The 72,089-nt window shown below is 33.3% G+C and overlaps 5 protein-coding genes across 5 annotated transcripts; 2 read left to right on the top strand and 3 right to left on the bottom strand.

The window, feature by feature from the left end:
* The first annotated feature begins 9,391 nt into the window (after window positions 1–9,391).
* LOC130799168 (protein NRT1/ PTR FAMILY 7.3-like) lies at window positions 9,392–19,885 on the top strand. The gene is made up of 5 exons (XM_057662266.1): window positions 9,392–9,521; window positions 10,487–10,604; window positions 17,294–17,511; window positions 17,637–18,193; window positions 18,472–19,885. Exons 1-5 carry the CDS (start codon window positions 9,495–9,497, stop codon window positions 19,343–19,345), a joined length of 1,794 nt encoding a protein of 597 aa, XP_057518249.1. The 5' UTR covers window positions 9,392–9,494; the 3' UTR covers window positions 19,346–19,885.
* A 1,086-nt stretch (window positions 19,886–20,971) lies between these two features.
* Window positions 20,972–38,690, bottom strand: LOC130799169 (pyruvate kinase isozyme G, chloroplastic-like). Its single transcript, XM_057662267.1, has 12 exons — window positions 38,295–38,690; window positions 34,110–34,379; window positions 33,117–33,282; window positions 31,691–31,825; window positions 31,490–31,600; window positions 31,314–31,402; window positions 25,818–25,880; window positions 24,028–24,203; window positions 23,552–23,657; window positions 22,012–22,160; window positions 21,471–21,579; window positions 20,972–21,392 (listed from the first exon to the last, which is right to left on the bottom strand). Exons 1-12 carry the CDS (start codon window positions 38,556–38,558, stop codon window positions 21,279–21,281), a joined length of 1,752 nt encoding a protein of 583 aa, XP_057518250.1. The 5' UTR covers window positions 38,559–38,690; the 3' UTR covers window positions 20,972–21,278.
* A 3,836-nt stretch (window positions 38,691–42,526) lies between these two features.
* Window positions 42,527–43,441, top strand: LOC130799294 (uncharacterized mitochondrial protein AtMg00810-like). The gene has a single exon (XM_057662395.1). The coding sequence runs from the start codon at window positions 42,527–42,529 to the stop codon at window positions 43,439–43,441; it is 915 nt and encodes a 304-aa protein (XP_057518378.1).
* Window positions 43,442–54,785: 11,344 nt separating this feature from the next.
* On the bottom strand, window positions 54,786–58,672 carry LOC130799293 (uncharacterized). Its single transcript, XM_057662393.1, has 3 exons — window positions 58,343–58,672; window positions 55,384–55,569; window positions 54,786–55,187 (listed from the first exon to the last, which is right to left on the bottom strand). Exons 1-3 carry the CDS (start codon window positions 58,670–58,672, stop codon window positions 54,786–54,788), a joined length of 918 nt encoding a protein of 305 aa, XP_057518376.1.
* A 6,578-nt stretch (window positions 58,673–65,250) lies between these two features.
* LOC130799292 (uncharacterized) lies at window positions 65,251–70,653 on the bottom strand (the record flags this gene model as incomplete). Its single annotated transcript, XM_057662392.1, has 3 exons — window positions 70,324–70,653; window positions 68,430–68,564; window positions 65,251–65,667 (listed from the first exon to the last, which is right to left on the bottom strand). Coding segments are annotated over exons 1-3 (882 nt in total), but the record flags the coding sequence as incomplete, so codon positions are not given.
* Between the last annotated feature and the right edge of the window lie 1,436 nt (window positions 70,654–72,089).

Raw genomic sequence — 72,089 nt, 5'->3', positions numbered from 1 at the left:
ATGCCACATTAGCCTATTATTATGTGATAGATTCTTCATTTATAGTATCACTAACATCCCCCCTCAAACTAGGAATGAGTGTTGAAACCATTCCTAGTTTGGCCAATAATTCTTTGAAATGAGGAGAAGGCAAAGCCTTGGTGAATAAGTCAGCAACTTGGGACTTTGTAGGTAAATATGTCAATTGGATGAGACCTTCTAGTACTTTATCCCTAGTGAAATGACAATCCACTTCTATATGCTTGGTTCTTTCATGGAAAACAGGGTTTTTTGCAATGTGTATGGCTGATTGACTATCACAATGTAGAGTAACTGGTTGAAGATTATGCACTCCTAGCTCACTGAGTAGCCTGAGTACCCAAATGATTTCACTAGCTGCTGATGCCATGGCCCTATACTCTGATTCAGAAGAACTTCTTGAAACTGTTGATTGTTTTTTACTTTTCCATGAGATAGGGGATCCTCCTAGTAGGACTAAGTATCCAGTGATGGACTTTCTGGAGTAAGGACAGGAAGCCCAATCTGCATCAGAGAAAGCTTGTAACTTTAGTTCACATTGACCATTTAACAAAATTCCTTGCCCAACTGTCCCATGGATGTATCTTAGGACATGGTGTAGAGCCTGTAAATGAGGTTGTCGTGGTGCCTGCATGAATTGACTCAGACTTTGAACAGCAAAGGATAGGTCTGGTCTTGTGTTTGTCAAAAAATTTAATTTACCAATGATAGATCTGTAATGTTCAGCATCAGTACATAAAGTTCCTTCTTCAGAATGGAGTTTGAGGTTGATGGGAAGGGGAGTAGCTGCAACAGTATGTAGATCAAAACCACAATTTTCAAGGAGCTCTTTTGTGAACTTCTTTTGAGAAAGAATGATGCCTTGGTCAGTGTTAGTTACCTCCATGCCTAGGAAATATGATAGTTTACCTAGGTCTTTGATGCTAAATATAGTGTCCAGATGCTTTTTGAGTTTATTTATACCAAGAACATTTGTTCCTGTGAGAAGAATATCATCAACATACACAGTGACAATTATGATATGAATACCTGATTTTTTTACAAAGAGAGAATAGTCAGCCTTAGATTGCTGAAAACCTTGAAGAAGGAGTTCGGCCAATAACTTTGCATACCATTGCCTTGAAGCTTGCTTAAGCCCATATAATGATTTTCTAAGTTTGCAAACTTTGTGATGTGGGTTAGGAATCCCTGGTGGCATGTGCATATAAACTTCTTCATGCAAATCTCCATGTAAAAAAGCATTATTTACATCGAGTTGGTATATAGGCCACTGATGAGATGCAGCTAGGGCCAAGACTGCCCTTATTGTTGGCATTTTAACCACAGGAGAAAAGGTTTCTTTAAAATCTATGCCATATTTCTGAGTATACCCCTTTGCTACTAATCGAGCTTTATACCTTTCTATGGTTCCATCAGCTTTATACTTCACTTTATAAACCCACTTACAGCCTATGGGCTTCTTGTTTGCTGGAAGGCTTACAACTTCCCAAGTTTGGTTTTCCTGTAGAGCAGAAATTTCTTTGTTCATTGCTTCATTCCACAGAGGGTCTGTAGCAGCCTGGGAATAAGTGGTAGGTTCAGAGATGATGCTTGAGGTAGTAAGATATGCATGGTGCTGATTATGTAATTGTGTAAAGGAGACAAGATTACACCAATGTTTAGTGACAATGTTGCACTTGTAATCTGCAAGATAGGCAGGAGGTTTTGAAAGTCTGGAGGTTTTCCTCAAAGGATTAATTTGTTGTTCGTCGACATGTTGGTGTGAACTGGTAATTGTGAGTGTATTGGTAGAAGGTGAAGAAAGTTCAGAGGGTATATTAGTTTGGAGAGATGATATTTCTGAAGTAGATGAAATGTCAATGATATCATTATCTGTTGAAGATGTGGAACGAAAGGGAAAGGTAAAAATATCAGGTATATCCTGATATTCCAAGGTTGTGAAGGAAGTAATGGATGGCAAATAAAAGGGATTTGTTGAAGGGGAAGAAGAACCTTTGTGATGGAAGGGGAAATGGGACTCATGAAAATCCACATCTCTTGAGATTTTTATTTTGTATGTGGTTAAGTCCAAGACTTTGTACCCTTTTTGGCCCACTGGATAGCCTAGGAAGACATGAGCTGTGGCCTTTGCATCAAATTTTGTTCTCTGAACTGGAGATGTTGAGACGTAGCACAAGCATCCAAAGGCTTTGAGATGATCAAGAGATGGAGGTGTATTGTATAAAAGTTGATATGGAGTGGAATGATGTAGAGGTCTTAACGGCATTCTGTTCAGTAAATAGGTGGCACAAAGAAGGGCTTCTCCCCAATAATGTGGTGGCAATTTGGCTTGGAAAAATAATGCTCTGGCAGTGTCAAGAATGTGCCTATGTTTTCGCTCAACTACCCCATTTTGCTGGGGAGTATGAGGGCAGCTTGATTCATGTCTAATGCCTTTACTTAAATAAAAATCCTTCATAGTACCTGCACATTGCTCCAATGCATTATCAGTTCTTATGCACTTAATAGTAGCATCAAATTATGTAGCAACAAACATAGCAAACTGTGGTATAACAACTGAAACTTCAGATTTGTATTTTATCAAATGAACCCAAGTAAATCTGCTGAAATCATCAACTATAGTAACAAATTGATTACAACTATTATGATTCTTGACCTTATATGGTCCCCACAAATCAATATGAAGAAGTTCAAAGGGCTTTGTTGTTTTTATACTGCTTACTGGAAAAGATAATCTTGCTTGTTTAGCAAGAGGACAAATCTGACAGATTTGTTGATTATGTGAACTATTTACATCAAGCAAGTACTTTAGTTGAGAAAAAGGCAAATGACCCAATCTAATATGCCATAGTTGAGCATTATCTGCTATACTTGCATTAGCATACTTCAAGACCACTGGTGATGGTGATGATGCATTTGATGATGCTGTCTGAACTTTGAAAGTATTCTTCAAATGATATAATCCTCCAACTAAGCTACCAAGAAGAAGTGGTGGCCCTTTCAAGAAGTGCCCCTGAAGATAACAGTCATCATGAGTAAATGACATGGTAGCATTCATGTCTTTACACAGTTTATTTACAGAAATCAAATTGAACTAAAATAGGGGAGCATATAAGACTTCATATGCGGTGATGCCATTGTTCAGAAAAATCATCCCAATATGTGTAATTTCAACTCTTTTTCCATTAGGAACAAGGATAGTAGCATTAAGAGGCTCATAGCTAGAGAAATTGCTCAGATCATGACTAACATGATCAGTAGCACCACTGTCAATTACCCAAGGAGTTTTTAGGCAAGTAAGAGAACAAAGTTTACCTGCAAGATTAGCAGAATGTGTCATTTCTGGATCAGGAGCATGAGTGTTTGAGTTAGATGCACTTTTATGCATCTGTTGAACATACTGCTTGTACTGCTCATATGTAGGAATGTCCTGGGTGGAATCAGGTCTAGGAGATTCACCAATTTCACCTTCTACAGTTGCTGCTATTTTTTTTTCTTTAAAACCTTTAAAAGATGGAGGAAATCCATGAACCTCAAAACATCTCTCATAGCTATGTCCAGGAATTTTACAGTGAGTACAATAATAAGAAGAAGCAGGCCTTTTGTATTGGTTATTGAACCTGTTCTTAGGGTTGTTAGCACCACCACTGTAGAAGAAATTAGAACTAGAATTTCATTTGTTACCACCATTGTTTTGTCTAGAATTCCATCTATTAGTGGAATTTCTAGAATCAGAAATTTGAGATCTATTAGTTTGAAAAGCCATTGACTCAGTATTGGAATGAGATAACTCTTTGTGAATCTCTTCTTGAGTGAAAAGTCTGTATGCTTGAGAAATGTTAGGCAGAGGGCTCATCATGAGAATATTACCTTTTACACCGGAGAAATGATCATTCAGCTTCATCATGAATTGCATGAGTCTTTGATCTTGTTGCTGTGTGAGAATTCTTTTGGTCAGATTGCAAGTACATTTTTGACAAGTACAGTAAGGAAGAGGATTCACAGCTGAAAGTTCATCCCAAACTACTTTGATTTTAGTGAAAAATTCCATTACAGAAAAATTGCCTTGACTGATATCATGTAATTGTTGCTCCAAGGAATAAATCTGAGTTGCAAAAGTTTGACCAAATCTTTCTTCTAGGTCATTCCAGATAGCTGTAGCAGTGTCAAAATACATTACACTTTTAGCAATTTGAGTGTCTAAATTGAAGAGAATCCAAGAAGTGATCATGTCATTGCATCTGATCCAAGGTTGATAACAAGAATCGTCATCAGATGGTTTGGGAACGTTGCCATTGATGAAAGACAACTTATTCTTGGCTGATAAGGCAATCACCATGCATTTCTTCCAATCAGCAAAATTGGAGCCATTGAACTTAACAGAAACTAATTGAAGGGATGTTTGATCTGATGGATGAATAAAGTATACACTTCCAGGATCTTGATTAGGGTTAATTGGAGTAGAAGACATATTTTTATTTTTATTTTGAGATGCAAACAGAAATCAGAAACAGATCAAGATCTTTGAATCGAAAAAGAACAGGAAAAGATTAAAATTGATGAATCAGAAATCAGAAAAGAAAAGAAAAACAAAATTGAGGCAAACGCAAAAGATCAAAGAATCGATGTTTCGTCAATGAGAAAACAGATCGGAAGAAGAGAAAGAGAAAAAAAAATTCAACTTACAACAATCTACATTGTGAGAAGAAGAAGAGGAAAGACGATTTCAATCAGTAATCCTTCTAGCTCTTGATACCATATTGAAATGATGAAGGGAGTTTAAGGGAAAAACAGAAAAGAGAGAAAAACAGAAAAGGGAGAGAAGGAAAATCACTTCTCTAATAAAAATCCCTAAAAACTTATCTTATCTTCCTTGTTAGTACAATATATATATATACTACTTCTATTATTACAATGCCACATTAGCCTATTATTATGTGATAGATTCTTCATTTTTAGTATCACCAACATATACATTTAGAGACAAATGACAAAGACATATAGTGTCAATGAGATTATAGACAATTTTAAAGTGCTAAAAGAGCGTCGAACTTTACTTTGATTCAAAATTTACATAATAATTTTTTGCTGTATCGATTGGCTATATATTAGTTGAATTCAACTTTTTATTAATTCCGCCCCCCTAAATTTTTATTCTAGTTTCGCCACTGGACACACAAAGCTCGTCTTGTAGGTAATGGTGCATATCAATAGGCGGGGAATTGATTGTAGAGATACCTACACCTCCATCCGTTGTGAAACTAGTAACATTTCATACTATTTTAGACTAGCCCTTTTCTAAAAAGTGGTTTATCAATCAGTTGGACGTTAAAATGCTTTCTTACATGGTCATCTTGAAGAAACTGTTTATATGCATCAATCATTAGATTTCAAGGATCTTAAATTTCCTCATCATGTGTGTCGTTTGAATAAGTCATTATATGGTCTAAAACAAGCACTTTGTGCTTTTTATCAAAGAATTACTGAGTTCATTGCTACCACTAGTTTTTTCACAGTACATCTGATCACTCCCTTATCATCTACAAGAAAGGCTCTGCTACAACATATGTTCTTCTCTATGTGGATGACATCATACTGACAAAATCTTCTTTCTCCCTTCTTAAATAAATTATCATCACTGTTCTTAATTGCAATGAAAGATTTGGGCTCTCTCGTCTATTTTCTTCGTACCGGTGTTACTCATCATTTTACGGGATTCTTTATCTCTCAAAAAAATATGCCAAGAAAATACTCGATTGCACAAGAATGTGATCTTGATCCTGTCCTACTCCAATGGATACCAAACCCAATCTCAGTGCATCCTCTACTTCTCCGTTTGAAGATCAAACTCTATGTTGTAGTCTTGTTGGTGCCTTCTAAATACTTTATTTATACTTAGATAATTTATATGTTGTTCAACATGTATGCCTTTTTATGCACAACCCTAAGGCTTCTCATATGCGCGTCCTTCTTCGTATTATAAGATATATTCGTGGCACATTTCATCGTGGTCTTCATCTTTATCCTTTATCTACTATCACTCTTATTTCATAAACTAATTTTGATTGGGTTAGGTGTCTTGATATTCATCGTTCTACTTTCATGTATTGTGTCTTTCTAGGTGACGATTTATTGTCTTGGTCAGTAAAATGGAAAGCTCCATACTTTGTCCCTTTCTAGTGTCAAAATCAAATATTGTGTTGTTGCTAATGTATTCTCTGAATCTTGTTCGCGTCTCGATCTTGTACTTGAGCTTCATTGTCCTAAACCTAATGATACTTTGGTGTATTATGACTATATTAGTGCTATATATTTGTCTGGCAATCTTGTTCAACATTAAAAAATCAAGCACATTGAGATTGATATTATGGCAAATATTTTCTGTAGTAGCAAATTTAAAGAGAGGGGAATAAGTTAACCCACTTCTTAAATTTTGCCACTTTTTTCCTTGTGTCACCACTTTTTTTTTTATGAAATTATGAAATATTGTGTCACCACTTTTTTTAATGAAATTATGAAAAGAGTTTGAACACCCCCAAGTATACCTCTAAACCTTTCCAAGAACCAGGTGTATGAAACTGTCGCTCTATCCCTCATCAAGCAAAATGCAACCAAGAAGTTGTAATTTATTGGGGTTATACCAAAAATATCACATAGCGGTCATTTCATGTTGTTTGTTTTTATATGTTGTATCGATCAATACAACATAAGGTCATATACGAATAAACTGAATGGCTTTAGGATTTTTAATTAATAATAGAGTCAAACTACCATCACTATCCATATCCATCCAAGTCGCATAGATGTGTTTTGTAGCCAAATGTAGACAGGTTTTTATAGGAGATCTACCATCCATCTCTTCACGTCTAATTGCTTGCCTTAGGTAATATATTTTAGTTATACAGGCTAGCATAAATCCTTGGATAATTCTGTATGATCGAATCATTATAAAAGCAGGTTGCGTAGTAGTAGCACTAAGCTCTTTTATATATTGTCGAATGTCAGTTGGCAACTTACTTGCTTTTACATGACCATCTCTCTAAACAAAAAATAGATGATTGTGTCTTGTTATATCACCATGACTATAGCTGAGCAAAACTATTTGATTATCAGAAAATCCGACAATTCGATTCGACATCCAATTCGAATATTAAGATATTCGATTCAAAATTTTAATTCATATCAGATACCCCATTCGAAAAATCGAATACGGATACGGATTCAAATATTAGTTTTTGAAAAGTTTAGATCTCTGAATATCCGACTTTTTCGGATATTCGGATATCATATATCCAATATTGTTTTGGATATCGGATATCCACATATTATAAGTAATTTTGGATATTCATTATTCTTAAGAATAAAAATATATAATTTTAGAAAAAACTATTTTGACTGAATTCGGATATCCGATATTTCGTATATCAGAATGGAATTCTTCAACTTATCCTCATTAGCAGCGGATATCTGAGATCTGATCCGATTATTGTTGGATATCGGGTTTGGATATCAGAATCTTATTGGATATCAGATTTGTCAGTTTTCAAATATCGGATATCCGATCCCACTACATGTTTTAAATCAGATATCGGATTTTGCTCACCCCTAAGCATGACACACTCTCACCATTCATGGTTTTTCTCCTAGTTTCCGAAAATATTATATTATAATAAATCGACAACCACATGCCTTATTTCTAGATCCAGGTCGAAGGGCGTTAAGCAATTTACCTCTAAACCTACCATAACAAGGGCGCGTAGATATAAATTAACAGTAAAACGACCCTATTTTTGCATATACAACGCGCAAGTGAATGAGATTTGATTTTAATAGCTATCTCATCCGCCCAAGTATGCAATTCATATATTTTTTAGAATTGCTTATCTGTAATAAATCTAGTTGAATAATTTATATTGTCATATCAATTCTCAAATCTATTATGCATATATTAATAAAAAATAATTTAAAATTTTATTAGTTCAAGAAAAATAAAATCACACCATATGGGCATTTGGACCTAGGTTCAGTCGCACAAAACGTGCGGCTGGATTGTGCAACTGGGACTAGGTCTAGTCACACAAAATGTGCAACTTCAAAATGTCATTTTTTTTCATTCAATTTATCACGAAAATCTAAATAAGAGTTTGAAATCGATACTTTTCTAATAGTTTTGGTGATCAATTCATCACTCATATTGTTCCGATGTTCAATTTTAGTTGAAAACGTTTTTCTACAAAAAAGTTAGAGAGATGAAAGTATGAAATGAGCTAAGGACAATCTTAGAAATTCAATTTATTAAGGGTGGCAAAATAATTAAAAAAAATGGCAAATAATAGAGCCCTAAATAAATTTACTATGGCAATGAATTGACTATACTACCTCACAGCTTAGTCCACTCCAAACTCTTCAATCTCTATGACATTGCAAGCTACTTCACAACATAAACCCAACTTTTGGAAGCAGGTGAATTGGATCTCACATTATTGTCATTCTAAGTGCAGTCTATTTTTGGCATTATAACCAAAATTTATAATGAGTATAGTTCAGTTTTACAAAACCCATCAAGGGATTGGTCTCAAATCAGTCCTTATCATGAACTAATTTAAGTTTTTTTTTAATTTCTCTTTCTTTCATTTGCTCAAAAGTTCTTTCTATCCAATGAGGGGCTAATGTGGACATTAGAGGACCACTATATTTTGGTTCTCTTCTCCCAACAATACATACTATTCTTGTTGTTTATTTGTAACACTAAAAATGTACAATTCAGAAATTGAAAATTGATAAGATCAACCAATAACAATATCAAATTCTTAATTCTAAAATATTCAAATTAATTAGCTTTAACATAATAAAAGGAAAATTAATATAGATATGATAAAGTTGTTATGATTACCATAAATAACAAGTATAATTTTATAGAGTCAAAGTTCAGAGTTGCCAATCTAAAATCCCGCACAACTGTACAAATCATGATTTAAAAAAGAGGAAAATAGTTGACAGATCATAATCTTATCTCCTCCAATAAAAGAACAAAGAGAAATGCACACACATATTCATAGTAAAACTCTACTAGCTACTATATTGATTTGATGGTTAGGACAATATATCAAAGTTTTTTAAGCTTTGGTACATTAAGACATCAACAAAATAACACCATTAAAATGAGATAAATAAAATAATATAATTGGCTTTTCTACTTCTTTTTGGTAGTTTGTTCAATATAATTGTGAATTTAAAATTAAATAATGTAAAATGTAGGTGATTTTGGGCATGTGGGTCTTACATTCTTACTTTCTAAAGCTAAAATCTATACCACCCAATTCCTCTATATATATTGCTTCTTCTCTTCCATCTTCTTATATTAGTCTCCTCAAGTAAACCATCTTTCATTGTCTTAATTAACTCCTTCAACTTACTGAAATCTCTTCATTATTCTCCTAATTCTCAAATTAAAACTCAACTTATTACATTCATCAATGGCTATTGGTGGGGTTACCAAAAAGGTTAGTCATCTTCCTTTTAGGGTTTCATCTTTCTTTTTTTCTTTTTTTTTCGTTTTTAGTCAATTATGATCAATGATAAAATATCGACAGTAGTTTTTCCGTTCAGAAAAACGTTACGGCTCTGATACCATGTCAAAAAACCAACTCAATCAAAAACTTAAACTGCTAGTTGAGGCCTCAAAATATATTATATACTTTAAAACTTAGGAAAAATTACCGTCAATAATACAACCTTTTGTTAATTTTCCTACAATAATATCAACTATTGATTAACCATTAATAATATCAACTTAGAAGGGTATTTTCCTAGAATAATACCAACTTTATTTTATTAACTAATATATCAATGTTTTTTGTCTTATAACCGCCTATAGTTTGATTTTTACATGTTAGGGATTTTCTTGGAAAACACTCATTTAAGTTGGTATTATTCATGATTACTTAATAGTTGATATTATTTTAGGAAAATTAATAAAAGATTGTATTATTCACGGTAATTTTTTCTAAAACTTATTAGTATTTTACATATGGCAACGATTTAGGAATCAGAAGCACAATTTTTTTTGTTATCTCATCGTTCTCAGAAATCATTTAGTTAGGATTATAAGAAATTATTATTATAAAATAATTTTTTTTGATCATCTTTAAGTATTTAAACTTATGTAGAGTTATAGACAATATTTGTGATTAAGGATAAGGTTAAATATATACGTATGATCGCTCAAATACATCTAAACCACGACAGAAATCATATGACATGGTTTTTGATTAGTAACGCATTTGGGGTTCATTCCGATTTCTCGTTTTAGGGAGATATATTTGTTGATCATGCAAAGAGAATTGTGCATGAGACACATTAGACATGATTCAAAAGTGTTTCATTTTAATAATTTTCTTAATTCTTTTAATAAATGTACAAGTAAATAAGCATAAAAAATTTAATTTCATTGCTTTTGATAAAGCAGAAAAAATTGAGCAAACAACAAGATGATGTTTACACAATGGATGGAACAGTGAACCATAGAAATCACCCAGCCAGCCGCCAAGATACTGGAAAATGGTTTGCCGGCAATATCATTCTTGGTAAACTTTATTTTATTTTTAATTTTATTTAATAAATCATATATTCTCTCCGTTCTCTGAGTAATAATTTGGTAATTATTTTATTTCTAATTTTATTTAATAAATCATATATTCTCTCCGTTCTCTGAGTAATAATTTGGTGACAATGAAGTCATCAACTATTCAAATGGCGTACTCTTTCGTTCTTAACATAGTAAGGGTTTCTAGAAAAAATCAATTCTTGAAAATTAAAATGTTTTTTATATATAAAAAAATATACATATTATTTTGATCTTAACAATAAGTTACTTGTATAAAAACAATATTTATTTACAAGAAGTAAACTTTTTAATTATATTTTGACTCGGATATTTTTCGCCTAATTTTCGACTAAAATCTTATTAGTCGAAAATAACGACTGGTTTTCTTACTGTTAAATCAATAGTAGGATTTTTTTCGGACCGACACTATGAGAATTCAAAATAGAAAAGGGAGGGAAATTACCCACTCTTCATTTCCATGTATTTTCCTATAAGTTTTTTACCAAAATTTGGTCGAATAAAATCTTTTTTCGACTGATTTTTGATCGAATTTTGATTAAAAAAATCTTTTGTATCTAATATCTTAAGTAAAAAAGTTAATTTTTTTTTTACTTTATTATTTCAATTTTATTCCTTCATGATGAATTTAAATTTTTTATTTCAATTTAATAAACTTGATAAACTTAATACTAAACTAAGATTTTGATCCTTTTAAGGTTAGTGTATTTGGGTTATGACGTACAAAAATCTTTAAAGATCAATACCAATTCATATTTTAATGTCGCCACAACGGAAAAGTGTTCACCTTCTCCCGAAATAAATTATAAGCTCCCAAATCCTCTGCCTGTCTAGAATGTCAGTACGTGAAATATCTTTGCCATAAAAAAATATCATTAGTAGTGGAATTTAAATTTATCTCAATATCCACTAAAGTACAATCAGTTGTTTATAAAAATTAAAACTATAATTGTGAATTTTTATTAGTTAAAAATATAATATTTCCTTCTATTCATCCTAAGTGTCTCATTTTCATATTTGATTAAGTTATTTTAAATGTCTCATTTCTATTTTAAGTATGTTACCGTTATTTTATTAATTTACCCTTATTAAACTTAGTTTTTTCATCCCATACTAACCCCAATTTACCCCCGTAAAAATTTATAAAACACTACTTTTTTCTTTCACTTGTGGTCTCATTTAACTATCAAAAAAATGAAGTAAAGTCAAATGGAACACATTGGATTAATAGGAGGGAGTATAATTATAATTTTGTCCTAACTTCACCTTTATATGTCACTTTTGAAGGGAAAACATACCCAATAAACACTTAACACTTAAATTGTACACATTTTATAACCTATTTTGAAACATTCGTACAAAAGGTTAAAAAATTGTAAATATCTTGATAAAATTAAAAATTGTACATATTCAAAAATCTATTTTCATGTGTACAGTATATTTTAAGTCAAATTAAAATTAAGATATAATTAACAATTTTTGATATGTAATATGTATTATAAATGCACTTTTTAATGTACTTAAAATATCAATAATAAAAAACAAAACGAGTATTATATTTTTTATTACGCCTTAAATGTTTGAAAATTTTTTTATATTTTACACTATTGCTCAAAAATGAACGAAATAATCCTAACAACAAATAGTGAAAAGACAGGGTGGAAACTATTGAAAAGCAAACATCTTGCTGTTTTTATGTGAATTTGTAGTGAAAATTGATGCATGCATATGATATAACTCCAAAGGTAGTATATATAATGGGTGTTGCTAAACTTCGCCACCCTTTTCATTTTTTCGCCACCCCTTCAAATGAAATTACGAATTTGCCCCTGATTTTTTAAAAATTACAATTTTGCCACTCATTTTAAATTTTTTATTTATAATAATAATAATAATAATAATAATAATGATAATAATAACAATAATAAAATTAAATAATAATAATTATCATTCAAAAAAAAAAATTGAGTCGCCCAAAATTGGGCGACTTAACCATGGTCGAGTCGCCCAGATCTGGGCGACTCGACTGGGCGACTCGACCATGGTTCAGTCGCCCAATTTTGGGCGACTCAATTTTTTTTTTTTTTTTGGGATAATAATAATAATAATAATAATAATAATAATAATATTAATACTAATAATAATAATTTATAGATTAATGTGGTCTATTAGCTCAGTTGGTTAGAGCGTTGTACTATTAACGTGAAGGTCATAGGTTCGAGACCTGCACAAGCCATTATTTAATAATTATTAATTTTTTATCATATTTATAATAAAAAATTAATAATTATTAAATAATGGCTTGTTCAGGTCTCAAACTTGTGACCTTCACGTTATTAGTACAACGCTCTAACCAACTGAGCTAATAGACCACATTAATCTATAAATTATTATTATTAGTATTAATACTATTATTATTATTATTATTATTTTCCAAAAAGAAAAAAAAAAAATTGAGTTGCCCAAAATTGGGCGACTGGACCATGGTTCAGTCGCCCAATTTTGGGCGACTCGACCATGGTCCAGTCGCCCAGATCTGGGCGACTCGACCATGGTTCAGTCGCCTAATTTTGGGCGACTCAACTTTTTTTTTTTTTTGAATAATAATTATTATTATTTAATTTTATTATTGTTGTTTTTATTATTATTATTATTATTACCGTTATTATTATTATTAATTTTATTTATTATTATTATTTAATTTTATTATTGTTGTTTTTATTATTATTATTATTATTATTATTATAAATAAGAAATTTGTAAGGAGTGGCATTTTTGTAATTTTTTAAACTACAGGGGCAAATACGTAATTTTAGGGGGTGGCGAAAAAATGAAAAGGGGTGGCGAACTTTAAGGATTGGGTATATAATATCAGAGAATGTATTGTAAGAATTGAAAAGACAAAAAAGGAATAGAAAAAGAAAGTAGTGTAGCAAAAGTTAAAGCTTCTAATATCAGTTTCAAGGAAAAGAACAGAAGTTCCAACTACTTTTCATTCAATAATAATCACAAATCACAAGTCACAACAAATGAAATGTTTCTTTTTAATGAAATGTTTCTAATATCAGCTTCTAATATATATATATATATACTGAATGTGTCACTGTTTTTGCGTTTCTTTTTATTTGTCTACTTTATTTTTTTATTCACTTTAAAGTAAATTTGGAGCCTTAATATCTCTAAGTATGTATCATAAAAATATTAAAATTATATATTAAAATTTTTTACATCAAGATGAATCTAATAAAATTCCACATGAATATATATTTTGTTTTTAATATATACTTCAAATACCAAATTAAAAATTTTCTCTTCTAAGGTGAAAAAACTTAAAATTGACAAACAAAAAAAAGTAGAGGAAGTATAACCAATTGATTTTAGTCGGATATTTCATTTAGATTGGTTTGCAATTAAGTATTTTCTAACATAAATGTTAAAAAATACAAGCTCAATAACAAATAATCCCTCCTATTCACCAAAAGTGTCCTATTTACTTTTTGGACACTATTCATCTCTTACTCTTAATTTGTATTTTATAATTAATCTATAAGTTAAAACATAGTCAAGTGGGATTTTATTTGATTCGTCTCAATGCAAAATTTATTCATATCAACTTTTCATAATTTTTAATTATATACAATTAGAGATATTAAAGATTGATTAACTGCATTAAATAGAATAAAAAAACATGAGACACTTGTAGTAAATAGAAGAGAGTATATCATTAAGCTATAGTACTATAGGAAAGGGGTTAGGCTATAATTAAACCAAGAAGAAGCTTAGAAAGATTCTGAGCTAAAAGATAAAAAATGACAACCAAGAAAAGAGAAAGTTTTGGAGTTGTGAAGGAGAATGAGAAACGCATGCAGATGTAGCATACTAATAAACGGTGGTAATGGGAATGAAAGTTAGTGTAAATTTGATTTGACAAATCTCTTAGCTACCTTGATAATCATGCTTGTCCAACATCAATCATCCCATTTTCTTCATAAAATTCATTTCAATGCATTATTATTGGGAGAGGTGGTATTACGTGGTAATGAAAATTTGTAAACAAAAAAAAAATTGTGATCAAAGTTTCATTACCATGGAAATGATATGGAATTTTTGATGAAATTTTACACTATAAGTCATTCCCATTACCATCATTTAATACCACTAACCAAACGGATTGTTATAGTGTTTATTGTATATGACTTATGCATCCACATTTTTTTATTTTAGTTCATTTCTTTAAATTTATAATACTTTTATTTTTATGTGTTTAGTAGTGTTAGCACTGTTTTTTAAAATTTTTAACCACATATTTTACTCATTTCCAATTCTATCAATTAATTTCCTAAAAAAATTCTATCAATTAATTAATAATTGTGTCAATTATGAAAGGTGCAATTTTATATAGGTACATAAGAGTATTAATTACTAGATCAATAAATAAACTCAATATTTGTTTCTTTATATGTTTATCCTCTTTTCATCCTGCAACACTAAACAAGGGACAGAAAACAAAGACACAATGGTCCCATCAAGAGATGTTTATTTAGATTATCGACTCGATTTCATATAAGGTATTTTATATTGGTTTAATATCGGATTTTCTGTCTATATTAGTAATTATAAAATTATAAATTAATTTTAAAAGTTGGTTCAAATGGAGTTTGTTTACAAGTAAAGGTGTTTATTCGGGTCATCGGATTGAATTCGGGTCAGGTGTTTGGGTTAGTTAAAAATCGGGTTTTGTATCCATATTGGTTTTTATATAATTATAAATCCATTTTTTAGTATGATCAAATCGGGTTTGGTTTCAAGGTCGGGTGATTATCAGGTCATCGAGTCTATTTTGAACACATCGTGTTACAAGGTAGAGTAAACTCCCTTTTTAAATTTACCTCTACTTGCCTTCATTTGTATAATTTGACTATTATTTCCCCCTTATATATTTACTCCAATACAAGCATGTCCTTAGGGATCAATTGGGTTTTAGGTTAGATATATTGTGTTTTGTAGGTTATTCCATTGTGTCTTTTTAACCTAAAACCCAATAGATGACCAAGGCATATTTGTATTGAAAGTAAAAATTTAAGGGAAAAATAAAAGTCAAACTATGCAAATGAAGATAAGTAGAGGTAAATTTGAAATGGGATTTAAAGGATAAAGAATATGATATTATAAGGAAGATAAACATAAGGTAAGATCATCAACCTTAGTTTGAGAGTAGGAGGAAAATATTTCTCATCCATCCCACTAGGGTAAATATTTACCCCTAAAATGAGGAGATTTAAGTCTTTTATTTCTTCTTTTTAATCGCTTTACAAGAATGTCTTATATTTTATAACAATAATATTTAATTATTTTCTTAATTTTCTATACTAATAATTTTTTTTTAAGTTAACTTTTATTTCCCCATAAATCTAAAAGAGCCTAACTTTCAGCCTGATTTTGACTTCATTGTATAAAAATGTCAAATTATACTCATTGATGTAAAAATAATACTGAAACTTTTCTACAACTTCAAGGGGTCGAAAACAAGTGCTCTTAAAAATCTTGTTAAAAAGTATCGAATGAGACGAAGCCAAACTGTAAGTTTGAAAATAAAATGAAAAAGAATGTCAGTATGTCCATACAAAAAATTGCAGCAAAAGGATTGAGATAAATATTCTAAAATTATACCCCTCATAATTCTTAATTTGCTACTAAATGGTTTGGATAAATATTAAAAAGTAATATAATTATTATGAGAATATGCTAAAAATTTAAATTGTGTAGATAGTTTAACTTACCTTTTAACGCAACATTGGAAGGAATAGTGGGTCCGCAACTAATATTGTTGGAAAATGCGTACATAACTGACAGGAACATGGGTTACAACTTACAACTTACAATACTTGAACATGAACTCAAAAGATAAATGAAAATAGTGACATGTTCGACAAGTGCACGTAAACAATAGGGACCGTGTAAGATGTATGGATGAAAGATATCTCTAATTAGGATTACCAAGAATTAGGCCAGAAATATTTACCACTTTTCATTCCAGAAAACTTCTATTCAAAAACTACGGATTATCTAATTTGATTAAAAGTGTGTTTGAATGGAAGAAAATGGAGAAAAAAAGAGGAAAGATTTAGAGAGAAACTCTTATTTGCATAACAAAATAAGAGAGAAGAAATTTAAAGGAATTAAATAAATAATTTTTGTTGAGATCTTAATATGTCCAATATTGAAAGATTTGGAGGCAAAATGTTTAATTCACTTATTTTTCCTTTCCTTTCATCCTAAACAAAAGAGTTACTCTCTTTTTATTTCTCTTTCCTTCCTTTGACTTCCCTCTCTTCATTTTCTTTTTTTTTCTCTCCAAAATTATTATCCAAATACATAGTATAAGTGCATATACAACGAAAAAGGGTTGATCAAGAATTTCATATACTTGACAGCACTTTCAACTAGCTGCAGTCGCACAACTGCATAGCCTTGTTCGATTTTATGCGCAAAATGAAAACGTGATAGATTATAACTCCACCAATCCTGCGTGCTGAACACCCGATAGCAACAATTAACATTAATGGGAGTTCAAAAAGAATAATTATGATAAATATAAATCATTAATCTAGAGTATTTCAATCTAATTCTTGTTGCGATGAATGAAAACAGTGAATCAGGGATTCGCTACCTTGGCATTTTTTGGAGTTGGGGTGAACTTGGTACTGTTCTTGACAAGGGTGCTGGAGGAAAACAATGCGGATGCTGCAAACACCGTAAGCAAATGGACCGGAACCGTCTACATCTTCTCTCTTGTTGGTGCTTTCCTTAGTGATGCATACTGGGGAAGATTTAAAACATGTGCAATCTTTCAACTAACCTTTGTCATTGTAAGTGTATTCTTTCATCCTGATAATCTGCACAACAAAGCTATTCTCAACTAATCTACAAGTTCCACAAAATAATCTTCATTGTGCAGTCTTCGTCCGCTTACTACGAGTACTTTTGATGACAGGGTTTGGCTTCACTGTCTTTATCAACATATCTCTTGCTGAAACCAACAGGCTGTGGAGATAGAACAACTCCGTGTGGAAAACACTCAAACACGGAGATTGGGCTGTTTTACCTTTCTATCTACCTAGTCGCCTTAGGATATGGAGGGTATCAGCCAAACATAGCAACATTTGGTGCGGACCAGTTTGATGAAGACTATCAAAGGGAGTCGCATTCAAAGGTCGCCTTTTTCAGCTATTTCTACCTAGCAATGAATCTGGGCCAACTCTTCTCTAATACTATACTAGGATACTTTGAAGACGAGGGGATGTGGGCTCTAGGATTCTGGGCATCAGCTGGCTGCGCCTTTCTAGCACTTGTTTTGTTCCTTGTCAGAACACCAAAGTACCGATATTTCAAGGCAACAGGCAATCCAGTGTCAAGGGTATGCCAAGTAGTTGTCGCTGCGATCAAGAAATGCAGGACTGAATTGCCAGAAGGAGAGAGACTGTATGAAGCAGAAGTAAAAGAATGTTCCAACGATGGAAACAGAAAATTACTCCACACTGAAGGTTTCAAGTAAGTATACAGACCGTAACGCGACCTAAAACCATCGTGCCAATACGGATTAATATCCACTTATAATACCATCATAAAAACTAAAATAGCCTGCCAACTGCTTCCTAGTAACTTAACAAGAAAGACACTTCCAATATATTTCTTGAGCTTTAGTAAGCAATATTTGGGCGACTAAGCTTGTTGAGATTTCTGTAGTTGGCCTTTTGACAGCCTAACAATCAGTAAAAATATGTGCACCATAATCATAAAAGCTAATCTTAACTCGTCACGTCTTGCAGATTCTTGGACAAAGCAGCCTACATCAAGTCTGGAGATTTCTACAACCAAGAGCAAGGCCTTCACAACCCGTGGTGTCTTTGCCCCATAACACAAGTTGAGGAAGTTAAGTGCATATTAAGGTTACTTCCAATATGGTTGTGCACCATCATCTACTCGGTAGTGTTTACCCAAATGGCATCACTCTTCGTTGAACAAGGCGCTGCTATGAAAACTACTGTTGCAAACTTCAGAATCCCAGCTGCAAGCATGTCCAGCTTTGACATTCTAAGTGTTGTAGCTTTTATCTTCATCTATAGACGAGTTCTTGATCCAATTATGAGCAGGATGAAAATGACGGAGTCTGGAGGGCTCCCTGAGCTGCATAGAATGGGTATTGGCCTGATTATCGCAGTTTTAGCCATGGTCTCAGCTGGAATTGTGGAGTGCTACAGACTCAAGTATGCCATAAAGGATTGCTCACATTGCAAGGCACCAAATCCTAGCTCGCTAAGTATATTCTGGCAAATTCCTCAATATGTTTTCATTGGGGCATCAGAAGTGTTTATGTACGTGGGACAGTTGGAATTTTTCAACGCCCAAGCACCTGATGGACTAAAGAGTTTCGGAAGTGCTTTGTGTATGACATCAATCTCGCTAGGAAATTACGTAAGCAGCCTGATCGTCTCAATAGTAATGAAAATCTCAACAGAAGATCATATGCCAGGGTGGATACCGGGAAATCTTAACAAGGGTCACTTGGACAGGTTTTACTTCCTATTAGCAGCTCTCACAACAGTTGATTTTGTTGTCTATATATTATGTGCAAGATCATACAAGGGCATCAAGCTGGAAGGAAAATCTGACAAAGACAACCAAGCTGAGTATGAAGTCTGAAGGCTACACTAATGTCTGTCAAGGCGTTAATGGCTTCGCTTGACATTTTTTTTTTTAAAAAAAAAAAAAAAAAAAAAAAGAAAAAAACTGGTGTACATTCATCGTGAAGTCTTAAGCAAACCAGGGAAAAGAAGACTACTAAGCGGAAGCAACAAGAATCATTTGAACCAGTTGCTCTCTTACCTGTAAAGGACTGAAAGATAAAACTGAAACCTCAATGTTTTCTCTAAAGAGCCAGGCTTGAGCAACAAGTTCAATGTAATTGTTGGTTTTTTGCCCTACCAACTGGATGCTCACCTCTTGGCTCCGATTGTAGAGACTAGACTATGTATTTTAATTACGAGAATACATTTTGCCCATTTCCTATTGATCTCTTTCTTTCTTAATTATTCACCCGTTACCTTTCATATGAAAAAACATCTGGAACACATTCTGCTCCATGTCTGAGCTGTATTTTAAAGAATAAATCTACATTTATTCAGGGATCATATTTGAAATAGTTTATAGGAAATTTCATGTGGTAACCCTGAGGTTTTGGGTTCTCCACGTGGTAACCAAAACTTTTAAAAAATCCAAGCAGTAATCCTGAAGTTTACAAAATTGTTCCACCGTCACCTTTTTGCATATAAAATGTTAGCAAACATTAATTTCGAAGCTTTAAGGCTGTTGTACGCTTATTTATGCAACTCAACATTTCAAATGCCATTAGTTTCAACCTTTTCCCCCAAAACATAAACCCTAACTCTACCATCTTTGGATTTACGGGCAAAAATATAATTTGGATGAAAAATGGTAGGGTTAGGGTTTATATTTTAGGAGAAAAGGTTGAAATTAATGACATTTGAAATGGTGAGTCGCATAAATAGGCTTACAGCAACCTTAGAACTTTGAAATTAACGTTTGCTAACGTTTTATGTGCAAAAAAGTCACGGTGAACCAATTTGGTAAACCTTAGGGTTACCGCGTAGATTTTTTAAAAGTTTTGGTTACCACGTGGAAAACCCAAAACCTCAGGATTATCACGTGAAATTTCCCATAAATAAAAAAAAAAGACACTAGCAATGCTGAGAGATTAATCACAACAAGAGGGGAGAGGGAAGTGCTAACAAGAATGATGAGGGATAGAAATACTAAGAACAGATAATGAAATATATAGTACAAGCAATCAATATGAACATATGCAAAGGAATACCAACATTTTATATACCTGAATAACAAAATACCTCCAGGCAAATGGGCAATCAAAGCAAGAAAACAAAGATTAACACTATAGATGGAAAAATTAAAATATATAGGAGCAAACAGAAAACCAAGCTACATCAAGTTGAAAATTTTCACTTTTTTGAGGTCCCCAAATCATGAGTACAAACTCATTACATCATGACACCAACCCATACCAAAATCCAAGGATGGTATAGATACAACTTTGATAGCTTAAAACAGATAGGTACAAGGACAACAAAATTAACATCAATTAGATACTATTCACCTCTGTTGGCTTTCATATTGTGATAGCTGGTCCAATTATCTATTACTTTGACCAGTCTTCACTACTTACAGAACCAACACCTTCCTCCTCCCACATCAAAAAAAAGGTCATCATAAAAACAATAATGGAAACCATGCTAAAAAAAGCTATTTCTGAAATTGCTAAGAGTCATTATTACAGCTACAAATAAATTTACAATCCAGTACATGCCAAAAAGAAATTTGTAGATACCAAGCTACTTCTGTATAATTAAATAACTCAACATTCAACAGTCAAACCAAAAGCAAAACATCTGCTAAAAGATTTGCAAATGTAGAAATTTCTTTCAAACCTATGTATGAAAATTTTGAAGTGTGCTATTAAATAAATAGGACCTTATACTATCCAGAATCCAGTACCTCCGTAATTCCAGCATCAAGTAAAGAACAGCATGTACAGAACATGTTACCCTTTGACTTTACGGACTTGTATGTGATGAGTGGATTCTTCACGCCAGATAGGTTGTGCTCCACTCTGGACCAGTGTAACATGCTGTCCCTCTTTTAATAGTGCCTTGCTCTACAGTACACAAAATGAAACATGACATCAAATAACATCAGAAATGTAGATTGACAAACAGAAAGGACTCGGGCTTACCATCAATAAATGCAAAGCTCGGGAAAATGTTTCCTCAGCATCATCTGAAAAGTCCATATATATGGGCATCACACCGTGATATAAAGTCAGCCTCTGCTTTACCCTTTGCCTTCACGAAAGAACCAATTAAAATATTAAAAAAGGCTCATGTATATAGAAGACACATAGACATGCCAGTTTGATAATGAATATCTTAATATAGCACAATGAACAGGTCCTAAACTGCAATACAATACACAAGATAAATGGATAAGGATGTAGCAATATACACCTTCCATTAAATGATAACAAACAAAAGGGCTCTTTTACAGTGCTCTAATAAAAAGTCACTTGCATCACATATTTACGTCGCACCAAATATATTATAGTGACTATCAAAAGACATTTTATGTTGTAGCACATCCACAGCCTAGTATCCTGACTAACTTCTACATAGTATGTGCTCTCTCTCCATTCTGTGACATAGGAAGTCTATCCACTTTGAATGCATATTTCAAATTTTCAATCAATATTACAAGTTCTAGTAAACTAACAAACTTACTCATTAGTGAAGGCAAAGATTGTTGAAGACGGTCGAAAATGGCTCAAAAGAATAGCCATGGATCCTGATCTTGTGAATACAATGACTGGAGTACCAAGCGTGTTGGCCATTGTAGTTGCATGGAAAGCAAACATCACGCCCATATGACTCTGCAAAATGAGAACTTGGAATCATCAGTCCTGTCGTATAAAACAACATCAAAAAGCTTGAACTCTTAAAATGAGTATTTAAGTAACAAGCAATATGTTTGAATACAATAATCAAGGGGAACAAAGCTCAAACGGGTCCATTTCCCCTGGTTTAAAATGATATAAGAAAAGAGAATCAAAAGGATTCAAATTTCTTCCCCTTTTAGCTCACTAGATGTCTTGGTAATGAAGATGGAGAGCCAAGAAAGAGAATCTAAACCAGAAGTAGAGAGGCCAAAGATGATTGGGGTGGATGGAGTTACAAGTGGTTCGAAGAAAATGGGTTTATAGCAGAAGCTAGCACAAAAATGAATGGAGCAACAACATCCTTGAGGACAACAGCTAACTTATCATGCAGCCAATACCACCAAGATGGGGCTAAGGCTTTTAGATGGTTAACAAAAACCATTAAATGTTGGACAGATTTGGAGTTCCCTTCTTTTTACTACACCTCTTTCTGGCCTCTCCTGCCTATTATGAATTCTTTTTAGTCACCGACACTTTCTTTGGATTAAAGAAATGGGGAGGAAAGGGCCGGATTTGGAGGTATACAATTTGGATAACAAATTTGGAGGGGAGAGATTTGGGAGAAATCATTTGAAGGGATTCAATTCCATAATTTTGTTGAGGATCAAAAGCTCTCCAAAAGTCAAAAGATTTGGAAGGAAAAAGAGTTTTCTCTTCCTCTCCCTTATTATCCCTCTTAAACAAAGAAGAAAAGCTTTTTCTTATTATTTTCTCCCCTTCCTTTCCCCTTCCCCTTCCCGTCTTCTCCTTCCCTCCTAAATTCTTATCCAAACAGTGTGCAGAATTTTAAACTTTAAGCATACAAAAATGTTTTCAAGCTAACTTGCGCTTGGATAATAGAAGTTGCATTAAGTGTCAATAGCGTGTAAAAACAAAAATTTTCAATGGAAATATATTCATTCATTGAATGCAAACCATTGAATAAAAAAATAGACTAGCTTAACTATACGTCTCTCATACATTTGTTCAGATGTCAGATGCATCTAAATTAACAAGCAACATTCACCGATTCATCATGTTTCTCGAGTAAGATTTAACATATTGGTGCAAAGGCACAATAATGAGGCAACGACAACAATGTCAAAGCCTTAATCTCAATGATGTGAAGTCGCCTACACGAACCAATAAAAGTCATGATGATTTATTAAAATATAGAGGAAGAAACTTATGAAAAAATAAAAGAACCCATTATAATTCTAAACAAACAAAAAAAGAAAGTGTTTGTTTTTGAAGCATAGCTATAGTAGCAGATATAAGCTCTTAGAAGCACTTCATGTACAATCAATGAATAAAGAGTACAGTCAAGAAATAAAATCACAACACACCTTGTACACACTCGATGGCACAGGAGGACTATCATTAGTGGGTTTTAAACTCGACTCAGTCCTCAGAGCTACACTATGCATCACCTTTACAGCCTTCAAGGGGTACCTTTAGCCAACAAAAGAAAACTTTGAACACAAATAAAGTAGGAGTATATGGCCTGAAAGAGGGATAAAGCAAGAAAAACAAAAAAAGTTGGTACTTCATTCCAGAGGTGAATTTAGGGGGCAGCCAAGGCCTTGCCCCGAGTCATAATTAAAATTCCTATTAATATTAAATTTTATAGTATATAACACTAAAAAATGATAAGCAAGTTGGTTGAAATTGAATACACACGACAAGATGAGTGTTTTAGCAGTCATGGACTCAAGTCCAAGATCCAGTCATTTTTATTGTTATTTTATTATTATTTCGGCCCACCATATGTTATCCTGGATTCTTCCCTGCTTTAGTCGACAATTTTCCCAATTTAACTTACTTTCCATGAGCAGTTTCTCCAGAAAGCATAATCGCATCAGAACCTTCTCTAACAGCGATTGCAATATCAGAAACTTCTGCCCTCGTAGGTGTGGGATGATCAATCATGCTCTCTAGCATATTAGTCGCTACAATAACTGGTTTATGCATGCTGTGACATCTCTTAATGATTTCCTCCTGCAAGTAAGAATATGGCTAGATTTTAATCACCAGTAATGCAACGTTAAAAAAATAACAAGATTGCTTCCAAGGCAATAGAAAAGGAAATTCATCATTGAAAGGAAAATAAAAGCCTAAAACAGAGCAAATAATCATTTATATTCCAATTAATGACAACAAAAACCTTCCCATCAGCATTTTTGATATGCACAAAATCCAATTCAACTCGCAAAATTTGTTGGTAAAATTATATTTTGGAAAGTTATTCATGTGACACACCTAGCAAATGGACAATGGCATACTACAAGGTGCAGAAAAAGGATTTGCATATGATAAAGTACCGGGGAAGTACCTTGGCAGGTAATGGAAAAGAAAGGTACACCAAGTAATCAATTTAGTCCAAGATATGTTGAGGAAGCATAAACCAACATTAGGACATGTAGAGGAGGATATCTCGATCAACATTGGTATACATCAAGGTTTTTCTTTGAAGCTCTTTCTGGTGGTCGCAAATGAGAAAAAAACCTATCTAAGGAAATGTTTCATGGCACATATTCTTTGCTTATCACATCATATTAGTAGACAGACTATAGATAAGGTCAATGCTCAGCTCAAGATGCCGAGATTGTGTGCTAGAATCCAAAAGGTCTAAACTAAAATTAAATAAGATAGAGTTTAAGGTTGTTAAGCATGGAGGATCATAGCACAGATTTTGTAAAGTTCGATTTGAAAGATATATTTTCCTAGTGAGTATTTCAAGTACTTTGGCTCAACAATATCAATACCTTGACCATAAAATTCAATGTGGGTGGCTCAAATGGAGAGTTGCAACTGAAATATCATGCAAGCAAGGTGTACCAATAAGATTAAAGGTAAAATCCTACCAAACTGTCATTGGACCTGCAATATTATATGGGTCAAAAACATGGGCTTTCATAAGAGATCAGTTTAGGAACATGGGTGTAGTTATGATGTGTATGTTAACATAGATAGAGTCTCATTTATGCCACACATAATCATCTTCCATAACAAATTATAGCGTTAAGCTGTTAAACTGAGAATGGCAGCGCGATTAGCTAGTTCCATTTTTCAGCCAAACTACATACTACTAAGGCGTTTCCCATTGCGCAAGAGTGACTCAAAAGTGAGCGAAATCCAAAGAAACTTATGAGATTCAAAATTACTTCAAAACAATCACAAATATCAACTCCCAGCTACATTATTTCCCCTTCCGTTAACTACATTCTCCTTAGTCATTTCCAATTACGCACAAGAGACTCCAAAGTTGATAGGGTTAGTGTCAATGAAATCCAAAGAAACAAATGAAAGATGTTACTCTAAAGCAATCACATATACCACTTCCCTAGATAGAAAATAATGTAAAAACAAGGTCGTGTCACCATATCACGACTACATTGTAAAGGTTTTTGAGTTTAAATAGCAAATGTTCAATAACAATTCAAATGTTCAATTACTCCAAAGCAATCACATATACCACTCTGTTAATAGCAAATGTGTAGACACTTACAACTTAAAATTCAAAGACAGTATCTTATATAAGCATTAATAGCAAATGTGTAGACTACTTACAATTCGATGCTCGGATTATCTACAATAAGAAAACACATTTACCTGCAATATAGGCACATCCTCTATAGGAAGCTCAGCTCCAAGATCTCCACGAGCAACCATTGCCTGCGTATCATTATAAATGATAAAAGAAATATTAAAGCTACACAACTTCACCGCTCATTAAATCATGTAAACTTCTTATTTATGTGAAGTTGCTCATGATATTTGCTACCGAGGGCTAATCAGAAACAACTTCTTTGTTAGTGTTATCACTAACAAGGTTAAGGTTGCATAAATCTAACCTCCAAACCCCACCCTAGGTAAGAGTCACTTAATAATATTGAGGTAATAAGATGCAAAGTAAACAATTTCAGCACTCAACTTCACAAACCTACAAAAAACACTACTAGAGTTAGGTTATCCTCATGCAATTGCCATGAGTGTTCCAATTAAATCCTAGATTAAAAAGATTTTGTTTATGTTTGGAGGGGAGAAAATAGATGGAATAGAAGGGAGAGAAATGAAAGGATGGGATTTTCTTCATTTGAATAGCGAAAGGGAAAGGCACATAAATGAAGGGGAGGAAATAAGAGAGAATAAATCTTTGAAATTTGAACAAAACAAAACCTTCTAATAATGGAAACATTTGGTAGGATAAATTCAACATGTTGTTTAACCATCACCATTTTACAAACCATATCAAATTTAAACCATATACATGTCTTTTATTTGGAAAACGAACTAATGAGCTTGTGAGAACATGTATAGCATGTATAGTTTCATTTAAATATAATCACACACACTATATTAAGATTTCTAAAGATACTACACATATATGACAAAATTTAATTTGGTTGCTAAAATAGTAGTCCTTGAGATAGAATCTAAAAGTTGACAAAATAAGTTGAATGAAGATCAACTTATAACATTAATGCACAAGATTCGTGAGATTTCCATTTATTTAATCACGTTCTAAAATTCCTAGATATTAATATTTTAAGTTATTATTTTCAAATTCTTTAAAGTTGTGAGAATATTTGGTTTAGGATTAGGCTCCAATGAAAAATGACTTATAAAGTATTATATAAAATAAGTATAGCAGTACAATGGTCGCATAATTACACTTACCCATAAACTTCTATTGAAGCAAGCAGTTAGTCAAAACAACAGAAAGAGAGCATCAAGCAATCATCTTGTATAAAATTATACAAGCTTCAACGCACCAAAGATCCACAATATATAGGCCCTTTTTATACGACATAGTTTTGGCTGTAGAATGGTTACAATTTCCAAATATGCGTCATTGATATAAGGCTAATGAGCACTCCAACACCGTAAGATAAATGCCATCATAAAATAAATGAAATTCATTACTCAAATTTTTGATTTAACCTCAATTACCCGTGTCAACCTTTCACTCTTTAACAATTTATTTTAGGCCAAAATCATGGAACTTTAACTAAAAAAGACAAGTTTGACACTTGGACACATTTATGTATTCAACAAGGGCACAGAAATCCGAGTAAATAGAATAAAATCATAATTGAACATTCTTTTATGAAATACTACATCCTTCTAAGCATAAAAGGCCTATGTTAGTAGCAATGGCTAATGATAACACTACTAATGAGAGTTCTCCTGTATGTATCAATAAATCAAAATGATTACACCTAGGCATGGCCACGGGGCGGGTTACCCGGAACCGAACCGGTCCCGAACCGCTTGGAACCGGATCCGGAACCGGAACCGTTTGCGACAGGTTCCGAACCGCCCCGAACCGCGAAACCGTGAAACCGCCGGAAAAAAGTTGCCGGAACCGTGAAACCGCCGGAAAAAATCGTCGTGAACCGGGAAAAAAAAAACCGCGAATTGGAACAGGAACCGGTCCGGGAGAACCGGTCCAGCGGTTCCAGAGAACCGGAACCGGTCCGGTTGAACCGGCTCAACGGTTCCATGGACCCGGAACCGGAACCGGAACCGGGACCGGTCCGGGTGAACCGGCTCAACGGTTCCATGGAACCGGAACCGGTCAAACTAGCCGTTTTATTACCGTTTTCTAGCCGTTGGAATTTCCCCTATAAATAATCATCACTTTCAATCATTTTCATTCACAACTCATCTCTTCTCCTACTCTCTCTACTTACTCTCTCTACTTAATTCTTTAATTACGCAATTATTCTCTTAATTACATAATTAGTCTTCTAATTATTTCTTAATTTAGTTAGTTACATAATTAATTATTTATTTATTTCTTAATTCTATATTTCTATTATTACTTCAATATTATCAATCATGTCTTCATTTTTGAAAAAAGCCACAAAAAAGGTTACTAAAGTGGCAAAATCATTAGGAGGTTCCAGTTCCTCCAAAAGAAAGGCCACTTCTACTCCGTCGGTATCAACAACACCCTCCATTAGTAATTATAATTATGAACATAATTATCCGAAAGGGTACGACCCGGAGTTACATAATTATGCAGAAGAAGTGGAAAGAGATATACAAATTGATGAAGAAGAGGAACCAACGACCCCAATTGGGATACATATATCTCGACAGTCATCAACAAGATCATATGAAGAACAAGGAGAACAACAACAACAAAGACAAGCTCGTGGTAAACGAGTCAATTTCCAAACTATCGGTTAGTTTTATAATTTTATTCTTCAAATTAATTAAACTTTAAATTATTTATTTATTTAATTATAGTTTTATAATTTTAAATTATTTATTTAGATGAAGATGAACCAGTAAGACAACCTTTTCCGGCAATGCCACCTCCTAGTGGTAGAGCTGTTTCACATGTGTGGTCGTATTTCACAAAAGAACCAACTGAGAATCCAGATATTTTCTTATGCACTTGTCAAATTTGTGAAAGTCAAGGAGTAAAGCCCTTAGTTTCATACAGTTTCACCAGAGGTAAATACTTTTTAAGTTTTTTATACATACATAATACATTCATACATTATATATTCATATTTTATAAACATTTATTTATTGTGTTTTGTGAATACGTGTTAGGTGGTGGAACGGGATCTTTTAACAAACATTTGGCAAAGAAGCATGGAATCACAAAAGAAACTCATGCAGCAAGCGGCAGCGGGACCACAAGTGGAAGCCGACAGACACAATGGGACATTCCCAACACAGGTATGCCTTTTAGATATAATCGTAATGACATGATTGATGAATTTTCTAGGTATGTAATTTGTGATGAATTGCCTTTTAACCACGGTGAAAGTAGGGCATACGAGCGTCTCACTAGACAACAATTGCAACCACAATATAGAGCAATCCCTAGGAGCACTCTTAAAAGACGCACAATTAAATTATACGAATCAATGCGCTATGAATTAGTTGAAATGTTTAAATCGTTTAATGGTAGGGTTAGCATAACAACTGACATTTGGTCTGCTCCCCCACATTTAGAACCTTATATGTGTGTAACAGCACACTGGATAGATCGAAATTGGATTATTCAAAAAAGAATAATTGCTTTTGAGACAATGCCAGAAAGACATACCGGTGAAAACATAAAATATAGATTAGTAGAGATATGTAGAGAATGGAACTTATTAGATAAAATATTTTGTTGTTCAACTGATAATGCAACCGCAAACATTAAATGTATAGAACTTTTGTTTAACGAACCTGCCTTTAGTTTAATCCTTGGGGGTAGCTTATTACACATACGTTGTTGTGCGCATATAGTTAACTTATCTTGTCAAGTAGGCATAAAACAATTAAGTGAATTATTAGAACCAATTAGGGATATAGTGAAATGGCTTAGGACCGGAAAGATAAAAAGAAGATATAAACAATTATGTGACCAATACCAACTTAAAAAAGTGTATTGGTCATTAGATACTCCTACACGTTGGGGCTCAACCAACGATTTATTAAGAAAGGCGATTGCTTATCGCCCAGTAATAACACAAATATATAGTGAGTATACAGATAGTTTCATAGCTGATGCAACTTGGGAATTAGCAATAGGTGTACATAACATATTAGAAGCGTATGACCACGCGACTAAGATTTTTTCTTATGTTTATGAACCGAACGTTCACTTAGTAATAAGTGAATGTATTACTATTTTTTATCATCTACTTAAACATACACATGAAGATACTAACCCACAATTAAGGCCGATTCTTGCAGATATGATGGAAAAATGGAAATCATATTTTACCGATTTTCCTTATATTTATGGAATCGCAACCATTTTGGACCCACGTTTTAAAACTGAGGTCCTAACTAAAGTAATAGGATTTTATTATCAATCGTTAGATCGCCCGTCTTCTGATGTACAATATTATGTAGGAACATGTAAAAAATATTTAGCTGAACTGTATGATTTTTACGCTAGTGTATATAACCCGAAACGCGATATGTCTAGGCGTGCTAGCGTTTCGGCTCGTCCCACTTTCTATAATTCAGTAATAGCTAACATAATGACTCAAGATGATAGTTTTGTAGGATCTTCTTCTTCCTCGACCACATATTTAGAACTAGATAGTTATCTTAAACACCACTTTGAAATAGACCCAAGTGTCTATAATATTTTGGAGTGGTGGAAAGAAAAATCTGTTAAATTTCCCATTTTATCGAGAATTGCAAAGGATGTCCTTGCAATTCCCGCGTCAACTATTGCGTCGGAGTCTGCTTTTAGTGCAGGTAGAAGAGTTTTGGACGAAAAGCGATCTCGTCTTGCTCCACATAGTATTCAAATATGTGTTTGCAAGAAAGATTGGGATCAAGCTGAGATTCGAACACAAGGACTAAGGAACGATGATGATCAAGACGACGATGATGATCCATGGATGATGATGGATACAACTTCATCATCGTCAGGAGGAGAGTCAGCGGAAGCATCTAATCAACCACATGATGATGACGAAGACGAATAGGATCAATCCGACAAGCGACAACGATGAATCAACACTCAACAACTATAAATAAAAGGTATGACAAAGAACTACGTGGGCTTTGATTCCTTCGGGATACGTAGGCAGCTTAGTATTCATTTGGGTACTAGGTTCAAGTCCATTTTCTCCCTCTTTTTTTATTAATCATCTTTATCGACATTATCATTGATTCGTTTCTTATTAATTTAATTTTTTCCATTCTTTTTAGTAAATATTTCAATAACGATGACAACTTGACATGCAATGAATTTCGCTAATAATCAAGTAATCATCAAAGGTACGTCCGCGATATTATAGTATTTTTTTATTATACAAAAATTTAAAGAAAAAATTAAAATGGAACCGATGGTCCGACCCGCCCGTCCCGTGAGTTGGAACCGCCGGAACCGCCTCATGAACCGCCAAGGAACCGTTTGGAACCGCCCGGAACCGGAACCGGAACCGTTCGCGACAGGTTCCAAATGGAACCGGAACCGGGTGGAACCGGAACCGGATGGAACCGGAACGGAACCGGACCAACCCGGACCGTGGCCATGCCTAATTACACCTTATAACTAGGTATCACAAAGCGATATTATGTCGAACAAAAAATTCTAAGAGTAAGTTTTGAAATAGCATAAACTTGACCTACCCCATCTGATGCCGAAATTATCGAATGAAGGTTTGGAATGGAATCTGCACTTTCGATTTTTACTATAACATGAATATCTGCATTGCAGCCTGTAAGAAAGACCATGTTAATTAACGAAAATCGTGTTCATGAAAACAAGAGTTCCATCGACAAAAGGAAGACTGCATCATAATTACTTTTAAGGTAATTTTTCAATTCATGAACTACTTTAGCATCTTTCACAAAGGAAACAGCATAGAAATCAACTTGATTGTCAACTCCAAACTTAATATCCTCCCAGTCTTTGTCTGCAAAAATGACACAAGACTAGCAACGTCAATGGTTTGAAAGTAAGTTTAGGGAAAAGATGAGTGTTATACAGTGAAAACAAAACGAACCGGTTATTGATGGGAGATTTGCACTTTTGCCACGCACATTCAAATGTCGCCTAGATTTAAGCTCACCGCCATCAATTACCTCGCATTTGACAGTGTCTTTTGTCTTTGATTTCACAACAAGTGACATCATTCCACCTAACATAAGAAAAACAATTCCAAAGAAAATGTAAGCAGGCCTTAAAATCACTCAAGGTAGAAATTTTTTAATAAAATAGAAAAACCATCTAGGAGACAAGCAATAGTGGGATATGCTCTACTTAGATTAAGAAAATGCACTCAAGGATTATTTAACTAACTTCAATTACTAATCTAGAAAAAGTTCAAAACTCAAGAAATAGATTATGTTGTACAGCAAGGAGAAACGTGGCATTACGTGTCTCCTTCACACGTCCATACTACATAAGCTTAAGCTAGTCTAGAAATTAGATATCTAACAATTATATCTTGTGAGTCAGACACTCAAAATTTAGTTTCACAGACAAATATAGAATGCCAAATACCAACATTCATATCAAACTTAATCCTACAATCTAGAATTATAAGTAGCTTTAACATAGAAAAAAACTCATAAACAGAAGGAAATCATACAATATAATAAAAGAACTAGAAAATTCCGAATGGCAATTTTATAGTGCTTTGTCAAGGAAGCATTTTTACATTTTAAAATTTGATTGTGTGGCATTCAAAAAGATATTATTACATTAGTTACGATTTAGTGTATTAAAAGTAATTTTAAAAATGAATTTATTGCATCAATTATGTATAACTAATTAAAATCTTATCAAAAACTTTACATAACACTGCATGATTTGGTGGCAACTATTTTACAAGCAATGATTTGGTTGTAAAATATGAATTATTTTACATAGCAATGCATATCTTTTTATAATATAACCTATTTTATCCAATTTAAAAAAAAAATTTACATCATACATATTAGTTTTGTTGGTAAATGACAAATGACTTGTTTTAAAAGATTTTCCATGTGTTATAATTTTATTGGGAACATGTGGATTACTAGAATACGTGCACAATAATTTTTGCAAGCATGTCAATTTTTGAACTGAAAATTTTTAGAAATCGTCGTTTTATAAAAATAACTATATTTGGGCAAATAACATATAGTCAATAATTATTTATTCAATCATGCAATCATTATGTTGTTCTAAATAACTTATACCAATTATTACATTTCATTAAAAATATATAATTTGATAACGATAATATATAGTTGCATTGTCCTTTGAAATTTATATTTATATGTATTTCCTACTAACAAACTGCGTGTGATGCACGAGTTTCTATACTAGTATTTATATATAGATGCTAAGCAAGTTCTTGAGCTTTTTCACCAAAATATAGGATATATGTAATTTTACTTGGAAAAGAGCAACATCATCCTACAAAAACAAGTTAGGAAAATTACCATCAACTAGAAGCATATCTCCAACCTCCACATCATTAACAAAGTCGTCATAATTGACACTCACGGTATCATGTGTGCTTACACCTCTTTGGATGGTAAAATTGAACTCGTGTCCCTCTTTAAGTAGGATTGGTCTAGGTACGTCTCCACTTCGAACTTCAGGACCCTACATGAAAAACAACATCTCCACTTCAAGTCACATAAGTCCACAACAAACACCATACCTAGAGCAAAATCAAGTCACAAAACGAGAATAAACTCGAGGATTGCCTTTCAACGATGAATTTAAAAACACTCATGTACCTATTTAAGGTACCTCAAAAGATATCATAGAATTAGTTCTCCAGGCAACTATAAAAGTCTAGGTGAAAATGACACTACTTTTAAAGGAATTGGATCACCTTAGATATGTTAATAGTCAATTTTCAAAACCTCTAGCATACAATAAAAATATATTGGCTAAATATTCAAGTTTGTAAGCATCCACGCTAATTGATGCACTCATGCAATAAAAGAATCTCATGGACTTAGAAACAACAATAAAAATCGATACATACACCACCATTAGTAAGTACTACAAACCAAATAGCCCTCAATAATGACATCTTCCCAAACACATAAAACAAGGCAAGAAACAAAGCACTAACCATCTGAATGTTTTAACTTATCAACAGCTCAACCATAATTACTATAATCTTTGCTTGTCTATGATATAATTTACGGGTCAAAAGTATATTGTTTCATATGCAGGTTGATTGATAGTAGAAGATCATAAGACAAATTCTTGCACAGTTGTAAAAAGAATTGGACATGACTGAATTTCAAAAATTATATCACTCACATTGTTTAAGAGTAGTTTAGAAAACATATCACTTTTGAATAACCTAATTTCAAAACAAGGTCAGAAGAGTCAAGAATGTACTCTTGGAAAAAAGAACACCAAAAAACAACATTAAGAAGAATAATATAGAGAACATAAAGTAATAGATATACCTTGGTATCCAACATTATAGAGATAACCTTGTCATTAAACTGAGCATTGTATTCTCTGACGAATTCAATGGTTTTCAGATGAGATGCATGGTCTCCATGTGACATATTTAATCGTGCCACATTCATTCCTTCTTCTGCTAGTTTCCATATCATTTCGCGAGTGCTAGTAGAAGGACCAATTGTGCAAACTATTTTTGTTTTTCGCCAAGCATTTGGAGTGGATTTTGATCGAGTCACAAGGTAATCACTTGACTGAAGCTCGAAAGGACCCTATAGAAAATATTTTTCGAAAGCCAATCAGTTGAAGTTGATGTAAACAATTAAGGAACCATATAGACAAAATATATTTACAGATTGCAGTGATTTTCATCAAAGCTGAAAAAGCTTTAATGGCAATATTTCAATTGGTATGTACAATTAACTAAATCAAATATTCAAATGTTAGCTAACCCTTATTTGAACCTAACTTGTTATTAAGTACTTGCAAATCATTTTGCAAGACCTCCATAGATACATACTTAAAACAACATATTACTTAATACAGAACTGAGTACCATAATAAAATGAGGAAGGGAATCAAAACAGAATCTAGAATGAAAGCAAAAGGCTAAAATATACATTAAAATAAATGAATTCTGTATTAATCTAGAGAGTAGATAGCAAAAATTGCCAACAAAAGAAATGGTTTGAAAGTAAAAATTGCATAGTAAAAGTGTGTTTTTAATGATGCTTGTATGAAAGGGAGTCCATAGATCTACTAGTCCACTTGATGAGAGAACAGTATTTCCACAACAGCAATGAGATTTGAATTCATTAATCTAGACGATTTGAATGATCAATTTCTTCCTAGCTTGCCAAGAAAAGGAAAATAAACAGACAATAATAGATGCAATTGACACAATCAAGTAATTTGCATTAGCGGTGTTGGAAAGATCATAGGTTGATTCTTTAAAACCAAATCACATTCAAAACTGGGTTACTATTCGGCAAATAAGATATTATTTCACCACAATATATCCACCTTGTTATCAACATGGTGAAATCTTATTTTCTTAAACAGATAAATGAAAATAAGGACATTAACCTTGCTCTAAAACAAAGATTTTTAAATATTATTCCTTATTGGTGCAAGAAAAAGTAGACTTTAATCAAGTTCAAGGTACAAAAAACTGTAACTGATGTAAAATTGACAAATTCAGCTATTTCCGTTAAATATTCTTATTTTCTGGTGTGAACTGTCATCAAAGCTAGGTTGCATCAAGTTGGTTACGGGGTTGAAAAGAGATTTGGTGATAGGGGAAAAAAAACGGCAAATCTAAAAACCAAAATAAAGCGGGTACAACTCATTAAGTGAAGTATTTCAGGATGTTATAGGCAAGTACAAATAAAGCACCCATGCCACACATTGTCAAAGTATCAATAGGGAGTCAAAAATCCACCATGACATTATTTATTAATCTCTCTAAGGCATCAAAATCAGTCTCCACTTAATCCCAGCATAATGGTCATTATCACCATCATCATCATCATATACAATGTATCCTACTCATAAAAGTTATGATCAAAAGGGATGGAAGACGGCACTACCCTTATTGTTGGTAATAAGGAGGTTGTGATTAAAACGACCCGTGGCTCAAGAAATACTTGCAAATAAAAACACAAAGAAAACTAGACAACAAGCATGGTACGGTAAGAACACAAGAAATAGGTTAATAACATAAATCAAACAAATGAAAACGACACAAATGAAAAAGGCAACAATAGCTAACGATGGTCTCGGAAACGAACATGGCGTCTCTATCTAGTTTTATCACAAGTAAAATGCTCAAATGCTTAAAGAGGTATAATTTGCTCATGTCATTCTAGAGTTGCTCATCTCAAGTATTCTTAGGCCTACCACAACATCTCTTTCAACCATGATAGTTTTAACCCTTCTCACCGGCGTGTCTACGTTCTTCTTTCACACACGTCCAAACCATTTTAATCTACTTTTACGCCTCTTTGTAGATACGGGTGCGATCTCTAGCCTCTCTTCAAAACAAGGTTCCTATTTTATCCATTATGATGTCCACATGCACCTAACATCTGCATCTCTAATACACCCATATTATGCTCATATATCTTCTTAACCGATCAATACTTTGTCCAATAGCACTGTCGCATAGCAACTAGGTTGAATTTGCCTATTAATCTTGTTGGGAAACTCCCATAACACAACATCCCAGTGACTATTCTTCGTTTAAGGCATCCACCTTGAATTCGATGCATTACATCTTCCTCAATTCATCAACTCAATTACATATAACTATTTCCTATTACTACCAATTAAATTTCAAAATAATATATGCTACTCATTGGTTATCATACTATTTAAGTTAATCTCGTGATGTAGTGGTTTAAAATTCATGTTTGGTGAATAAATCTATAAGAAATGATCAAAAATGTTATAGAACCTAGAAGTATAGCACCTAGTATTTCTACCAAAGAAAATCGAATATATTAAAGGTTCTAGAAAGTTTGCCAATGTAATCAAGTAAAAAATTATACTCCTTATTTGATGGAGATCTTAGTCCGTCAATCTTGAAGGTTTTTTATTACTACAATGGAGGTCCATGTCCATGTTCCCTATGATGAACATTGAGTCAATTGTCTTATATGCTCATTGATTAGTTTGTTTTAAATTTAAATGGGCTTAATCTTTACAGTTGTTTTTGTGTTTGAAATTACATTGTTTTAATTTCCTTAAAGTCCAGTGAAATCTTAAGTTTTGTCTTTGACGTGTAGCTTCATTGTTTTTGGCTTTTGACTATTTTATTGGTAAAACAATAAAAAAAACATATTTGGTAAATAGCTTTTAAGCTACCTAAAATCTTGACTTTAAAGCCAAAACCAAAAAGTTACCGAAGTAGGCTTTTTCATTGAATTTGGATTTCTACCTATTTTTCTCTAATAAATTACCTGCCAATAATTAACTTTTACCAAAACCTCCATAACATAACAATTGGCTGAACATCTAGGACGTAGCTTAAACAATTGACTTATCAGCTAGTATTTTAATTTGGTCAAACGTAAAACTCAATTACCTTCAATTGTCTCTTTGTAAAAATTATAAGAAGTTGATGTTTAGGAAACAAAAAAAAAAAAAAAAAAAAAAAAAGAAGAGAGAGCAATCTATCAAATCTCATATGCATATGTTTCTACACATAGATTGGAAAAAATTCAAAATTTGGATTTAAAATCTATAATATTCTAAATGAGAACAAAAAGAATTGAAGGGATAGTAAAAAACCAAGAAATGTCGGTAAGATTTGGTGAATTCTTCACCGACATAATTGTATGTTACAACGTCCAAATACAAGTAGAATTGTATTATGATAAATGACTTATCAATGCATAAGCAATTTGCAAGCAACCTCTAACTTCTCTCTTTGCCATATAATCCCAATAGGCCACTACATTGTGTTTGGCACGAGGGAATAGGGTTGAGACTTGGGGGTAGTACCATGTTTGTCTATGGGGAATGGGTATGGGACTTTCAAGTCTCAACTCCTCAAGTCCCACCTTTTAATGTCCCCTGTCCTCGGGTTAAGAGGGCATTTGGGTATTTGGGTGAGACTTGGAATTGAATGAAAATGACAATTTTGCCATTAATGAAGTAAAAAAGACAATATATAATAAGGGTAAATTGATAATTTTATAGCTATTTTTATTCAAATCCCATTGCATTCTAAAATTTTACCAAACAAAGACATAATACATTTTTTCTCTTAAAATCCCCTCGTCTTATTTCAAGTCTCACATATAAGTATCATAATTCCCATTCCCATATCCCAAACACCCCTTAAAGATCTTTCGATAAGCTAGTTCCTCAAAAACCTATTCAAAATCAAAATCTGTTACTCTTTCACTTTTCGCTTACTGTATTCTCAATCCCGGATATTTTCGAATAAGTTTGAATACTTCACTCAAAGTATATAAGAACATACATTCAACAGAACAAGCATCAATATCTCAATTCGCCAACACTGTAATATATGAATTTCACAGCTTCACCGGTTATCAAATACCAAAGCAAGAAAATGTAACCTCGAAAAACGATTACTAGAGGAATATTCAAAAATTAATCAAATCAATTCGATCTAAGGAGAACATCAACAAAAACAATCGAAGAGCGAAAAAACTCACAGGAGAGAAGGAGCCATTAGGTGAATCCAAGCTAGGAGAAGGTTCAGTAACCTTAACAGACCGAACAACAAAAACATCCTTTAAAACGCATCGTTTTCCACTATTCCTATTTCTAATCTTAACATTACTAGAACTGATAATGTTACTACATCCATTGAGGAAAACTACATTAGAATTCGAAAGGTGACGATCAGAAACGAGTTTGTAAGCATCAGCTTTCAACAGCGACATTTGCGAGGAAAGATTCATATTCATGGACGCCATGAAAACAGAGGAGAGAGAAGAGAATGAAAGTGGTGAAAGAGACAGGCGGAACTCCTGAGGCAAAGTAGTGAGAGAAATTGAATAAGAGGGTTTTTGAGAGTAGTGATATGCTAATTCTAATGCTAATGATATGCGGGTGTGAATTGTGGTTTAAAATTAATTATTTAACTCCAATCCATCTAAACTCAAATCATTATTATTACTCTTTTTTTTTAATGTCTTATTTGTTTGTGATTTTTATAATTTTTAATTATGTTCAGTATAAGATATTAAAAATTGATTAATACTTTGGCAAATGTAAAAAAAAATTGAAAAATTTGAAATAAAACAAAGAAAGTATTTGTTTCTTATAAATAATTATTATAATGACATTTCCACTAGTAACATATGGCTAGATAGTAATTTAAATGAAACTGTGGAAGTATATATCTATCAGACAATATTTTTATATGTATAACAAAAATCTTGTTTAATAATTTCTCTTTTTTTTTGTTCTTCTCATTTATTTAATGCATAGTTTTCAAAGCAATTTTCGAGTTTCAATATCTCTAAATTGTATCATAAAAAATTATAAAAAATATATGATAAAAAAGTATAAGACGAATGTAACAAGATCTCACATGGATATATTTTATCTTTAATAAATCTCTCAAAAACTTTAATTAAATTTCTCTCTCGTTAAAGTGCAACATTCCAAATGAAAAGAATATTAGAGAACGGAAAGAGTATTAATGAAAAAAATATGAAAAATTTCATGTGCCGATCCTAAATTTTTGGTTTTTTCACAAAGCGGACAAACGTTTTTTTTATCCGCGTGCTGACCTTAATCTTTTAACTTTTCTACTTTGTAAACAAAATATTAAGATTTTTGTTAAATTTACGTTATTATTACACATCAACTCAAAAAAAAATGTTATTAGTATCCATCGTGAAGAGTTTTGTCATAAAAAAAGGTTGAGATCACAGTGATGGTGATAGAGTAGAATATTTTAATGTTCGATAGAATAAAATATTTAGATTATATTATGTTAATATTCCTAGAATATATTGTATAATATGTAATTATTCTAGTTGTCAAACTTAGCTTATTCTTGTATCTATTTATACGCCTCAAACAATAAGAAAGGTCAAGACAAAACATTCTAATATGGTATGATGAGCTTAGGTTTTTTTAATCCTAACCCTAATTCTCCCTTTCTCTTTTCCTCTCTGTCTCCAAGCTTCCCCGTCGTCAACGATCACAATCAACTACCACATTTCTTTGTGAGCAGCACTATACCCAAGGGCACTAGTAGCAACCTACTGCACATGGCTGCTTTCTTCATTTGTTGAAATTAGTGGAATAACCAAATTAAAAAGCTTATAGACATTTCTTATAAGGTTTTGCCGTCTTCATCTCCGGTCAATCTCGAACTTGCGATGCCTCACCAATCTCACACTTCGACAATCCAATCTGGCCAGAATATTAGCCAGTGTCGCCAACAAGTCTTGTCTCTCGCCGCCGCTGTCAATCTCTCCTACCATTCGGAACATCATGACCAAGCACGAGCCTTTTCTCCTTGGCATTACTCCTCACCTCCCTGGTCTTATTGGTGCTACAATTGTAATGGTACTTGGGCTCACACTTCATTGGGGGTTTCCTATTGATGGCTATTCACCACAAATTGTTTTCTACAGATGCTCAATACTACATGGACACCGGCACTACATCCTACATGACCTATTCCAATGGTACATTACATAATTATTTTCCTTTAAAGCATCCTCATAATAATGCTATTGTTGTTGTAATGGTCACACAATTCCGGTTTATGGTTACGGGCACGCTACCCCTCATCTCTTCCTTTCTCTCGACAATGTTCTCCACGCCACCAAACTCATCAAAAACTTATTTTCTGTGCGAAAATTTACTACCGACAATAATGTTTTCGTTGAGTTTGACCCTCTTGGTTTTTCTATCAAGGCTTTGGGTACTAGAAATTAAATCCTTCGGTGCAACAGTAAGGGTGATCTCCACCCATACCTTACCCTCTGTCACACCACCTATCACTACTTCCCCTAATATGACTTTTTCTACTATCTCTATCATTAGTTGGCACTCCCGTTTAAGCCATTCGGAAAATGATATATTATAGTCCTTACGTGCTTCTCAATCCATTGATTATCCTAAGATTCCCTCTTCTATTTGTCAATTCAGTATATTGGGTAAACAAGTTAAATTGCCCTCCTTTTCTTCTAATTCTCATAGTACTATGCCCCTTGATATTATTCACAATGATTTGTGGATATCCCCTATTCCTAGTCCTTCTGGCTATAAGTACTATGTTCTCTTTCTTGACAATTATACAAATTTTTTGTAGACATTTCCTCTTAGTAGGAAATCGCAAGTCTGACATTTTTGTTAATTTTCGAACATTTATTCTCCCACAATTTGGCCTTCCTATTAAAACTTTTCAATGTGATCACGGGGGTGAATTTGATAATGGGTCGTTTCATAACTTTTGTGCCCAACATGGCATTAGCTTGCGTTTCTCTTGTCCAGAAACTTCCTCACAAAATGGAAATCTGAACGCAAAATTCGCTCTATTAGTAATGTCATTCGCACTCTTTTCTGCCATGCCTCTCTTCCTCCTTCTCTTTGGCCTCACACCTTGGAAACTACTACATATCTTCTCAACATTTTTCCCTCTAAACTCTTGAGAAATCTCACCCCGACACATATTCTCCATCGAAAAGCCCCACTTATACCCACTTACGCACTTTTGGTTGTTTGTGTTATCCCCTCATCTCCTCTTCTAAAATTCATAAATTACAACCTCGTTCCACACCATGTGTTTTTTTTGGGTTATGCTTCTTCTTATCGGGCCTATAAATGTTATGATCCTTCCTCCCACAAAATTATTTTGTCTCGCCATGTGATATTTGATGAGTCGGTGTTTCCATTTACAAAACTTTCCTCCTCTCCATCTATTACTTATGACTTTCTTGATGAAAACATGCATCCTGCACTCATCCAAGCTATCCATCACACTTCACTTCCTTCTAAGCCACCCTCTCCGTGTCAGCCCACTCCTCTCAAGCCTGGTCCTCACGAGCCAGGGCCTACCTCCCCCGACTACTTCTCTCGTCTTTGCTGGGTTGCCTCACCCCCTCAACCAAACTCTCCATCATAGTCCTCAACCTTAACGGCCTCCCCCTCTTCGCGACATCACCTTCCAAACCTTGGCTCCCCTGTCTCCCGGCATGACTACTCGTAGTAAACACAGAATTTATAAGCCTAATCCCAAATATTTTTCTCAAGCTTTTCTAGTCATTTCTTCTTCCCCTTCTCTAGTTCCCAAAAACCCTCTTAGTGCCTTATGTGACCTTAACTGGAAATGTGCTATGCAAGAAGAATATGATGCTTTAATTGAGAATGATACTTGGGAGCTTGTTTCTCGTCCGTCTAATGTCAATATTATTTGTTCTTTATGGATTTTTCGGCATAAGACACATTCTGATGGGTCTTTTGAGTGATATAAAGCTCGTTTGGTGGGAGATGGTAAGTCTCAACAAGATGGTATTGATTGTGATGAGACTTTTAGTCCGGTTGCCAAATCGGCCTCTATTCGGATTATTCTCAGCATTGCCCTAGCAAAATCTTAGTCCATTCATCAGTTGGATGTTAAAAATGTGTTTCTGCATGTTCACCTTAACGAGACTATATATATGCATCAACCTATGGGTTTTTGTGATCCTATTCACCCAGATTATGTCTGCCGGTTACGAAAATCTCTATATGACCTTAAGTAGGCCCCTCGAGCTTTGTATTAACGGTTTGCCAATTTTGTGACTACTGTTGGATTTCGGAATAGCATTGTGATAACTCCTTGTTTATTTACTCTAATGGTCATGATGTTGCTTTCTTGCTTCTCTATGTTGATGATATTATCCTTATTGCTTTTTCTGATGCTCTTTGATTGTCTATCATGACTAAGTTGAGTGCTGAATTTGCCATGAAAGATCTTGGATCCTTGAGTTACTTCTTAGGGATTGCGGTAACACACAATGCTCAAGGTTTATTTCTTTCTCAGTCTAAATATGCTGCGAATATCTTGGACCGTGCTGGTATGACTGATTGCAAATCTACTCCTACTCCGGTTGCTACTACCAGCAAGCTTAGTGCCTCCTCCACCACTCCCTATGCAAATCTACTCCTACTCTGTATCGTGCTCTTACAGGTGCTCTTTAGTACCTCACTTTTACCAGGCCCAACATTTCTTATGTTGTACAACAGGTTTACCTATTTGCATGATCCAAAAGTTGAACATATGGCTGCCCTTCATCGCATTCTTCGGTACCTAAAAGGTGCTCTTGATCATGGTCTTCAGTTGTATAGATCTTCCATTTCCTCCTTACTCTCTTATACAGATGCTGATTGGGGTGGTTGTCCTCACACTCGTCAATCTACCTCTGGTTATTGTGTTTTTCTTGGAGACAATCTCATTTCTTGGTCCTCAAAACGGCAACCCATCTTGTCTAAGTCTAGTGCTGAAGCAGAGTATCGCGGTGATGCTAATGTTGTTTCTAAGACATGTTGGCTTTGTAATTTACTTCTTGAGTTGCATTGTCCTCTTATGAAGGCCACCTTGGTTTATTGTGATAATGTGAGTGCAATTTATCTTTCTGACAACCCTGTTCACCACCAACACACCAAACACATCGAGATAGATATTCATTTTGTTCGAGAAAAGGTGAAACAAGGTGAAGTTTGTGTTCTTCATGTTCCTTCCCAATATCAGATTGCCGATATTTTAATTAAGGGTCTTCCTAAGATTTTATTTGATGAATTTTTTGCCAGTCTCAGCGTCCGTAAACCTCCCGATTCGACTGCAAGGGTGTGATAGAGTAGGATATTTTAATATTCGATAGAACAAAATATTTAGATTTTATTATGCTAATATTCCTAGAATATATTGTGTAATATGCAATTATTCTAGTTGCCATACTTAGCTTATTCTTGTATCTATTTATACACCTCAAACAATAAGATAGGTCAAGACAAAACATTCTAATAGATAGGGCACAGTTAACAAAGATCACAATCTTTTATCAATCACTTAAAAAAGGTAAAAACTCAGAATCACCATATAGATTTAGAAAAATATTTGTTTGCCACTACAAAAAATTAAAAATTTAATGAACATTTCGGATATAATCGAGGAGTACGAGTATCTTTTAGACGACAAATATATCCCACCACATTACATTAGGGTAGGCCACCAACATGAAGAAAAGACAAAAACTCAAAAGTACGTGGCTATAATCAAGAAAGTTGGGAAGATCCATCAAATTTTCCAACACATTAGGAGCCGTTCAACTCCCTCTACTTTTGTCTGTTTCGTTTCACCTTTTATCAACTAAGCAATCTTAACAAATCACAAAAATATTAATTTTAGTTAAAACAAGGGAAAAGTGTTAAAAATTACTTAATAAAATTTTTTTTTTCTAAAAAGTACCTAACAAAAAAAGTTTTGCCAAAAAATACCTAACAAAATTTTTTCTTTTCCAAAGAGTACCAAGTAACGTTTTTCTTCAGTTGACCATTAAATATAACGGTTGACTTGTAAAAATTGAAAATTCTTCTTCAATTTAACTTCGATTTTGAGTAAAAAGTAGAGGAAGAAGACAGTGAAGAAATTAAATTGGAAAAGAAATTGAAGATGAGGAAGAAGAATTTTCGATTTTGACCAATCAACCGTTACATTTGACGGTTAACTGAAGAAAAACGTTAATTGGTACTCTTTGGAAAAGAAAAAATTTTGTTAGGTATTCTTTGACAAAACTTTTTTTATTAGGTACTTTTTGGAAAAAAAAAAAAAAACTTATTAGGTACCTTTTGACACTTTTCCCTTAAAGCTATAATAGTACTCTTATTTACTCCTTATTCTCTTTACTTGTCCCATTTTCTTATAGGGTAAATTCACCTTAGTTGTCTCATTTTCTTTTTTGGTATTGGTTTTTTTTTTTTACTAAATTATCCTTATTTTTCATGTGTTATTACGAAAATACCCTCACTTACCTAATTAATGTAATCTAATTAATTCACTGACTCTAATTAACCCTTTTACTATTCCCTCCCTTTTAAATCTACCCCCTTATTACTTCACTAGCCTAGTAAAACCCTAACTTTTCAAGTTTTTCATCTTCCTTCTGAGTGTCGTTCATCTTCATCATTAAGGATGAAGTTCTTCATCTTCTCTCTCTTCTTCGATCTGATTTGGGTTTGTACGATTATGGAGTCAACAAGTTTGTGTCATTCTTGGTTTTCTTCATCTGAAGAAAGTGATTACGTGGATCCTCCAAATCCTTTGAAGTATATGGTTGAGGAATTAAGTTGGGTGAACAAAATTCCTAATTTTGCCCTAAAATTTTAGCAACCTCTTCTCTATTTTTAACTATGAATTTTGATTGTTTATTGTGCTTGTTTGCTTTATTTTCGTGCATTAAGCCTTTTCAAGAGAGTTTCGTATTTTCATGAGGTGTGTGGATCTCACTTGAATAATTTCGTGTTGAAAATTTGCGAATTTCAATTTTCTGGGGTTAAATGTGGATTATATGAATTGAAGAAAAAACAACTTTAATAAAAGGAGAAAAATATTAGTGATTAATTCAATCTATTAAAATACCCTAATTACAACCATTTAAGTGATCCCCTCACAACTCTTAAAATACGTGCCCAATTCAAATGGTACATGTAAAGAAAATAAGAGGAAATATTTTTTATGGTTTGATGATGAAAATTAAATTAACTTTTTTAATTTAACTTTTAGAGGAAAGTAAGTTCTATTCAATAAGAAAAAATTAAATTGGATGGTAAACTCAAAACAAAAACAAAACCAAACATTCTTAAACAAAATTTGTATGTCAATCTATATTATCTATTTTATATTCTTATATATTATATATATTAATAAAACCCTTAAATTTATTGACATGTGATATAATCTTAATTATTTTTTTCCATCAAATATCCTTAATAAGAAAATATTAAACAAGTCATCAAATATATTTTGGGATATTCTAAGAACTTAGCTCATCCCAAAACAATAGTTATATTTTTATTTTTGTTATAACTCATACTAGGTTCTTTTCAACCCATTAGTCTTATTTAGTTTTTCACACTTGTCGAGACAATATTTTAACCCTTAATATCTCTAACTAATTGTTCTTAATTAAAAATTATAAAAGGTTTATATTAATAATTCTTGTATTAAGACGGATCAAACAAGATGTCACATGACTATGTTTGAACTTATAGATTAAGAATAAAATACAAATTAAGAGTAATCAATGAATAGTGACAAAAAATAACTGGGACTAATGGGTAGAATAGGCGAGTATGTTTTTATTTCAGCTCGTGTTGTATGAGACCGTATTTTCATGAAAGGATTTATATAATTAGCTAATTTCTGTAATTGATCATTTTGAAGTTATATGTGATCACTTTAACATACTAAATGTACATGGTTAACCAATAGATATAATTTCACCATGAAACCGTCTCATTAAATAATTTGTGTTTTTATTTTTATCCACAAATTTAGCTTTTATTATCATTGCATTTAGTTTAAAATTTTTTCCACATTCTAAAAAATTGTGTTTTTTTTTTAACATTTTTACTATTTTTCTTAATTTACGTTCAATTTCTACTTGAGAGTTGCGACAAGATTGATGAGAAAAAAGGAGTATTTATCTAGGTTATTAAAGTGTAAATAAGATAAATAATTATTAAAAAGAGTCAAAGATATGAGTAAATGAAATTAATAATAATAATTGATTTCTCAATAAAACTAAAAAAGCACTACACCATCGGAGTTTGTTCGTTTCTAAGGCATTCACTACACCATCTCCGGAGTTCTGGTAGGAACTATGCAAGGTGGTAGAGGAAGTAGTCACAGTGGCAGACCTATAATTTGAAAGATAAATTGCACAACTTACTTAAATATATTTTTAGCATGTCTAAAGTAAATTCTAAATACACATACATTAGATAGCTACATAGCGTAAGATAAAACGTTGTATGACTTGGAGTGAAATTCTTATTCATAGAGAAAAAATATCATTTTCCTTTGGCGCGAGAATTTGAATGACTATGTGGTTCATAAATTGGTATAAGACTACAAGAGTACAACATTCCATTACTCCAATACCATTAAGTGGCTCTCTCCTAGGGTCGGGTTTGAAGTCCTAGATTTGGGCAATCATACCCTTAATAGTGATAAAACTTATAAAGAGATTGTTTTCAATTGACCACTGGTAGCAAATATCATGTGCTACTTCACATAAATAAGAAGTACTCATAAAATAATGAGTCATTTTACAATAGACTATTATAATCCGAAACCAAAGAATTTTAGATCTTTGACCCCATTTAAAACATATATTAGGAATACAAACTAATCCTTTACAAAAATAATTAAAACCCATAAAACTATAGTATAAAGTCTAATTTAATTTTTCCAAAATCCCTTAATTGTTTCCGCCAATTTAATTTGAACAATAATTCACAATAATTTTGATTTTACGAAATTCAATCTTTTATGAAATAAACCATTACATTACAGCAATGTTAAATATTTAGAGATAAAAGGAAAAGACTTTAACTAAAAAAAATTTCTAAATAACTTACATGTGTAAACAGAATGTTAATGGAATAGTAGAAGGAGAGTTTCTTTGGAAAAATTAAATATTGCTTTTATTAGATAATAGTAACATGTTATTTAAGTTAAGTATTAAAATCATGAATTTGTTTAGACAATTAAGATGTAGCTTAATGGTAAGAGATGTGTATACTTAGAACATGAAGGTTTTGGGATCAAAATCAACATCATCATCATCATACTCAGTGTGTCCCGTTCATTGAAAACTATGGTCAGGATCTGGGAAGAGAAGAACGACGACAGCTCAAACCCATAGAGGAGAGTGCGGTCACATAGTCCCTCGGCTCGAGAAAGGTCTTCAAAGAGAGATAAACCTGAAACTTACAAATAGAATACATAGAATATGTACAATAACTGAAAATAAAGATAAAAGTAAAGGAGGTAAAGAGAAATAATTAAAGGCAATGAACAATAACAAACGATGGGTAAAAGGGACGGGTTTAGTAATCTAAGACGTGGATAAGGCGCCGACAACTGCCCTTATCCCTGGTCAGGTCCTTGGAGAGGTGAAGTTCATGCATGTCACTTTTAATCTGTTCCTCCCACGTTCTCTTAGGTCTTCCTTGACTTCTCTTGCCCTTCACTATGATGCATTCGATCCTTCTTACTGGGGCGTCATGTGTCTTTCTCTGCACATGCCCAAATCATCTCAACCTGTTCTTCCGCATCTTTGCGGAGAGAGGTGCAACCCCTAACTTCTCCCTGAACTCTTGGTTTCTTATCATATCCATCATAGTATTACCACATATCTACCTCAGCATACGCATTTCTATTACTTCCATCCTCTGTTCGAAAACCTTCTTTACGGGCCAACATTTTGTCCTATACAACAACGTCAGCCTAATTGCAACGCAATAAAATTTACCTTTTAATCTCCTCGGGAACTTTTTATCACAAAGCACCCCGGTTTTTTCTCGCCACATAAGCCAACCCACTTGTATACAATTAGTAACGTCTCCATCAATCTCCCCATTACTCTGAATCACCGATCCCAAATATTTGAACTTGGACCGTACATGCAACAACTTCTCCCCCTATGGTAACCTCTAGCTCCCCTATCGATTTTGTCCCACTGAAATTGCATCGCAAGTATTTTGTCTTTGTACGGCTTATGCGCAACCCCTTACCCTCCAAGGCTTCCCTCCACTCTTCCAACTTACTATTAGCCTCCTCCTTGGTTTCTGCAACCAAAACTATATCGTCAGCGAAAAGTGTGCACCATGGTACGGTTTTCCAGATGGATTTAGAGATGTACTCTATATTGACTGTAAAAATGAAAGAACTTAGTGTTGATCCCTAATGTAGTCCCACTTGAATTGGGAAAGACTGTTGGCTCTCTTAGGTTTTGATGATGACTACACTTAATATAAACAAATGTATTTTAGAGATTGTATGCAGGTCGATATTCGGTCTTGATAAAGATCGTTGATAATGCCTAAGACTTAGTCTATGAACGTTGTACATGTAAAATGTATCTAAGGAAGTTAGATAAGCTAGGAAAATCGCTTAGGATGTCAAATGTAGACAGGAGGTCTACTGTTCCCAAGTTTGATGATCTGACGATACTTGTACATAGAGACAATGCTCTGTTCCCAATACTGGAGTCTGGAGAATTTACGTTAGTTGGAAAATTCTGTTAAATGTATTTTCTGATTTTTTAGTTGATGTATTAGTTAAAATTAATTTGTTGCATTATTTATTTAATAAGCTAATTGACAAAATATTTTTAAACCACCTTAAAATAACCATACACTTTTTAAGAATGGAGAAAATCTCTCCTTATTTTTCTCCACATAAATAGGCTTGTGTTTTGGATCTAATTAAGTGCAAAACTACTTTGCCTATTCTTAAAAAAAATTAAACCGTGGCTTTTTACTTGAAAATCAAGCTTCCACTTATTTCTTCTTTGTCATAAGAATAAGGTAAATAACCGTGGGTTTTTCCTCTTGAGATTCAAGATCCACTTAATTCTCCTTAATCTTACGAAAAGGATGTAATAGGTAGTTGTTCCTTTTTACTAGCTATTTAAACTCCTATATAAAGGAAACTTGGTTTTTAATCGAAAAATGTATGAGACTTGGAGAATCCATACGTGAGAGATTAAAAATTAACAAGAAATATTTTTATTCCAAAAATTGCCAATTAATTTGAAATATTTTCTTGTACAACTCTTTAATTTTATCTTTAGAAATTTATCCTTGTAAAGCGTTTTTGAAAACATTGTTGTTACTTGACTTGGGTAAGTCTAGGGGAGAATTAGAGAGCTTCGAGTGAAGCTAGAGAATTAGAGAGCTTCGAGTAAAGCTAGAGAATTGGAGAAGCTTCGAGTGAATCGAGAGAAAGAGAAAGAGAAGTTGGCCTAGTTATATGTATCTGTTTTATTTAATTGTAACTAATTGCCTAAAACATATTGGAGAGTTTTGAAATTCCGAGGGGTCGTGATTTTTCCTTCTATTTAGGCCTATAAGGTTTTCACGTAAAATTGTGTTGTCTCCTTTCACTTTTTCGCATTAAGTTTAAGTTTTAATTCCGCAATCTAATTCCGCAAAAACAAGGCAAAAATAATTAAGCTTATTAAAACAACAATTCACCCCCCTCTTGTTGTCGTTCACCATCTCTATCAATTTCTACAAAGACTCTATCATACCCACCAGTGTATGTATGTTAGTCGACACTTTGTCATATATGTCCTGTATTACCTTAATGTACCTTCGTGAAATACCTCTATTCTTAAGGCTATCCCAAACGATGCTTCGTGGGATCAAAATCTACATTACTAAAATTTGTTTGTATTTTTTTTTGAGGGTGTAGCTTTGGCCCTAGTTATTGATATATGATATATAGTTTAAACAGTGCAAATATATAATAAAAATTATTATAACTCAATGGTTGGAGTAATACATCTGTAACTTAGTTAAGGGACCCAATCCTAATGTAAACAATTATTTTTAAAAAACTAATAAATTAATATTATAATGTCATTACTTTCTATCTTTCATAAGTTTATATTCATCTTTTTTTTAGTGTCTGTACGTGTTTATATTTTTCCTATCTTAATTTTAATAGTATTTTTTTTAGATTTGCTTGGCAAATAATAGAGTTAAAAACACTTACGGCCCATTTGGTTGATGGTAATGAAGTAATGGGAATGAAATGTTGTAATGGCAATAGTAATGAAGGAATGAATATGAGAATTGGTAATGAAGATTCTTTTGTTTGGTGTGCATGACTAAAGATTGGTAATGGAAGATAATATTCCATTGATTGCATTTGGTTGTTGGTAATAAAAAATGGTAATGACTCTTTAGTTTCATTATTGTATATTTGTATCTAAAAACATTATTGTATCTAATGATTCTTTTTTTAATAATAATATTTTTGTGAATAATTACAAACATTACCTTTTTTTCTTCATTATTTTTTTAGGACAATTGCATCGACTTGCAATTACAAATAATAATATTTTCTTCATGCATTCTTTACACTGCAAATACTTGACAATTACAAACAAGTTTCAATTAAGTAGCCATAGTAGTACTCTTCTACCGAGAAAATTAGCTAGTGTTTAGGCATAAAAATTACGATAAAAAGTCCATTCCTCTAGTGACTACCAAGTTCATACTTTTTTAAAACACACCTACATTTTCACCAACACCAAAAGTATAACCTAAAGTTCAGCCATTTTACGGCATAATATTTTTAAAATCTATCAATACTATCATTTTAGCAAAGATTTGACAAACATAACTTTGGACTCATTCGGCACACTGTAGAATATCTCTACCTTTTTATCATCTAATCCAATAATTGTGGTAGCTTCGACAACTTCTATTGGTGTCAGTTCTTGCAAATTACTCAATACTCCAAAAAGGTTAGTTCTCTTCTCACCTATCTCCACATCTCGTAAAAATGATTTCTTCATATCCATCATGATTGAAGTAGACTCCTTTTCAACATCAATCAAAGCTGTCAATGCAGTGGCCAGCCCACTAGGCTCTTCATTTTCAATTTTCCTTCTTCTCTTACGATCTCCTCATCCACTTGATTGCCCAATCGCTCGAGTTGAGCTAATAGCATCATCATTCTTTTCAGCCTCATTCTTATCACCTTCTTCATCGTCTCCAGGCCCCTTTACCATACTTCCACTGGCACGATCTTTGGCGTAAATCTCACAAAGCTTGTAATAAAGAGGGAACGGTTTACAAAATAGAACAGCAACTCCATCTTTTCCCTGGAGCATATCTTACAATTATATATCAATCAAATGAAAGAAACAAAACTAATAGCAAAAACAATGATTAATAGCTACTGTTAACAAATTAAATAAAAGAAAATACCTGAGCCCATCCCATAAAGACTTCCTTCTCACCAGTTACCATTTTTGTAGCATCATCCCAACCAAAACCACTAACTTGCTTCTGAATTTCAAGAATCCCATTTGTCTCTTAAAACTCTTAAAACCTTCAATCCAAAATAAGGAAATCACTCATTCATTTTCTTTTCAATATATGTCTGATAACCTGAAACAGTCGTATTATTAATGAGATTTCATTAGCCGTTTTTAGCGCCTAATTTTTTTTGATATGTTTGTTCATTACTAATTAAATTTTAATTAGTGATGGTAGTAATTTGAAAAAATTCTATGATGATTAGAAACTTGTCAACTCGTAACGTAGTTATGAAGTGTAACAAGTAACGTAAACTTTGGAGGTAAAACTTAAAGTTAAGCAACTACCCATAACATTTCAGGATAATTATAATACTTAGCCGAAAAAATTATTTACCCATGTTGAGTATAAATTAAATATTTCATACACATACAAGTGATTTTTAAACATGAAGTACAAGTTACATAACTTGTTACATAAACAATAATTTTTACCTAAACCTTAAACTATCTTAAATAAACCTTTCTTACACTATCCAAATTGAGGATAAAACTCACCTCCAATCAGCCCCAAAACAGCAGCCCCTAACTGCCATACTACCCCTCTTTTAGCCCCAAAACCCACTTACACACTCCACCAAACTCTCTACCCAAAGCCCCTTTTGTTCTTACCCAAAAACACCATCATAACAAGCATGCAAACATGATAAATCAAGACATATTTTCTGTTTAGATTTTCAGCTCCATCAACCTTCTTTCACTCTTCATTTTACTCCTAAATTCATCCATAAGCACAATAGAAGTTCAATCTTACAATTCCTAGCAAAAACACCTTCTTTTCGCATCAAATCTTCTTCAAAAACCCATCTAAAACTTCTGAAAATTTATGTTGATAAACTAAAATCTCCCATAAAAATAATCTTCATCTTAAGAGCTTTCCACATACACCAAACTTAAAGAAATCCACCAAGTATAGAGTAAGTTATGTTCATTTCTTTATTCCACTAGTTTTTGTTAAAACTTGTGCATGTAAAACATTGTTTTTTTACATGAATCTTTCTATAAACTAAGATCATTATAAAATGAGTATTTTATCTCTAAACTAAGAAAATCATCACTTATAAATCTATAAAAATCGGCCATAATAGAAAGTAAGAAGATATATTTCCACAAACATATAAATTTTGTTACTTAAAGGATTCAAGTAAAATTATGGGACTTAACTAAGTATGTTGCTCAACATAATAAGTATACTCCGAATATGTTAAAATCATCACAAGTATTAGTCTTACAACTCTAACTAGGAAAAGTTAAGTGCATGTTAGAAATCCAAAATTATTATTGATTTTTGGATGAATGCAATATGTTTAGTTGAAGAGTTGGAATTGAGACTTGAAGGGCAAAGACCCGAAGTTAGAACCACTTCTAAGAACGCTTAGGAGCTTACGTGGGAGCTTACGGAATAATTATATAGGCTTGGAGCCGAGGTATGTCACATGGGGTGATTTTTAAAGAATTTAAGAACTAGTTGGAAAAGTTTGTGTATAAACTTGTTTTTAAAAAAATAAAATTCCCAAAGAGAAGTTCTTAAATCTTGAAAAATGATGTCAAAATGATAAATTTGAGTATGGAATAATTTATTACATGTATTATTATTGTAGGCATCATGCATGTTGATTTAATAAATTGTTGTATGTTTAAATGCATGTTTAACACTACTTTGTGAAAGTTATTGTGGTGGAAATGATTATATGAACTTTGAAAATATTTGGAATTCATTTTAAAAGAAATTTCTAGCTATATGTTAAGAAAATCTCTTGAATACTTTTTGTTGAAATTATTCGTTAAATTGATATTTTAATGGATTTTAAGGTGTTAAATACTCTTATTATATAAAACATGGTATTAGATAAACTCTTCATCATCAAAAATAATTAATAAAAACATATTATAATGTCTCCAACAAGATTTGGCTAGAATATATTTAGTTAGGAATTTTTCCATGATTTTTGAATAATCGTTAAATTGTTTAACGATAAATTGTAAAATAGTAAAATATAAAATAATTACAAAATAAAGACATATGGACTTGAAATTTTTATCACTTACTCATATGGATAGTAGGTAAAATTGGTAAAAGTTTGGGAAGGTTTCGTTGGCATTTAAGAACCTTAATAATTTTTACTCGGTTATTAATAATTGGTAAGTTTGAAAACGGTAAAATATAAAATTAATACTAAATGACGTTTTTGGACATGAAACTTTTATGAGACACTTATATAAACAGTAGATACATGTTCCAAAATTAATATGGATTTTCGTGACCATATATGGACTTAAATAAATTTTATTCAGTTCATCGGTAAAATAACGATATTAATTATTAAAAATGCCCCAGATGTTTTAATGGTTATTTAAAATTTTATACCTCAAAATAGCTTCTGGAACATCATATAATTTTTATAATATTTTATTCGGACTCAAATAGTTTTAAACCTATTTTATTCTATTTATCGATAAAATGTCTATACAAAATAATTAAATATCATACATGACTTATATAAGTTTAAATGGCCTAATAAACATGTTATATGACTTTTAAAACTTTGGTATAATTTTATTAAGCTAATTATTAATTATTAATAATTTATCAAATTAATAGAAAATGTTTATTTATTAAAAGGTGTAATATTGTTAATTAAATTTGGGTAAAAATAGACCTATATCAAAAATTTATAATTATATTAATAATCTATTGTCTCATAGTTAAAATAGGTTTAACTTATATGGTTTATAAATTTTACGGATTTAAGACACTATTTAAATGACGGTAAATATCTAAATTGTCGAATATAATTGTAACATCGTTATAAATTCGGATAACCAATTATAATCTGATGGGACAACCTTAAATGAGGTATTATAATGACTTGATTAATTTGGGCCTTGTTGGAGAATTAATATGTATTTTGTAAATCAATTATCGATTTTATTACCAGCAAAACTATCTCTTATTTAAGAAAATAGTGTTTTATGAAATCCTCTGTCATAATGATTTTATAGACTTATGAATCATATTCTAGTTGTCCTAAAAGACTAAAAATTGAAAAACCAACTAAAATAAGAAACTATCCATTACTAATGTCTCCTGGCCAAGAATACATCATACATATCTTGAGCTAATGTGTTTCTAAAATTAGTCCATTCTTCAGATGCGTCACAATTTTGAATGTAGTCTTCATCATCTTCAATTTCATCATTATCTCCTTCTTCTTCCATATATGCATCTAAAATAGCTTCCATTGGATCAACGCTCATTTGTTGGCGAATAAGGTTATGAATATACACAAAAGCCAATATTATATTTATTTGAGTGCTGAGAGGGTACTTGGTGCCTTTGGCAAGAACTTCCCACCGTACTTTCATCAGACCAAAAGCTCGTTCAATCACATTTCTAGCTGAAGCATGCCTCATATTGAACAACTCTTCCTTAGAGCATGGTTGCTCCAACCCCCTTCTCCATTCATGATAAATTTTCTTCTATAAGGTATAAGAAATCCATCACAATGTTTATATCCTGCATCCCCTAGATAATAATTATCTAGGTGAAAAAGTGAAAATCCAATGAGTTAGGCTAGATTATTGGTCATTGTTGCTCCCTTAAAAAAACTTTACACATAAGAAATTGATTTCTGACCTCTAGCCACTTTTAATCCATTATTTCTATTTAAAGCACTTCGAAGTACTCTTCCATCGGCAACTGAACTTCCCAACCCTCCAAAACATATATAAATTGCATATCCGGTGCACAAGCTCTTAAAACATTTGTTGAGATGGTATTTTTTCTTGACCTATGATGTGATTTATCTATCGCAAACATATTTACATCCATCAAAGTCCCATCAATAGCACCTACACAATTCTACAAAAAGGGGTGTGATTAATAAAAGTTAAAAATCGATATGTGTTTTCTATCTGTTAATGTAACGGCCCGGTTGAAGTGACTCGAAAATTCATGTGAAATTACGAATTCCGGTCCACTCTTCGGACTCTAGAGAAAAGTCTCCTCTAGGATCGTCAACGTTCCGTCGATAAAGAAATATAATTAAAACAGAAAACAGTACCAGCGTGAAAAAAAATAAGTCAGCGGAAGTTCTTAAGTACAACTCGAGAGCCTACTGACCTCTAGATCAACTAAAGAAGATTTACGAAAGCGAAAAGAAATCAACACAATCTCTTGTGACATAATTCAGAGTTATATCTACTCATAATCTTATTACAAAAAGGAATCATAGTCTTGATGATTACGAGTTCTATGTCGAGCCCTCACTCCAGTCCCCACCTGTAATTAACGTACTAGTCGTTGTGCGACAACACGTAGCAGGTTCCAAATAACAATCTAATACACGTTAGAGACTTCATACAAATGTCAAACAGGTTGAAAAAAGCAATGTGTTTATCCTAGCATGCATAGGCTCATACATTCATTATTAGATAATTCCAACTTGTAACGTAGCCAGTCCTGTTCGGGTCATTCAAGTATAAATCAAAATCCTTTTTGGAGGAATACGCTTGGGAGAGCTAATCCCAAGGCAACCACCGACCTAAGACGTTGCCCGTCCTGTGCGGGTCGTCAGAGGTAAAGTATGCATACCCCCATGGTGACCGTAATGATCCAAAACTGCCATGGGAACAATAATTGTAATAATCCAAACCAAAACGTTAACCCCTTTGGGTAACATAATACAAACCAAAACGTTAACCCCTTTGGGTAACAAACACATAAATCCTCAACTTCCAAGTAACTTCTTTCAAATTATTTGAGATGTCTAATCCTTATGTAATTTACAATGCCTCGATTAGAAATAAATCAACACTACTTGCATAAATAAACAGTATGGTCTAAGCGTGTACCTTTAAGCGTTGCAACCAAACGATATTTAAGCATGACAGAAATTTCTCCCTCTTATGAATTGAGGTCCTAAATAACACACACACAAAACGATCACGTATTAGAACGTCTTTACACATTTAATCCACTCCATACTACTAAGATATTACTAAGACTTGATAATTCTAAATGTTTTCATCCAATTCCCAATAGTTCCAAACTTTATATTTTAACTAGAAACTTAAATGGTCAATTCGGACAGTTTAGAAAATTCAAATGGACAATCCGACTTCTCCACTGCGTCCGGAACGCGTCAATTACCTTGGGTACCAAATTTCATAATTTCTAACATCCAATTACTATTTTTAATTATTTTAAGCGTTTAACGAGTTTTTAACGCATCGGGTACATAAACAACAACGGAACACGACTAACGTTTCCGGATCGGCGCCAATACCGAGGCAGAAACTGCTGCTGCCCGAAAAAAACCTATTATTTTATTATTATTATTATTTTATATATATACATTATTCAAATTATTAACTCTTTTAATCTCATAACCAAAATAAATCTAACAAGACCAAATTCACAACTACTAAGATAAAACAAAAAAGACCAATTTTTCTATCACTCAACCACTTGATATTTTCACACATATATTAATACACAAAACCCCATCAACAAAGCATAAAAGCCATCAAATAAAAAGAAGCATGCCCATCCACAAGATCCTTCAAGAAACTTAAAATTTCATAAATTATGATAATTAAATTAAATACTTAATTCTCTTAACAAATTAAAATTTTGTAGAGAATCATAAAACCAAATCACCCTTTTAAATCAAGACATATATATAAACACAATCCTTCAAGCAAATCAAATTTTGCTAAAGGATTTATAAATTCTTGGATGACTACATTACTTGATCCATACTTTTTATATTTTTTCCAACAAATTGAAATTTTGTTAGAGAAATGTAAATCATAAAAGAAATTTATTTAAATATCAATATAAACTTAATTCTTATAACAAATTTAAACTTTGTTAAAGGATATAAATCAAGAAAAGTTTTATTTTTTATTTTTTTATTTTTTTATTTTTTAAAAAGAAACATAACTTAATCCTTTTAACAAATTAAAGCTTATTAAAGGATTATTAGAAAAAATTACATATATAAAAAAAATACTCAATCCTCCTAAAAGTCATAAGATATCATCATACATAAAATATAATTCATCTTAGAAATCTTGTATATAAAATCTATTATTAACAATTCAACTAAACTTACCCCTTTGATCAAAAGATTGGATGGAACAACAAATTTTTTTTTCGTTGAGGTGTGCTGTAACAAGAGAGCAAAAGGGAAGAATTTTCTGAATTTTTTAGTTCACTTGAAAGTTTAGAATTATGAGGAATTCAAATGATGCTTATAGGATTAATAGGCAATTAAAAGAATGAACTTAATGTACCATAATACACACTTATGAGAGGAGTTACAAGACTCCTTCCCTACTCCAAGACAACTGGCCACCCCTTTCCCTTCCCCTAATTTTTATTTAATTAATTAATTAATTAATTAATTAAGTAATTGTCTATTTTTTTGTTAAAATAGAAAAGAAACGCTACGCGATAACAACATACGTGATAAAACGCGTGACCGTTAAAATTTAACTTACTTTATTTCTTATAATTATCTATGTAAATAATATAATTTAATAATACTTATTTATTCTATTTTATTATATTTTCTTTTTAAACCCGATAAATTACGGGGTGTTACAATAATAAAAAAATACAAGGTTACCTTGAACCATTTCCATCTTTCATCTGTGCTATTCTCGGGAATCAGTTCAGGTTTCTTGAGGAGCAAACTCGAAAGTATTAACACAGCTTTTAACACATTATTAAAATGTCTGCTTATAGTTTCTCCTGGCCATTGAAAATCATATTTTATTTCCCTATTCTTCTCCTCAAATACAAGTAGATGCAAAAATATAGCAAGCATTTTTTCCACTACCATGTTCTTAGTATCTCTTAACCCTCCAACTTCACGAACCAATGAAATGAAGATATTAAACGTTCGACGATCCATCCTAAGTTGCTCAATGCAAGCAATATCACTCTCCACTATCATTCCATCTAAATGTGCTAATCAATGCAAGCATTTATTTTCTTGTAATGACTAACGGTGTTACTTGAACCTCAAAATGAAAAACTACTTAAAGGTAGATGTCTACCTGCCAACATATCAAGGGCAAAGCCATCTGAATCTCACAAAGCTAAGAAACTTTGCTCCTCTAACCTTTAAGATGTTTATTACAAGAAAAACATTCATTTTGGTCAAACCCTCATATACTGTTGTATTCTCCTTAAACCCACGACTCTCTTGTTCTTCAAGTTCTTTAAAAATTTCTTCAAAAACCCACGAAAATCTGTTCAAGTTCTTCAAAAACCCACGACTCTATTGTGTTCTTGTCTTCAATCTGTTCAAGTTCTCCAAACCCCACGACTGTTACGACTCTACTATGTTCTTTGTCATTTTGCTTAAACTCTACTGTTATGACATTTGCTTCTTCCTGCTGCTTCTTCCTGCTTCTTCTTCCTCATAAATGCACAACATAAGCTTTCTTCATTTGCTCTCTTCTTCATTTGCTCATCAACTCACGACATAAGCACGACATTTGAAGGCCACGAATTTGCTTCCTCATATACTCTGTTCTTCATAAACCCATGAATTTCTTATTTAAGCTTTCAAAACCCACGAATTTTTCTTCATATACCCACGAATCTTCTCTCTTCAAGGTAATTTTCACGAATTAACGGTGTTTTTTTATGTTTATTTTTACTTATGTTTGGAAAAAATGGTTATGGTAGTAATTTTGTTTTTCTTATTTCATTGTAGGTGACATTGTGATTGTTCTTCATCTACATTTTACACAAGGTAATTTCTAGTGATGCTAATTTTTATTATTTTTCCTATTTTTAGGGTTTTGGGAATTTGACATTATTATTTATATTTTGTATAATGAGTTTGATATTTTTCAAAGTTATGTTATTAATTTGTTAATTATTTTGATTTATGTGTATTTTGTTAAAAATGTGGTTTGTTGTTGTACATATGTTTTTAAGTTTTAGAATTAGAATATACATATTTTTAGGGTTAAATGATTTTATTTTATTATTTATATTTTGAATATAATTTTATTTATAATGTAGTGATTACATTGAAGTATGAAGTATAGAATATATGTTTGGTTATATAGAATTAGAATATGAAGTACGAAAGATGAAGTATACGATGTTAATTATTCTAAGTGATTTTATTTTAGAACACAATGTAGTGCTTATATTTTTAGGGTTAAATTTGTTTGGTATAAATAAGTATATATATGTGTTAATTTTGTTTTGAATTAATTAATCACACTAATTAGGATGACAAAAGATCGTTCTTGGATGTATGGAAGCATTGAATCGTTAGAATTTATTAATGGCGTATTAGAATTTTGTAGTATTGCGGTTGAACATCAAGTTAGGATGGGGGGAGTTGGTTTATTGCCCATGTGTCACTTGTGGCAATGTATCAAGGGTAGATAGTGTTCATATCCTTAGGGAGGCACATACTTCGACGTGGGTTTAGGCCTCAATATCTGTTTGGGTTTGGCATGGTAAGGAGAGAGTTTACAAAGAGAAAAGTGTTGTTGAGGACGTCAATAATGTGGCCGATGTCAATGAAGATATAGTAGATCATGTTGATGAGTATGAGACAGATGAAGAGAATGTCGATGAGGATGTGGATCGTGTTGATGAGATGACGAAGAGAGTCGAGGATGAGTTAGGAAAATGTCCTCGTGTTTTTGACTTGTTGATAGAGTGTAACATCTCGGAATAACTCGGGTCGTACGAAAAGAGAAAATGACCTTTTTTAAAAAAAAACGAGATAAGTATTATCCGAGTCAAACCGGGATGTTAGAAGGCAGTTTAAAACGGTTTGAAGTTAAGGAAAGCTTGCAGACCGAGTTCTATTAGTGTTATTATAAACTACTAGATATAAGAAATTCTTAGCAGCGGATAAGAACGAAAGTTAAATCAACTTATTACAACTTGAGAACGAAAATCGCCTCATAAAACCAAATGTTCTTTAACTTAATTTAGAAGTTCTTATCAAGACTTCTATATCCTAACAATTTATTTCTTCAAGAGTCAATCGCAGGGTCATTGCCCAGACCTGCAACTTAACTTACTGCTAGTCATTGCCCAGATAGGAAACAACATCATCGCAGGGTCGTTAAGACCAAAAGTACACGTCAGCAAACGTCGCATACCAAATAAATAATAACACAAGAGAAAGTTTTAATTTATTAGCTGACAATTCACAGAACCGTACGCTTTGAACATGCTTACTAAGAATATTTATTTTCATGTAAAAGTTAGTCAGCCATACTGCTGTACTATCCAGCCATACTGCCGGTACACTTCAAACTCCATAAGTGAGACAATACATTAGGGGGAGCTAACCCCTAAGCAAGTCTCTACCATAGACACTCGCCTTACTTCGGTGCCTATGGTTAAGTATGCATACCCCCGCGGTGGCTCATAATGCCCTCATAAACCGCGAGTAATTCTTTTCCACCAATTGACGTCATACTACTCCACTTTAAGGTTAGTGAGGTCATACTACCTCTGTTTATCAAAACAATATATCAAAATTATTTATTCGAAAAGATAACATTATTCATACTATATATCCCTACTTTACTTTTGTATACCATTATTATATGATACATCGGTCTAAATGCGAACTTCGCTGCGTGTACATACCTTAAGCAAGATAACCAACTCACAAGCGTCTTAATCAATTCCCGGTCACGAATCGACTTCCTACAAGGTTCAATCGTATTCGGGAAATAAGCACACATACACATTTTCCTCAAATCATCTATAACACACATATACAATCACATCCATACCTAGAATACTACACACAACATGAACATCCATCACATACTATAACATGGTAAATACACAAAACAGGACAGCCTATACAATCTGTCCAGAAACTCAACTTAAAACTGTCAAATTAAAAATCCGACTTCACCGTTGCGTCCGGAAGGCGTCAAAACCCCCGGGTACCAATTTTCATAATTTATAACATATTATAAGTATTTTTAACTTAATTTCAAAGCCAAAAATGCTCCAAAAACACATTTTTTTCACCATTTTCAAAACCTACGGGATTTCATTTTTTTTTTATCACAAAAATATAAATTTCAATGCTTTATTTCCTATTAAATCTAAACAATAAAATTTACATAATTTTCATGATCACATACAAAAATAAATTTTAATTAATTATATATTTTTTTTCTCAAAAATAATTCTTTTTACACAAATGTACACACACAAACACATCACATATATACATGTATATTTCTCTACCAACATTATAAATTTCTTCTTTTAATCAATAAAAAAATAAAAATAAATTTCCATCACCACATACATTTTTTTATATGAGCAACCATTTTTTTATGTATATATATATATATATATATATATATATATATATATATATATATATATATATATATATATATATATTTTTTTTTTTCAATCATTCATCAAACAATTCTTCACACACATGTAAACATATCTAAAACCCTAAAAACCATACATTAATTTAGATAGAAAAACATCATACTTCCACACATGAATTTTAAATCATGAACAAATCATAAACTATAAAATAACACACATAAAAATCATAGAAATTTAAATTGAAACTTAAAAATAAAACTAGGTTAAGAATTACTCACAATTGCACAAGGACAAAACACCAAAATTGATGAACCAAAGGGGTGATTAGGCGTGAGGATTAGAGCATTTGGGAGTGTTTTCTTTACTTGCAAATGATTTTGAAATGAAAGGATGTAAGGTAAGGAATTAATTAAGGAATTATGGGATTTAATTGTGATAATTTCCTTAACCATTCAATTGCCAAAATGGAAGTTACAATCTTCCCCAAATCCTTCATGTGGCCGGCCAAACCCATACACATTCCCCTTTTTTTTTTTTTTTTTTTTGAAATTAAAGATAGATTAGGAAAAAGGTTTGGACTTAAAATGGTTTTAATTGCCTTAAAAGTTGAAGTCTCATGATTTAATCTACTAACAAAATAAATAATAAAAAGAAATATATTTTTCTAAAAAGAATAATAATAATAAAAATAATAATATTACTAGCAAATCATTTAATATATCGGGAAAATATCGGGGTGTTACAGACTACCCCCCTTAAAAAGGTTTTGACCCCAAAACCTCAACGTACAAACACAAACACACAACAATCAAACACAAAACACACAACAATCACACACATAAAAAACGACAAAACAAGCACACAACAAAAAAAATAGATCAAAATAAACCTCAAAGCGCGCAAAATTCTACCGCTTCCTACCCCCCTTAAAAAGTTACGTCCCCGTAACTTACTAACCTGAGGAAAAAGATGCGGATACTTCTCTCGCATTGAAGCTTCTGTTTCCCAAGTTGCCTCTTGTGACCGATGATTTGACCATAGAACCTTAACCATTGCAACATCTTTTCGCCGAGTACTGCGAACCTTTCTATCTAAAATCTGAACAGGTTGCTCTTCATAGGTGAGGCTTTCATCAAGTTCTAACGGTTCCGGGTCTAAGACATGCGAAGAAGCCGCAACATAACGTTTTAACTGGGAGATATGAAAAAAGTCATGAACTTTACCCAGCGCATTAGGTAACGCTAACCGGTAAGCTAACTTCCCAATCCGCTCCACAATATCATAGGGGCCAATGAAACGCGGGCTTAACTTCCCACGAGCACCAAAACGAACCACACCTCTCATCGGAGACACACGGAGTAGGACTTTGTCGCCCACTTCGTACTCATCAGGCCGACGTCGGAGATCGGCGTACGATTTTTGTCTATCCTGGGCTGCCTTCATTTTATCGCGAATTAACTTTACTTTCTCAGTCATTTGCACAAGCATATCAGGTCCTAAGGTGACAGATTCAGTAAAATCATCCCAACATACAGGACTACGGCACTTACGACCATAAAGTGCTTCAAACGGAGCCATTTGAATTGTTGCCTGATAACTGTTATTATAAGAGAATTCCACTAAATCCAAATGTTCATCCCATGAACCTTGCCATTCCATGGCTATTGCTCTTAACATGTCTTCTAGTATCTGATTGACACGTTCAGTCTGACCATCCGTCATAGGATGAAAAGACGTACTATGAAGAAGAGTGGTTCCCAAAGCCTGTTGTAATGACTTCCAAAAATGTGACAAGTATCGAGTATCACGATCGGAGACAATAGTACGAGGTATTCCGTGATATCGAACAACGTACCTAATATAGGCACGAGCAAGTTGTTCCATATCCCACTTACAGTTCATCGGAATAAACCTTGCAGACTTAGTAAGTCTATCCACAATCACCCAAAGAGTATCATTACCAGCCTTAGTTCGTGGCAACCCTAACACGAAATCCATAGATATGTCATCCCACTTCCAGACCGGGACTTCCAGAGGTTGCAGTAACCCAGCTGGTCTTCGATGTTCACTCTTAACCTTTTGACACGTTAAACACTTGGAAACAAAATCAGCAATATTCTTTTTCATACCAGACCACCAAAACATGCATTTTAAATCTTGATACATCTTATCCCCACCAGGATGAACCGAGTATCTAGAATAATGAGCTTCGTTCAATAATTTTTCCTTCAAGGAGTCACACCCATCCGACACACACCACCGTCCTTTAAAACGAAGACTACCGTCCTCATGAATTGTAAAACCTTCAGCTTTCCCTTCACTGATCTGCTCCCGAAGTTTTATGAACTTTGGGTCTTCCAGTTGCTTAGCCATAATCTCTTCGAAAAAGGTAGGTTGAATAGACAAGGCACTCAACCTGGCTTCCAATTCCCCTTCTTGGATTATCTCCAAGTTCATTCTCCCAAACTCCTTACATAATTCCTCAGAGGTTATTAACGCTGAGACGGAATGCCTCGATTTCCTACTCAAAGCATCAGCGACTACATTCGCACGGCCTTCGTGATATGAAATCTCTAAATCATAATCACTGATAAGTTCTAACCAACGTCGTTGGCGCAAATTCAACTCGGATTGAGTGAACAAAAATTGCAAACTTTTATAATCCGTAAAGACCTTGCATTTGACACCATAAAAGTAATGTCGCCAGATTTTCAATGCAAAAACCACAGCAGCTAACTCCAAGTCATGTGTTGGATAATTCACCTCATGAGTCCTTAGTTGACGTGAAGCATACGCCACCACCTTTCTATCTTGCATTAAAACACAACCTAATCCATGTTTGGAAGCGTCACTGTAGACAGAGTATTCCAAGGATGGATCAGGTAAGGTCAACACAGGGGCGGTAGTTAACTTCTCCTTCAATAACTGAAATGCCTTCTCACACTCCTCAGTCCATTCGAACTTCTTTTCCTTCTTCATCAAGGCTGTCAGTGGACGAGCGATGCGAGAAAAGTCCTTCACAAAACGACGATAGTATCCTGCTAATCCCAAGAAACTCCGGATATCTGTAACATTCCGAGGTGTAGACCAATCTCGAACAGCTGCTACTTTTGTTGGATCAACGAAAATTCCTTCCTTAGAAACAATGTGACCCAGAAAAGCCACTTGCTCTAACCAAAATTCACACTTCGAAAACTTAGCATACAACTGATTCTCTCGCAGAATCTGCAAAACTATCCTTAAATGCTCTTGATGTTCTTCTTGGCTCTTGGAATATACCAAAATATCATCAATGAACACCACCACACACTTATCGAGGTACGCGTTAAAAACCCGATTCATCAACCCCATAAATGCTGCAGGTGCGTTGGTCAACCCAAAAGGCATCACGGTAAATTCGAAGTGTCCGTATCTGGTTCTAAAAGCTGATTTACTAATATCCTCCTCCTTGATACGTAACTGATGATATCCGGACCGCAGATCAATCTTGGAAAAGACTCCTGCCCCTTGCAACTGATCAAAAAGATCATCGATCCGTGGTAACGGGTACTTATTCTTAACAGTGACCTTATTAAGTTCTCTGTAATCAATACAGAGACGCATCGTTCCGTCCTTTTTCCTTACAAACAACACTGAGGCTCCCCAAGGCGACACACTAGGTCTTATATAACCCTTCTCTAACAAATCTTCCAATTGGACTTTCAATTCTTCCATCTCCTTTGGGGCCATTCGGTAAGGAGCTTTTGAAATTGGCCCTATCCCAGGGATTAAATCAATCGAGAAATCCACATCCCTTCTTGGCGGCATACCAGGAAGTTCTTCTGGAAAAACATCTTTAAAATCACAGACTACTGGAATGTTCTCAAGCTGCAACTCCCGCTCCCCTACTTTACTTATACTACACAGAAACCACGGTTGCCCTTGCTTGATTAACTTCCTGACCTTCAATGACGATACAATTTTTATCCTCGGTCCCTTAGGAAAACTCCTATATTTAACCTTCTCCCCCCTAGGTCCACTTAAAGTCACTGACTGTTCTTCACAATCTATTATCGCTTTGTATCTACTTAGCCAATCCATCCCAAGTATTACATTTAGATCATCCATTTCTAGAGAAAATAAATTACTTGGAAATTTTACTTTCCCTATCTTAACCGGCACTTCACGGAACAACGTATCACAATGAAAAGTCTCCCCAGAAGGAATAGAGACTGAAAAAGATGTTTCCTCGGGGTTCTCAAATTCTAAATCCTTAACTCTAGACTTTGAAACAAACGAGCACGATGCACCAGAATTAAAAAGTACTTTAACGGATTTTGTATTAATACATAACGTACCTATGACCACATCCGACGCCTGCGCTGCCTCCCTCGAGTTAACTGCTGAAAGCCTGCCATCGTTCTGGGTCGAAGTAGTAACACCTCCTTGATTACCACGTTGGCTTGAAAAGAAATTCTCGTTTCTAGCATTTCCCGGTCGTTGTTGAACACCAGAGTTATTTCCCGGAAACCTAGGGTTTGAGGCACCTCCCAAGTTTCGGCCAAAACTCCCACCATTGTGATTCCCCCTTCCAGCTTCATTACTACTTCGTCCGTTAGTGAGTCTTTGCTGTTGGAAACCTCTATGATTTCCCCCTTGCAACTCTTGTTGTCCTATGCGAGTATAACACTCGTACATTCTATGGCCCGGCTTACCACAGTAAGAACAGTCCAGTAACGCCCCCCGGCAGTCCCTTCCTGGGTGATTCTTTTGGCATCTCCTACAGTTGAAGATTCATTCCTTCCCATTGCGATCATACAAAGGCTTCTGCATTCTAGCCTCTAGTCTCGAATTTCCCCCATTCTTGCTGTTTTGACCAGAATGGAAACCTTTCTCCTGAAAGCCTCCAAACGGTTTGTGCTTCTTAAATTGATTTTGGACTTGATTACTCGCATTCGTATCATTCTGAAACACGGGTTCTTTTCTCTTTTCTCCGCTATGGCCCAACTTCTCTTTTTCCTTTCTGATAACATTCCCAATCTGCGCAGCTCTCTTATATAGCTGGTCTAACGTATCATATCTATCAGTCTCAATGTGTTTTTGGATCTCATACGATAGACCTAACTCAAAACGCTGTATTTTCTTTCCCTCAGTTGGGACATCGTCAGGGCAAAACTTCAAGTATTCCATAAATTTCTGATAATATTCATCTACCGTTAGGTTTCCCATTTCGAACCTAGCAAACTCATTTGATTTGTCCTTCCTAACATGAGGCGGATAAAATTGGTCCCTTAATGCCCCCTTAAATCCTTCCCAGCTTAAGTCACCGTCGTTTTCGGATATCAACCTCATCTTACTATGTGTCCACCAATAGTCAGCGTCTTCCACCAGGAAAAACGCGGCTTGGTCAACCGTGAGCTCAGCAGGACATCTCACCACGCTAAAAAGCTTGTCAAATTCTCTCAACCAGTTTTCCAACATAGAAGGTTCACCTTTTCCACTATAAGTCGAGGGTTTACTCTGCGCTATTCTCTTACTAATTGACGAAGCCTTTTCCTCCAAGGATTTCGGTCTCGGATTCCTTGCGCCAGCTAGGGCCTTAACTAGGTTTCGAAGCACGCGATCAGAGTTTCCTCTTGGCACGGACCTTTTCAAAAAGGGTGGCATGATGGCAGGTATACTGCATTAGGTTAAACAAGGTATGTAAATACATTACTACAGCGTTCGTGGTTAAGGAGAAAAACTCATTCTGTTATAGTTCTAAAATAAACAAGGTAGTAGCCCTAAAGGAAAAAGGGTTGAACAATGAGTCTATAATCAAATCTATTCTTTTTTTTTTTCCATAAATACAATACTGAATCGATTCTACTTACTAATGTTTAGACTTTTAAAAACAAAATTCAAATTCAAAACAATAATACCATATAATTCCAATCTAAAAGAAATAATTGGGTCTAGATTCCCACATAATCATTGTTCAAATACTACAAAAGTCCGAGATAAACAACCAAATCATTTAACCAACAAAATTGTTCACAATTATTCTACTAAGGGACTAGACATACGAACTCGTACACATGCATAATCAAATAAAATAAAAACAATCAGGCAAATAAAGGCGACGCATCCATACGGTCCCGATCCTCCATGTATTGATCAGGGTCAAAATCAGCATCATCAGAGTCATCGCTAGACGCGCTATCGGAATCAGAAGGGGTTCCTACAGATAAGGAATCACTCATAGTAAGTCGCGCTACGGAATTAGAAAGCTCTACAATTATTGGCTCAGGTGGTTCCTCCTCCCACATCATGATTTCACTCTCTTCCTCACTCATGAGATCCTCTCGCCTCACCGGCCAACCCCCTAGAATAATTACCCAGCTACCATTATCACTCAACATTCCATCTCTATCAGCTAGTTCCCCCTCCTCATCAGCATTATATCCATCCCCTAAGTTATCCTCATCAGGCTCTTCTACTACTCCTAAAGAATCCTCCTCCATGAATTCTCCCTGCTCCTCATCAGAATTTTCTTCGAAATCCTCCTCAAATTCCTCTTCTGGGTCCTCATCGGGGTCCTCCTCCGGGTCATCTTCTGGATCCTCCTCGGGATCCCTCTCGAAATCCAACTCATCGAAGATTATAAATGGCACTGAGTTTGGGTTTACTACGGGAACATCCTCCTCATTATTATCTCTCCTTGCCCCACTAGGTTCTGGAACGTCAACTCCGTCCCGACCCTCAGTTTGCACTGCTCTCACCCTTCTGTCAATCTCTAGGTGAAACTGGTCACTCCTCTCTTTTAGTGCAATCATCTCCTCCTCCATTATTCTTTCATACACTATTTTGGACTTTTTGTAGATCATTTCCATTCGTCGGGTGTAATCCAAATCACTTTCCCCCTCTTTTCTATCCCAAATTCCCAGAGCCTCTATTTCTGCCAAGGCTGGGGCATTAACTAAAGCTCTCCAGGGTTCCTCTCGGGTATTAATTCCCTCTTCGGCCGGTCTTTTTCCTTTATCCATGAAAGAAAGTAATAATCGAACTTCCTGACTCACAAAGAAAGAAAACAAGACAATTAATTTCTGAGATAAGACAAAGATAGATAATTCAAAGCATCAGAGATATAAACACATAAATCCGATCATGCACACAACAAAGTTATCCATGACATCATGCTTAAAGACACCAAGCACAACACATCATATCCCCTTAATGTCTACCCCTTTTACTCCCGTCAATATTTTTTTTTTCTACGTTAGTCTATCAGTACAGATAAATAACACTAAATAAAACTCCCGCTCTGATACCAGTTGTAACATCTCGGAATCCTTCAAGCAAATCAAATTTTGCTAAAGGATTTATAAATTCTTGGATGACTACATTACTTGATCCATACTTTTTATATTTTTTCCAACAAATTGAAATTTTGTTAGAGAAATGTAAATCATAAAAGAAATTTATTTAAATATCAATATAAACTTAATTCTTATAACAAATTTAAACTTTGTTAAAGGATATAAATCAAGAAAAGTTTTTATTTTTTATTTTTTTATTTTTTTATTTTTTAAAAAGAAACATAACTTAATCCTTTTAACAAATTAAAGCTTATTAAAGGATTATTAGAAAAAATTACATATATAAAAAAAATACTCAATCCTCCTAAAAGTCATAAGATATCATCATACATAAAATATAATTCATCTTAGAAATCTTGTATATAAAATCTATTATTAACAATTCAACTAAACTTACCCCTTTGATCAAAAGATTGGATGGAACAACAAATTTTTTTTTCGTTGAGGTGTGCTGTAACAAGAGAGCAAAAGGGAAGAATTTTCTGAATTTTTTAGTTCACTTGAAAGTTTAGAATTATGAGGAATTCAAATGATGCTTATAGGATTAATAGGCAATTAAAAGAATGAACTTAATGTACCATAATACACACTTATGAGAGGAGTTACAAGACTCCTTCCCTACTCCAAGACAACTGGCCACCCCTTTCCCTTCCCCTAATTTTTATTTAATTAATTAATTAATTAATTAATTAAGTAATTGTCTATTTTTTTGTTAAAATAGAAAAGAAACGCTACGCGATAACAACATACGTGATAAAACGCGTGACCGTTAAAATTTAACTTACTTTATTTCTTATAATTATCTATGTAAATAATATAATTTAATAATACTTATTTATTCTATTTTATTATATTTTCTTTTTAAACCCGATAAATTACGGGGTGTTACAATAATAAAAAAATACAAGGTTACCTTGAACCATTTCCATCTTTCATCTGTGCTATTCTCGGGAATCAGTTCAGGTTTCTTGAGGAGCAAACTCGAAAGTATTAACACAGCTTTTAACACATTATTAAAATGTCTGCTTATAGTTTCTCCTGGCCATTGAAAATCATATTTTATTTCCCTATTCTTCTCCTCAAATACAAGTAGATGCAAAAATATAGCAAGCATTTTTTCCACTACCATGTTCTTAGTATCTCTTAACCCTCCAACTTCACGAACCAATGAAATGAAGATATTAAACGTTCGACGATCCATCCTAAGTTGCTCAATGCAAGCAATATCACTCTCCACTATCATTCCATCTAAATGTGCTAATCAATGCAAGCATTTATTTTCTTGTAATGACTAACGGTGTTACTTGAACCTCAAAATGAAAAACTACTTAAAGGTAGATGTCTACCTGCCAACATATCAAGGGCAAAGCCATCTGAATCTCACAAAGCTAAGAAACTTTGCTCCTCTAACCTTTAAGATGTTTATTACAAGAAAAACATTCATTTTGGTCAAACCCTCATATACTGTTGTATTCTCCTTAAACCCACGACTCTCTTGTTCTTCAAGTTCTTTAAAAATTTCTTCAAAAACCCACGAAAATCTGTTCAAGTTCTTCAAAAACCCACGACTCTATTGTGTTCTTGTCTTCAATCTGTTCAAGTTCTCCAAACCCCACGACTGTTACGACTCTACTATGTTCTTTGTCATTTTGCTTAAACTCTACTGTTATGACATTTGCTTCTTCCTGCTGCTTCTTCCTGCTTCTTCTTCCTCATAAATGCACAACATAAGCTTTCTTCATTTGCTCTCTTCTTCATTTGCTCATCAACTCACGACATAAGCACGACATTTGAAGGCCACGAATTTGCTTCCTCATATACTCTGTTCTTCATAAACCCATGAATTTCTTATTTAAGCTTTCAAAACCCACGAATTTTTCTTCATATACCCACGAATCTTCTCTCTTCAAGGTAATTTTCACGAATTAACGGTGTTTTTTTATGTTTATTTTTACTTATGTTTGGAAAAAATGGTTATGGTAGTAATTTTGTTTTTCTTATTTCATTGTAGGTGACATTGTGATTGTTCTTCATCTACATTTTACACAAGGTAATTTCTAGTGATGCTAATTTTTATTATTTTTCCTATTTTTAGGGTTTTGGGAATTTGACATTATTATTTATATTTTGTATAATGAGTTTGATATTTTTCAAAGTTATGTTATTAATTTGTTAATTATTTTGATTTATGTGTATTTTGTTAAAAATGTGGTTTGTTGTTGTACATATGTTTTTAAGTTTTAGAATTAGAATATACATATTTTTAGGGTTAAATGATTTTATTTTATTATTTATATTTTGAATATAATTTTATTTATAATGTAGTGATTACATTGAAGTATGAAGTATAGAATATATGTTTGGTTATATAGAATTAGAATATGAAGTACGAAAGATGAAGTATACGATGTTAATTATTCTAAGTGATTTTATTTTAGAACACAATGTAGTGCTTATATTTTTAGGGTTAAATTTGTTTGGTATAAATAAGTATATATATGTGTTAATTTTGTTTTGAATTAATTAATCACACTAATTAGGATGACAAAAGATCGTTCTTGGATGTATGGAAGCATTGAATCGTTAGAATTTATTAATGGCGTATTAGAATTTTGTAGTATTGCGGTTGAACATCAAGTTAGGATGGGGGGAGTTGGTTTATTGCCCATGTGTCACTTG

This window comes from Amaranthus tricolor, chromosome 14 (genome assembly GCF_026212465.1).
Source record: "Amaranthus tricolor cultivar Red isolate AtriRed21 chromosome 14, ASM2621246v1, whole genome shotgun sequence".
In the NCBI taxonomy this organism is placed as follows: Eukaryota; Viridiplantae; Streptophyta; class Magnoliopsida; order Caryophyllales; family Amaranthaceae; genus Amaranthus; species Amaranthus tricolor.
The sequence above is the reverse complement of the archived record's forward strand: the minus strand, read 5'-3'. Positions and strand labels throughout refer to the sequence as shown.

What these genes read in the sequence shown, in the direction of transcription:
- LOC130799168 (XM_057662266.1), top strand. Translation starts at nt 9,495, where the DNA reads ATGGCTATTGGTGGGGTTACCAAAAAG. An exon ending in TTGGTGGGGTTACCAAAAAG is followed by an intron (nt 9,522 to 10,486) that starts GTTAGTCATCTT and finishes TTGATAAAGCAG; the next exon opens with AAAAAATTGAGCAAACAACA. An exon ending in TTCAACTAACCTTTGTCATT is followed by an intron (nt 17,512 to 17,636) that starts GTAAGTGTATTC and finishes TTTTGATGACAG; the next exon opens with GGTTTGGCTTCACTGTCTTT.
- LOC130799169 (XM_057662267.1), bottom strand. Translation starts at nt 38,558, where the DNA reads ATGGCGTCCATGAATATGAATCTTTCCTCGCAAATGTCGCTGTTGAAA. An exon ending in CTAATGGCTCCTTCTCTCCT is followed by an intron (nt 34,380 to 38,294) that starts GTGAGTTTTTTC and finishes TATTTTCTATAG; the next exon opens with GGTCCTTTCGAGCTTCAGTC. An exon ending in CTATAATGTTGGATACCAAG is followed by an intron (nt 33,283 to 34,109) that starts GTATATCTATTA and finishes TTTTTCATGTAG; the next exon opens with GGTCCTGAAGTTCGAAGTGG.
- LOC130799294 (XM_057662395.1), top strand. Translation starts at nt 42,527, where the DNA reads ATGACTAAGTTGAGTGCTGAATTTGCCATGAAAGATCTTGGATCCTTG.
- LOC130799293 (XM_057662393.1), bottom strand. Translation starts at nt 58,672, where the DNA reads ATGATAGTGGAGAGTGATATTGCTTGCATTGAGCAACTTAGGATGGAT. An exon ending in AAAGATGGAAATGGTTCAAG is followed by an intron (nt 55,570 to 58,342) that starts GTAACCTTGTAT and finishes CCCTTTTTGTAG; the next exon opens with AATTGTGTAGGTGCTATTGA. An exon ending in CGATGGAAGAGTACTTCGAA is followed by an intron (nt 55,188 to 55,383) that starts GTGCTTTAAATA and finishes TATACCTTATAG; the next exon opens with AAGAAAATTTATCATGAATG.